Source organism: Lutra lutra, chromosome X (assembly GCF_902655055.1).
Source record: "Lutra lutra chromosome X, mLutLut1.2, whole genome shotgun sequence".
NCBI lineage: Eukaryota > Metazoa > Chordata > Mammalia > Carnivora > Mustelidae > Lutra > Lutra lutra.
This window is the reverse complement of record NC_062296.1, coordinates 78,503,100-78,575,188: the sequence shown is the minus strand read 5'-3', so window position 1 is coordinate 78,575,188 and position 72,089 is coordinate 78,503,100.

Here is a 72,089-nt window from a genome sequence, read left to right as displayed (position 1 = left end):
CATTGGTTTTGTGCCAACCTTGATGTAGAACTAGGTCCTTTACTGGCTTCCACAGTAAAACCAATCATACCAAGCATAGTGTGAAGGCATGCGGGTCATGAAGTAGGTTCACATTGTACAGTACAAACATTTACTTTGGAAAACCATGATCACTACCCTTGTGCTTTATTGAAGAATTTTTCAGCCCAGACTGCCAGTGGAGGTTTCTTTTCTTTCTGCCCCTCCCATGTACAGTGCCCCATGTCTCTGGCTTCTTTACCATTCTGCTGAGAAATTACCCCTTTCCCCTTAAATCTTACATGACTTCTTCTCTTTCACTCTACGGAGCAATTCATTCCAAGCTTTTACTTTAAAATGTGCTCATGGCCAGTCAGCAAGCAAAGAGCTTTCCAGGTAAAAGACCTACACTTAAAAGATGATTTAGGACAAATGTTTTCGTCCTTCTAAGATAGAATCCATGCTCTCTGATCACTTTTAAAAATAACCACAACCACAATATACTCACTGAAAGATGTCACAGTATATTAGCTTCTATGTAAAGTGTCCATTTTACTTTGGCAGTATGCAGTGTGGGTTTTAAAATCTAGTGTCCTGGCACATGCATTTGAACTAACCATCATTTTAAACTGTCACTCCACTAAAGAAGGAGAATAAATTTAGTAGGATGCCACCCAAAGATATTAAAAATCAAGTCATCTTTCTGTGTTATGCTAATTAGTCTGTAATTGGTCTTTGATAATCTAATAGAAAATTCTAAATCACTGACTTCCCCTTCAACAAAATAATGTTCTGATCTGTAAGAATTTGGCTTCTGAATAGCAAATAGTAGTATGGTTCATGCAGCAAGGCAGTACAGCTGACCCTTGAAAAACACCGATTTGAACTGCACTGGTCCACTTAGACACAGATATTTTTGATAAATGCAGTACAGTACTGTAAATTTATTTTCTCTTCCTTATGATTTCCTTTCGTTTTTTTAAAAGATTTTATTTATTTATTTGACAGAGATCACAAGTAGGCAGAGAGGCAGGCAGAGGTGGGGGGGGGGGAAGCAGGCTCCCTGCTGAGCAGAGAGCCTGATGCGGGGCTTGATCCCAGGACCCTGAGACCATGACCTGAGCTGAAGGGAGAGGCTTAACCCACTGAGCCACGCAGGCGCCCCTATGATTTCCTTCCTTAAAAAAAAAGATTTATTTACTTAAATATTTTAGAGGGAGGGAAAGAGAGTCTGTGTGTGTGAACAGGGGGATGGGGCAGAAGGGGAGAGAGAGAGAGAGTCCCAGGCAGACTCTGAGCTGAGCCCAGAGCCCAATGTAGGGCTCAATCGGACAACCCTGAGATCACGACCTGAGCTGAAGCCAAGAGTCAGATGCTTAACCAACTAAGCCACCCAGGTGCCCCCCCTTATGATTTTCTTTGTTCTTTTTTTTTTTAAGATTTAATTTATTTATTTGAGAGAGAGAGCAAGTGTATGCATGAGAGAGTGGTAGAGGGAGGGAGAAGCAGACTGCTTGCTGAGCAGGAAGCCTGATGTGTGGCTCGATCTCTAGACCCCGGGGATCGTGGCCTGAGCAGAAGGCAGACGCTTAATAGACTGAGCCACTCAGATGTCTCACCCCTTATGATTTTCTTAATAACATTTCCTTTCACATACTTTAAGAACACAGTTTATAATACAGGCAGCATACAAAATATGTGTTAATGGATATTGATGTTAGTTATTATATATATTAGGCTATTGAGTAATTAAGCTTTAAGTATCAGGCAGGTGAGTCAAGGATTATAGGTGGGTTTTTGACTGTGCAGGGGTGGGGGTGGTTGACATCCCTTATCCCTGAGTTGTGCAAGGGTCGACTGTATTTCCCTTTAAGAAAGATGGTCAATGGGCACCTGGATGGTTCAGTTGGTTAAGTGAATGCCTTCAGATTAGGTCATGATCCTGGAGTCTCAGGATGGAGTCCTGCATCAGGCTCCCTGCTCCGCGGGGAGTCTGCGTCTCCCTCTGACCTGCCCCACTCTCATGCTTTCTTTCTCAAACAAATAAATAAAATCTTCAAAAAAAAAAAAAAAAAAAGAAAGTCAGTGATGATCGCCTTCTACATTCTGCAGTTACATGTCCCTTAGAAGCATAGATTAATGCTAGTTATTGTCTTGTCTTGGGGTATCTGTTGTAGTTAAATGTTTGCTTTGTGATTTGAGATGACACTTACTGGTTTTCTGGGCTAACTGGACCACGTTTTTTCAATATAATGTATCAGATATTTCTGTACACTCCGCTTGTTTCTCTACCTGCTGTAACCATGTGGCTTCACTCCAGACTGCTGCATTATTTTCTAGAAGTGTCTCTTTTGCTTGCTGTGGATGATATTAACTCAGCCAGATAACTGTAAAGGGGTTGTAAGGGATTGGAATAATTACCCACTTTTCTCATGTGCTTGCTGAGCTGAATAGACCTTGAATTTGCTGTAGTTTTAATAACAAGGTCTGATTACGATGAAAGATTTAAAGTAGGGAATCTTATGCCATTTTATGTTGCTAGACTGCTGTATTATCTCTGTGTTGACTCTTTTTTTTTGGCCAACAATGCCAATTCCAGAAATTCAGTCCTTGAAAGGAGGCAATTGGGGAAAGTGCAGTTTTGATTGTTTTGTGATCATGCCAGTTTGCTGTGAGGTCCTGCCAGGCATCCCAAAGGCTCTTAACTACTCATTTTCATAATCTGAGTTAACCTCCTTATCCAAATGCTAGTTGATGGAGAATATTCATCCGAGGGATCATGTGACCATCGTAAGTTGCCTGTAAAGTTTATTTTGTTTGAGTTAAAACATAATGTTTTTCTTTATTCATCTTGGGTCAGCAAAAACTGGTTGTGCTGATGAAAAAAATGGACACTTACTCATCCCACAGGGCCCCTGACCTGTCCTCTGTCCTCTACGCTGGAGGATTCTGGGGTGCCATAGTGTTACTTTCACTTAATAATTAGAAGTGGTATTCGGGGAAACAACATTCTAACCATGGGGGTAAGAAATGAGTCGCAGGGAAATAACCTCATGTGAACAGGCAGATGATCCAGTCAGCCTATAAAACCAGTGAGGTGGAACCGGCCTAGCTGTGACAGTGTGTCACATGGAGAACACAGTCTCTGCCGCCACTCGGCCATGTTAACAAGCAGAGACACACCTGCTCCGGTCCCCTTGGTGCTGTCTAAGCCACAATTCCTGGCTCCTTCCGATGACGGCCCTGTCATTCAGATATCCTTTGTTGGATGTCCCAGTTCACTATAAAGGAAAGGGCACAGGCTTCAGAAGAGAAAAATCTGAGGTCGTACCCCAGTTCTATGGCTAAATAGCTATTTATTCCTGCACTTAGGAGACTTAGGAAGCGTATTAACAAACCTTACACCTTTCATTTCTTAGATGATGGGGTCAAAGGAAAAATTATGGAGTCTATTTCAAAGGTATGAGTTGGGCCATTGACAGCAATGGCTGGATGGCAGAGGGAGGCAAGGCCTGTGTATGTAATGAGAGACTTGTCACCGGTGGAGGAGAGATTTAAGCGGGGGTCAGCATTCGCAGATTTTGATGATTGAAGGTTAGAGGCGGCAACTGGCATTGAAGATACCATTGGAGCAATGACTGGTATATGAGGGTAGAGGTAGGTGGGACAGTACAGCATAATAAAGCCAAGTTCAAATAGTGGTCTCCCTCATCATTAGCTGAGTAAATTTGGTCAATTTATAGACTTCAACATCCATGTTAAAAAAAAAAATGTTAAGAAGAGAGCAAAACATGATTTGAGTTTCAAGGGGCTGTCAAATGAACTAATGGTCGTAGAATGACTAGCATCATGCTTGGAAATTTACTGAGTATTTGGTGAAGGCGAGGTATTACTGTTATCCAGGGTTACTCAAGCACAATAAGCAGAATCATGGAGGAATGCCAGGCAAACCACAGTTATGTCCTCATTGGATTCAGCTGACTTGGCTATTTTTCTCTGTTTTTAATGTGGACTGAAATCTGTTAATGTCATTTGTTGATTGTAAGTCTGGTTTAAGACCGTTTACAACCAGATGATTTACAGATGATTTTCAATGTTTCAGCGGTATTACATCCCACAGGAAGAATATTCCTGTCTCAGCTGATGTCCTCAGTATTGAAACACTTTATAATGCTCAAAAACATTATGTATAAATTTACTTAAGAGAGAAGAAGAAACTAAATGCTTATTCTTTACATTTGCTAAGGATGTGAGATTTGAATAAACCATTAGTTCACTGTGGCCAACTACGTCTTTTTAGTTCCTGACTCAGGACCTAAAATTAAGTATGTAGCAGTTTCTAGTTTATTGTTTCAAAGGTTTATTAGGTAACAACACCGTGTTTGTGAACTTCATGTTGTTTGGTTTTAGATTTCTAAATATCATTGTTTTGTGTTAGAATTTTCTTGTATGACTGTCACAGTTACCTGGCTTCATTGTAGACCAGACTGACCAATGCTTTTGTAAAAAGAAAGAGTGTTTTTCATAATATTGCTAAGAACTATTTGTTGGGTTGGCGGGCTCCAGGAGTACAGGAGGAACAATAGAAATGACCACTGGTCCGCCGTCTTCCAGCCTCCCCCCCCCCCCCCCCCCCCCCCCGCTTTCCTTAACTCTTGACTCTCCCGCCAAACGGACCCAAATGGACGTATGCCCAGGTCACCAGGTCACGTCACCATAGGTAACCCGATACCTATGCAGGAAACAGAAGTATCAGGATCCCCCACCCCATACCCTGCGATTACCAAATACCCTACCATATATGGATGTGAGCCCATGCCCTGCCTTGGCCCGATAAAAGACCCTCCCCAAACCCCCCGCCCCCCACCAACTCCCTCCCAGTGCGACTTCCCCCACTCCCCTTTCCAGAGTCAAGGAACCTCGCCCCAGGGTGCCCACCTCCTCCCAGCGCGACTTTCCTGGCTCCCCTTCTCCTGAGCCCTGAAACTTCGCCGGAGAGTGCCTTTAATAAATTTTGCCTTGCGCCCACCTTTCCTGGTGTTGTGTTTACCTCGCCTGTGAAACTTGACACTATTTGCCTTTACCATTAGTCCTGGTTTAAAAATAATGCTGAACTTTGGTCACTGCTTAGAAAAATTACCACAGCGTTAACATTTCAAAGTTTGTCATTTCCTTGATTTTTGCAAGATATTTCTGTGGCTTTTAAAGAAGAACCCACAGAGGTCAACGAAAATTGTCCAAGACCCCAGGGCTATGGTCCCTCCCTCAGAGCAGTGGCAATGACAATATTGAAAGGTGAATCCTTCCAGGAAGGGCTGGGACCCCTTGTGCTTGCATATTTGGATGTTGATGAAGCAAATGTATCACTACATTTATCCAGTCCTCAAGAAAATTCTGATTTTTTTTAAGACAGAGTACTTGGAGCAATTTAAAAAAAAATTTTTTTTAATTTTTTAAATTTATTTTCAGTGTAACAGTATTCATTGTTTTTGCACCACACCCAGTGCTCCATGCAATCCGTGCCCTCTCCAATACCCACCACCTGGTTCCCCCTACCTCCCACCCCCCACCCCTTCAAAACCCTCAGATCGTTTTTCAGAGTCCATAGTCTCTCATGGTTCACCTCCCCTTCCAATTTCCCTCAACTCCCTTCTCCTCTCCATCTCCCCTTGTCCTCCATGCTATTTGTTATGCTCCACAAATAAGTGAAACCATATGATAATTGACTCTCTCTGCTTGACTTATTTCACTCAGCATCATCTCTTCCAGTCCCATCCATGTTGCTACAAAAGTTGGGTATTCATCCTTTCTGATGGAGGCATAATACTCCATCGTGTATACTTGGAGCAATTTTTAATTTTCTTTCTCTTTCACTCTCTCCTTCCTCCTTTCATTCCTTCTAATTTGAAGTAGAGCTTTTCTGTAAAAACTTACACAAGAATTGTTTTGTGTTGACTTCTGTTTTAGGGAGTATAATTTTGACCAAGATCATTTAGAAAACCGTCAATAAGCACAGTTGTAACCCTCTCAAAACTTCTATTTTTAAGTGCCTGTGTTTCAGTTTCTTAGTATCCACAGGATCCTGAATGAAACTTTTGACAGTAAAGTATCTTTTTAAGCAGTCTGTTTCAGTCCCTGGGCTTCCCAGATTCTCTCTCACCCCCTGTCCCAAGAATCCATTTCTAGGGAAAAAAGGGAGCCTTCAAAGGACCTTCAGAGTGAGAACTTTAGAGTGATTCTTCATCGAAGAAAAGGTAAACGTTATTTTAGCACTATTGAAGTGCTCTTTGCTCATAACGGGAAGATGGGAGGCAGTGAGCTTCAGGAAAGGTTATCTCCCCGAATGGCATTACCAATCTCTGCGGTACAAAAGTCAGCATTGACTGCAGGAATCAGGATGATCATTAGTGGGGCCAGGGAAGATGAGCAAAGTTCATAGCAAGCTTGGGGGCTTCCGGCCTAACACGGAGATGTGCTGCGTCTGGGTTAAGGAAAGAAGCTCAACCACTTTGCTCCGGCAGAGTTGGCTTCTGTAGTTAAATGCGTGGACACTTGCTCTGAATCATGGAGATCCCGAGGTGGTTTCAGCAGCAAAGTCTTTTATAATGAATTGCGTGTGTATTGCCATTCACCTGGGAGGCAGGTGATTACTTGGCTCAGTGTTATCCTCAGACATTACAATATCGGTAGCGCTACTGATTTTAATTAAAACTTCAAAATGTGTGCCTGCTTGATTGTGTGTGAGAATTGATAGTCTTATGTGCTTATTTTTTCATATAATAATACTAAGGACAATTAACAGGAGACAGACTTGGCAGAATATTTTTCTTTCTCCTTAAGACAATGGAATGTTTCTGTATGTGCTCACGTGTGTGTATGTAATACTTTTGAGGGCACTCCGATTAGACTTTAACTTTTAAAAAAGTTTGTGGTCAAAGCTAGTAGACAAAATGAGACAAATGGGAGAGAAGAGGTAAACAGGCAGAAAGAATAATCCTTTCATTGCCTTTTAATTGTATTCCAGTCTCGGTTTAGTCAGAAGTCCTGTACTCTGTTGAACATACTGATCTTTCGTGGAACGCCACGCCTAGATTTGCTTAATTAAGATATTTAAAAGAAGTAAGAAGTTGGCACTGGGCAAGAGCAGAGGAAAAGCCATGTGGAACAGGAAAGGTGCTCATGGGGCTGTTTTGCCTGTGGAGGCATTTGTGAGGCAGTCTTCATTTATGCACAAAATGTGTCAAGGACACACTTGCAAGGGACCCTTAGAGATGGCCCAGGCTAGTTCCTTCCTTTTTAGAGGTTGCATCCATAATTATCCTTTCTGATAAGTATTGTTTGGTACCCTGGAAGTGAAGAAACCTGCAATAAGGTAGATTATCTCATGAAATTTAGCTATTTTTTAATCCAAGTTTTTCAGGTCTTCCATATAAAATATAGAGAAAGGGGTGGGTGTGGGTATGCGTGCGCGCATGTGTGTGCGCATGTGTCTGTGTGCGCATGTGTCTGTGTGCATGCTTATAGCATGTCGGCAATCTCTATGGCCATGCTTTGCTTTCGGAACATGGAAAATAAGGTTCTGGAACTTGGCAAGAAGCTGGTCATTAAACATTGCTGCTGTTCTTGAAGAATGTTGATTGCACTGTGGTTTTCTTACCCCAAAGCCCTTAATATATAGGCTTATATTTTTATGGTCTTGACGTTTTTGGTGACTCCATTAGGAACATTTTCTAGTGAGGCCAAATCATACTCAGGCTATCGCATCCCTTGCTGGGGGGAAAAAAATGAAATTATTGCAGTAAAAACAGTACACTTCCGTTGGATATTCAGGGCTCAGAGCAGCACGAATCAGAGCAGGTAGGCTGAAGTGTTGCTATAGATTTCTTTACAGGAGAGAAAATCTGGCCTTGATGCCTTGATTACTTCAACTCTATGCTGACTCCGGAGACTGGTTTCAATTAAACTTCTCCCCTAGCTTCAGAGACTTTTTTTTTTTTTTTTTTTTTTTTTTGGTCTTCTTTATTAAAGTTGGTTTGGGGATGAAGTTTTTGAAAGCAGAAGGAGTCCTATCATTAAGGGTTTAGTTTCAGTATGTGGAAAGAAATGAAACTCCAGATACCCTTCATAGGTTTCAAGTGAAAGCAATAATGATAGCAGTATTTTTAGATAAGATAAGCAAATACCGGAGCAGTGGGACCTAGTTAGAACATCAGAATAGGAGGTCTGACCCCATCTGTGATTTGTTTAATGACTTGAGGCAAATATCATTCATCTTTTGACTTCAATCTCTTTCTGTGTTGGTGACCTTCATCCCTCTCTTTCTGCTCTTTGCTTCCATCTATGCCAAAATTTCTTTTCACAAAATGACTCCTTTTCGGTATGGCACTGGACTTTGAGAAATCCCTTGATCCTTTACTTTGCCCTTAACTGGAGCCAAATTTAATTCCCAGGGCTGAAAAATTGCTCTTCATTCAGCTGTTTCCCAATATGTCTTTGACTAGATTCGAATTTTCACTTCTTGTCAGAGAACTTCAAAGGAGATGATAATTCGCTTCCTTCTCAACCCATTGCAATATTCAACAAACCTTCAGTCTCCTTTCTTTTTGTTTTTGAGAAGAGTATTTATCTATATTTTAAGGTCACTTCTATATACAAAGACACATATATGTCTTAAGTGTATAATTTGATGACTTTGGACAAATACATGTGACTCTGTAATTCAGACTCCTACTAATCAGGATGTAGAACATTTCCATCACTCCAGAACTGTTGTTTGCTGTGACTATTCCTGTACAAGCCTTAGTTGTACTTAGTCTCTTCTCTTTTTTGCTTTTGGCCCATACTGTAGGGCAGTATCTAAGGTGGCCCCGCGAGATCCCTACAGCTATGTGGATTGACTCAATTCTAAGGAATAGAATATAGCAGAGGTATTGGAACAGTAATACATGTGGGAGTGTGGGATGCCACTTGTGAGCGGCGGTGCTGTGTCTCACTCTCCCTGGGCCTGCTAGTGCTGGAGAGAGCCAGTTTCATGTTATGAACCCACCCTCTGGACAGGCCCCCATGAGCAAGTTTGGAAGTTGATCTACTGAGGCCTTGCCAACAGCCCCATGAATGCGCTTAGAAGCTCATTCTTTCCCAGGTGAGCCTTGAGGTGACTGCAGCTCAGAGATGATACCTTGATTGCAACCTCGAGACACTCAGAGCTCAAACCACCCAGGTAAGCTACTCTGGCATTCTTGACACCAAGAAAATATAAGAAGATAAACATTGGCTGTGGCCAGTGCTCAAATTTGGGGTTATTCGTTTCATAGCAGTAAAGAGCTAGTACAGGCCACCTCAGTGACCATGGTGTGGTTTTATTTTATTGTTTTTTTTTTAATTTTTAATTTGTTTCACTTTTATTGAGCTGTAGTTGAGCTATAGGTCTCTGTAAGTTGAAGGTGTCCTGCATCACAACTTGACAGAAATATGTTGTAAAAGAATAATCAGAATACATTTAATTAACATCCATTTCCTCATATAGTTAAACTGAATTTTTCCCCCCCTTGGGATGAGACCTTGTTGGATTAACTCTCTTGCCAACTTTCAAAAATAGTCTACAACCACATTAACTATAGTCATCGTGTTGGGTGTTACGTCTCCAGTACTTACCTTATAATTAGAAGCTTGTACCTTTTGACTCTTTACATCCAATCTCGCCAGTGCCTCTCCATTACTCCCCGAGTAAGCACAAATCTGATCCCTTTTTCTGTGAGTTTGGTGTTTGGTTTGTTTTGTTGTGGTTGTTGTCGTTGGCTCTTTGAGAGTCCATGGTGTGTCTAAATCATTCATTCTCTATCGATTCCTCCGTGGAGGATAGTTCACTGGGAGCTTCGTGTTTCTCACATCCACAGCTGCTAACAGAAGATCGGGTAATCTTCTGCAGAGAAAGCTTTATGTAGTTTCTTCATTCATTTTTGGAAAGTGGCTGAAGAGCTCAGTTGTTTTCCTCAGGATGGAGTGTTATGTAATTCTTTTTTGTGAAGTAGCAGAAACTCATTCTAAAAATACTCAGTTAACGAGGAGGAACTGGAGAAAAAGTGAAAAGTCTCCAAAAAATCATCACCGCCTCAATGCATCAGCACCTCAGTCAAAACTTGTGCTGTTCATTTCCCTAGATTTTTCCCCATAGAAATACACGTACACATAAGCACATGTACATATTCACAAGTGTAGTCATACTAGACCTGCTCTTTTAAAATCTCCTTTTCCCCTTCACAGAGTATTCTGATATTATTTCAGTGTTAGTAAAGACAGATGAAGGGGAGCAGAATATGTGACCCCAAAATATGCAACTTTGGCATGTGGGTTATTTTGAGCTAAAGGCAATCAAGACTCAGTTGACTAAAGAAAAACTTTTTATGGACATTGGGGAGGGTATGTGCTATGGTGAGTGCTGTGAAGTGTGTAAACCTGGAGATTCACAGACCTGTATCCCTGGGGCTAAAAATACATTATATGTTTATAAAAAAATAAAAATAAAAATAAAAAAATAAATTAAAAAAAAATAAAAGAAAAACTTTTACTTCTTCCTTAACTCCCCGAAAGAATTTAGGTAGGGGGCCTGGCTCAGAGAGTGAGCTATTAAAAGTTAAAAGGAATAACTTTTATCTGAATGACTTAACCTGTATGGTAGGGCAAATCTTTGATCTTTGTGTTGTCCTGTGAAATACCTTCCTCCTTTTTAAGCCCCAGGCCCTTATCCCACCCCTTAGCATAAGATGGCGTATGAGCCTCAGCCGCCCTCCTTGTCTTTGGGTCTCATATTCTCGTGGGGTTCCTCTTTGTATATAATGAAATTTGTTGTTCTCCTGTTTATCTGTTTTCTATCAGTTTACCAACCAAAGAATCTAGAAGGTCATAGGAAACATTTTTTCCTCCCCCAACATAGACCTAGACCTACGTGATCATTTTCACAGTTTCGTAGTGTTACTATATACCCTAATTTATCCTATTTTGTGCCTTTGACCTGTTACATTCTGTACTTCCACCCTGATTTTGACAAAAACAGCTGTGAATTATCATCCTTGGTTATTCATCTGTGTTCACTTATCCAGTCTTTCCTTAGTATAATTCATCAAGTGAATATTTCTAGAAGGGAATGCACATTTAAAGGCCTTGAATAAATATTATAAAATTGCCATTCAGCAAGGTGAGATTCACTAATAGAATATGAGAGTATTGTCCCTCAATAAGTGTGGTAACACTGAGCATTATCAAACTTGTTAATATTTGGCAATGTGATGAACAAACATATTGTCATTTTAACATGCATTTCTTTAATTGTAAGCAGTACTGAATATACATTTTTTTATATTGTTCTTGGCCACGTATTTTTTGAATTGTGCATATTGGTTGATTTTTGTCCTGGTATAGTAAGATTTTTCCCTCACTGATTTGTGAGTTTTCTCTTTCTCTCTCTTTATACCCAAATACATTTTATATATGATATATATATAAAATATATATAATTATATACAATATGTATTTATATTTACCTGTAGTGGGGCATATATAGTGCATGTAATTCTTTTTCATATTGTAGTTTGATTTTTAACTTTGATAATGGTGAGTTGTTTATAAAGAAATGTTACATATTAAACTGATCATTTTCTAAAGAGTTTATGGCTTTGGCATGAAGCTTAGTAAGTCTTTTTTCTACTGTAACATTATAAAATAAGTTTTTTTCTGTTTAAAAGGATTATTACTATGACTCCACTTTTTTACATTTACATTTTATATCTACATTTTGCTTTTTCCATGTTTAACATTTAATATTTTTATATTTAAAGTTTTTAATTGATCTGGAATTTATTTTTATACAAAGTGGGAGATAAGGATCCTATTTTTTCCCCTTAAACTATTGACCAGTTATGCCACCATAATTAATTGAATAATGCTTTTATTGGTTACCAGTAATTTAAAGTGTACCATTATAACTTATTAATTAATGTGCACTGTAAATATGCATCTCCCTTCACATACCACCCTGAAAAAAAATTAAGAACTTCTACATGTTGATCAAGAAATTTGTATTTTTGAATTGTAAAAGTATGTTTGTCCCTGCATTTGTATCTTTTCTAGTTCTTACAGATGAGAAAGTATACCCAAAACCTACCTGACCATTTCTTTATACACCTAAAGTTGTATCCCAAGCCATATCCATATGTTGAATATTGTTTCTTTATGTATTATAAAGGGATTCATGATTACTACCATGAATATGGTATAGGAAAGAAGAGGTACATGCTAATCAGTTTAACATTAAAGTTAGAATTGAAAATGTTTGAATTCTTTTTTTTCTTTAAATTCCTCTTTGGGGGCGCCTGGGTGACTTAGTGGGTTAAAGCCTCTGCCTTTGGCTCAGGTCATGATCTCAGCGTCCTGGGATCAAGCCCCGCATCAGGCTCTCTGCTTGGCGGGGAGCCTCCTTCCCCCCTCTCTCTCTGCCTGCCTCTCTGCCTACTTGTGATCTTTGTCAAATAAATAAATTAAAAAAAAATCTTTAAAAAAAAATTCCTCTTTGAAGACATTTCAGTGAATTTAAATTTTATGTATAGGATACAAGTAAACCTCAACTTTCAGACCTAAGACTTTAATCAGTGGCCTCTTATACATCGGATATTGACCACCTCACCATATTTTGATAATTAAATTCATACTTAAATATGTGAATTAAAGAACAAATGTTTCAGATTTGGCTTTCAAGGCAGCAGTTGGCATCACACCATCTTTGCTGTTTTCAGCAGTTGTTTGAATATTATTCTTAATTGCATTTTTGCTACTTATATTTTAAAATGAGAATAAAATTTGAAAAAAAAAAGAAAAATGCTAATAATGTTCATAAGATGCTTTGGTCTCATGAACTTAGTATAATTGAGGCAACACTGGAAATGTGCTGAAGATGGTGATTGTTTACCCTCAGTGCTTGCTCATGGATCTAGGCCAGCAGGCTATCTGAAGAAAATGAATATGACTAAAGAATATATATAATATGTGAGAAGATTGTGTCCAAGAGACAAAATGTAATTAGTGCTTTTATAATATTTTTAGGTTTCTGGGAACAGAACATTCCTTAAAAACAGGTTGTTAAATCCAACTGATATGTTCCAGTTCTCATTTTACTTGACCTCTTAGCAGTAAACACTTCTCAAAACCATCTCTTCTCTTGGCTTCTGTTCTTGACATCTTCTTGGTCACTTTTCTCTCTCTTTGCACTTCATCCTCTTCTTTGGATTTTAAACATTGAAGTTATTTAATCGAATCTGGGTCATTTCCTCTGCTCCTGCTATGCTCTCCCTTTATGATCTATTCTGAGCTTGTGGCTTCAAGTTTATTCTCAATATAGATCATTTAGAAACCTAAACTATAGCCCAGAAGCCCTCTCTGAAATACAAACCATTATGTCTACCTAAGTACTTAACATTTTCTTGATGATGAAGGGGAGTGGAATATACCACCCCCCAAACATGCCACTTTGGCATGAGTATTATTTTGAGATAAAGGCCATCAGGACACAGCAGATTCAGGAAAAGCTCTTTATCTCCCCCTCAACTGCCTAAAAAAGTACATTGGAATGGGGGCTGGTACCAGAAAAAGAACTATTATCAGAGGTAATTTTTTCTACCTGAGACACTGCAAAGGACAACCTCTGTTTTCCATACATCTGCTCTACCTTCTTGTGAATGGCCTTCTCTCCTTCATATTCTCACGCCTCTGCCCCTTTCCTTAGCTCAAGATGTTATATAAGCCTCAATTACTTGGCTGCCTTTGGAGTCTCTGATCTTTGGGGTTCTTGTATGTATGAAATCAAATTTTCTTTTCTCCTGTTAATAACATTTTGCTTGTTTGACCAGTCATAGAATCTAGAAGAGTAGAAGGAAAAGCTTTGCTCTCCAACAATGATTCAGAGACACTGCACATACCTAACATCCAACCAAACTCAAATTTCCAATCTTTCTTTTGATTCTGTTTTTATTTTAGGTCACCTTACTTCACTTTTTCAAGTTAGAAACCCTGAGTCATATTTATATCTTCCTCTCCTTCTCAGCTCCGTATCTAATCCTTCACCGAGTCTTACTGGTTTTGTTTTCCCAGAATCTTTTGAGTTTGTCCACTTTTCTTCATCCCAGGTAGCAATTTGTTTTTCTTCAATTTGTTTTTCACATTCTGACTTTGTATTTTTTTTTCAAATATCAAAGATGATAGATTAGCTCTCTGCCCAAAATTCTTTGATAATTTCTTAGTTCTTTCAGGGTAGAGGTAAAGGTTTCTTTTTTGTTTTTGTTTGGTTTTGCTTTTTTAAAATGTTGCCCTTAATCCCTGTGTGGTTTGGTTTCCACATACCTCTGCAGTCTCCTTTTCTACCTGTTTCTCGGATGATCTCAGCATTCTAGCCATTTGGTCCTTTTATCTGTCCTTTTTTTTTTTTTTTTTTTTTTTGGTCATTTTCTTAGGGGAACTGTCTCCAGGGAATTCTTTTCTTTGTCTCCTTTCAAACATATCTTTTATTGGGCTCACACCCATTGTTTCTCAGTTCTTAGGTTTTGCCTCTTTGCCAGATCCCACCACCTTCACCTCTTTTCACATACACAGGAATTTAAGTTGGCTTTACGTAATATTTCTAAGGTTGCATACCTCCAGCCATTTTTAATACAGTTGTCAGGCATGCCAAAGGCCAAACTACAGGGGATGAAATGTCACTTGTTTTTGGCAAATTAAAGATCCTAGAGCTCCACAATGCATCAGTCTTTAAAGATAAGGCGTGACTGGAGAGAGATGGGATTATCACGAATAATTACAAGTGTGTGAAACACTTACTTATAAAAGATGGGTGAGGTAAATGTGTGTTTAAAGCCCAAGGATGAGGATCTTTTTTAATAGGGAATGATAAGCCTACAGAGGAGAGTTTTCTGTGGGTGTGATATTCCTGAAGATGAGGAAGGGGGTGAGGTGTCATCTGTAGGTGGCATGGCTGCCTTTTTCTTTGGAAACAGGAGGAGAGGTGGTTGACAGTGTGAGGTTGTGGTAGATTGTTACATTTAGTTTGGTTGATAACCTCAACATTTAATATGAATTATCAGACAGGGTCATCTTTTAAGGTTGGAAGGAAAGGCAGGGATCACAGGTTTGAGGAACATGGAGAGTTTGAAAAACTTTTGTTGACAATGGAAGATGAGCAGAGAAACAGGAGAGGATTTCTGATAATTATGGAGGTTCCAACTGAAGCTGCTGTTGTGGAATTTTTTGAGATAAACCTTGCCACATTGTGTGATCCACCCACCAGACCTGGTCCAGGGCTGGAGGAAGCAAATACTTGGTTTCATCCAGCTTGAGGGTTTACTTGGATGGCTATGATGAAAAGACAGATGGGTAATGGAGTTTAGAATATTTGCCTTTTTGAAAAATGCTAATTGTGGATTCTCTCTTCACCAGAACGAGGATGAAAAAAAAAAAAAAAAAAAAAGGCAGGAGGGCTAATGATTGGGAGAAGGCACAAAGGTCAATGGCTTTGTGTTTCAAATGAGGCCAAAGTATAAAAAATAAAAATTCTTTCATTTCCCATCAATGTTTGGAGCTGTTCCCACTTCCCACTGTTTATTTTAAATTTAAAAAATTATTGTTGTGAATCTCTTATCAATATACTATGATTTAGTTTCCCATCTGTGGAGAATGTTACAGGAAGTGATAAGCTAATTCACTAATGTTTCATCCAATTCTAGATGTGAAATTTGACGAAACTCTAAAAAGAGTGTTCATGAAAATGTCTTTCCTTGCTGACTGGCGTCTCTTGCCTTTTCTTGCATTAGCAAAAATAAAATAAAGTAAATCAGTCAAGGGCTCTACAGCAAACAAATGGCACACTCAGAGGAAGATCATTTGAATTAAGAGGGTTTATTTAGGAAGGGGTTATTTTTAAAAAGTGTGTCTGGGTAGCGGGGTGGGAGTGGAAGGGAAATTGCACAGCTGAGGTTTTACCATTCCTCAGTATAAAAGGACAAGAGGAGGATGGACTCAGTCCCCAAGGATAGCTGGTTCTGTAGTACAGGTAACCTTAGGAAGTGCAGTGACCTTTGGTTAAGTGATATGACCAGGCCACACCGACCTTGGGGCTTCAAGTTTATACATGCATATTTAATTTATACATACATATTCCTGTATGAATACTTTGACCTCATGCTTCTCTTTCCTTTTAATCTTATCATTTGGCTGAGCTTTGCTGAAAGAGAATCCCATCGATGGGGTACATACAAATGATCTCTCTGAGGCTCAGACAGGGTGAAGAGGGGTGGAGCTCAACTCTGAAAGGCCACGTAGAGGGCAAATGACACATGGAAAGAGGGAATTAATATTTTAGTTCTTTTGTAAGTCAGATCCTGTTTTAATCTCTTGGGAGATTAAATGCTTAAAGGGAGGATGTATGTGATCTTCCTTCCCCTGGTCTCTTCCATTCTGGGTTCAGATTTTGCTATCTATGTGGCGGATACTGCTTTAGGGACTGGGTATATCAAGATATAGAAGACGTGATTCCTGCCTTTGAGATGTGATATGAAGTGGTAGAGACAGATGTGAGGATTGTATAGATAATAGTCCTAAGCTTGTTATTCATTATGTTTACTGTTCTTTGATAACTGAAGTCCTGTGGGAGCCTGGAGAATGGAGGATGTAAACTTTGACCTGTATATGTTTTATGTATATGTATGTGTGTTTGAAGGTTGCTTGACGGGAGGGAATGGGAATTCCACCAGTCTTACTTATTACCACCTGACTACAGTAATTAAAACATCATTTCCCTTATAACCTTCTCTTTTCTTGAGAACCTGTAATGGCTTCCTTTTAGAGGACCTCCCACAAGTTTTCTCCTGCTTTTCAAAGGTCTCCATCCTTTGATCTTACCCTGCCCAGTTGCATTTTCCAGAACCCTCCATCTGAGATCAGCAGGTCTCTCTACCCCTTCTTGCATTTTGCAGTGATTTCTGCAATGATTGTGTACTGCCAACCTCTCCTGCCCGAAACTTCAGAGCTTTTAAACTGATGGCTGCTTATCATTCAGAATGGTGCTTTTCGAATTAAGTCTTTCCTAGTATTTTAATTCATAATCAACTCTTCCTTAGCTCTTTCGTTGGCTCTTAGAGTGAGTTATACAGTGAACTTAATAGATTCTTTAGATGCTTGCATATGCTACTTCTGTCTGCACAGGTATACTTACAGGCATGTCTTTCACTTCCCCTGTATGTCCTTCATCTAGTAAAGCTGAGTTGTAATAAATACAGTTGACCCTTGAACACAGGTTTGAAATGTCTCCGTCCAGTTATACATGGATCTTTTTCAGTAAATCTAGTGCAGTACTGTAAATGTATTTTCTCTCCCTTATGATTTTCTTAACATTTTCTTTTCTCTAACTTACTTTATTATAAGAATACAGTATATAATATATAAAGCTTACAGACCATGTGTTAACTGACTGTTTATGTGATCAGTAAGGCTTCCAATGAACAGTAAGCTATTAATAGTTTTCGAGGAGTTAGAAGTTACACACAGGGGCGCCTGGGTGGCTCAGTTGGTTAAGCATCTTCCTTTGGCTTAGGTGATGATCCCTGGGATCATGACCATAGAAGAAAGCAGCCGCTCGAGGACTGAGCCACCCAGGTACCCCTGACCTCCAGTTGTTAGTGTAAATGTATTACCATGTAGAGTATCAACCATCCAAATTCCAATCAGTCCACACTTTTTTGCTAGTGTGTTGAGCTGTATATAAAGTGCAAGTTTCTTCTCTGTTAATTACTATTGTCAATCTATGTGTATAGAGTGTCTAGAGACTAGCGTATGGAAAGCCATCTCAGGCTCCATTAAAAGTGTTAGTATGACTGCTTTCTCAGGCCTGATTTGCTCTTTCCTGACCTCCTGTTGCAGACTTGAGGCCTAATCTACGTTCAGGTTGCTTCTCTCCTACATATACTTTCTTTTGGGTCTCCTAACTTATTATTCCTATAGTTTTCCTTTCAGCCTAATTAGAGGCAAAATTCTCAAAGTTGAGGGCTGTTTAAATAAAATATGAGCCATGCATAGGTTTTAATAATGTATCCTAGACTATGTAATCAATGTTTGATATGTTAGAAAAATCAGATGATAAAATAGTGTGATAAAATAGATGATAAAATAGTGTATACCATAGTCTCAATTCTATAAAAATATGGTAGAATACATGTTTCCATAAAAAGATAAAAATAGTATTTGCCAAAATATAATTAGTAGGTATTAAGTAATATTAGCAGACATTAATGCTTTTTTTTTTTTAGCATTAATATTTCTGGCTTTCTGCTCTCTGCGTAGATAATAGGATTGCTCTTCCCATTTTCTTGACAGTAAGTGTGGCCATGTGACTTGCTTTGGCCTATGAAATGGGAGTGGAAAAATCCATGTATCATTGCCAAGTCGTAGTTGATGAGACAATGCAAGATCTTTGTTTCCCTCCCACTGCTGCTCTAGTTGTAGAAGAGGTGCTTCAAATCATGCCTCCATCTGCCAAGTTTCTGAGTGACCAGGAAGGGAGCAAGAAAAGCTTTTGTTGGGCTAAACTACAGAGATTTGGGAGCTTGTTACCATAAGCTGGATCTAGCCCCTCCTGAGTCATTCGGTATCTATGTCACAGTTTTGGGAAGATACAGATAAGCAAGAAGGATCAAAGGAAAACCACCGTGAAGCCATGCTGTACGGGTGCAACGCATTTTTTCCTGTGTTTGTGTTTTTGCACAAGCTGTGCCAGCTTACCTGATTTTTTTAAATACAGAAAATAATCTTGATTTCTGCACATCACACTCAAAACAACCTAAGTCTTGTGGAGAAGCACGTTCCTTCGTTTCTGCCCCACTAGTCCGTTACCAATGGGGGGGGATGTCTTGCTACTCTAGGTAGACTCGAGGCTGAAGAAAAGAGTGAGTGATTTGAGGCATCCTGAACCTCTCCTTTCCTTCCATGATAGTGATCTACGTGAGGCTATCATGTCCTCTTGAGGAAGGGTGAAGTACATTCAGTGCTCTGCCAACTTAAGGACCCTCCATACCGGTCTTAATTATGTTCTTAATTATTTCTCTTTGCCTCAGAACGATATTCACTTATGAAGTAGTTCATAATAAATTGAAAGGTTGAAAGAGACACTTGGGCCGTTCTCTTTTTGTGCACATGCAGTACATTAACAGAGGAAATGATCAAATTTTGTGAGACTTTGAAACAATCATTTGTGAATATTAACTTAGCTCAATTGAACGGTGAGCTCCAGAAGATCAGTAAGAATTTATTCAAAGACACGGAGGAGGCGAATAGTTTAGAGAAACCATTCTGTGTTATATAAACTATTAGTCTGAAAGAACACGGAGAGGATTTTAGTTTTTATTGCGTCAATATTTTATTTTGCTCTTCTCTCACTCTCTCCCCCACCTGTCTCCGCTCACCAATTATGATACAGAAGCTTATGCACCCAGTACCCTAAGACTAATGTCAGCTGCAAAAGTGTGGCGTGGCATTTTACAAAAATTGCCAAACACATATTATGCAAATGCTCCTTAGGATCTCGAACATTAAAAGAAGGAAGAATAGACTCTCTCTTTATAAATTCATTTTCTACTGTCAGAGCCAGGACTCACACGACCTTGCAGCTCGCAATTAGGATTGCAGAAGAACTCGTTTTGACAGTGGGCCAACGCCAGGGTAAAAGAAAGGAAAAAGCGCTTCTCCGAGGCGAATCTGGCTGCGAGACGGAGGCCTGGGCGGGGGAGGTGACTCTTCCTTTGCAAGCACAACGCCTCATTACGGAATGACACCTTTCAGGACTTAAATTTTAAAACCTAGAAAAAATAATAAGGTGAAGTTGCCAAACAAAGATTGGGCTTTCATGCAAATGTCTTTGGTAATTAAGGGGAGGGTGCTAAATGTGCAATATTCCTTCTAAGCAGAATTGTTTCTAAATTCAGGGGTATGTTCACACTGTAGTCTGCGAGGCAACAGCTGTTCTTAAGAGGCCGCTGTCAATGTTGATAAGTTACTTTTAAAACTCAATCTGTTTGCTGAGCTCATGTTGTTTGGGAAACCATAAAGAACAAAATCTTTAATGCATTTTTTTTCCTTTGAAAAAAGGGACAAACCCTATCAATTGCAAGCAAAAGCAGTTTTCTGAAAGCCCACAACCTAGCAGAGATCCTGGGGTAAGCTCATTTATATGAGGGAGGGAGGAGAACACAAAGCAGATTGGAATTCTGAGTCCTCGGCTGTGGGTAACAATTTATACTCTGAAAATGCTCTGATTGCATTCTTTTAGCCCTTGTTTGCAGTGACTGAGGGTAGGACTGAGAGCTATTTTGAACTGCTGCCCTTTTGTTTGTTTTTTAGGACACAGTCTCTATTGTGAGTCTATTTGTTGTGAGAGAATACTGGTCAAACTAGCCTTGGGCATCATTCCTCTGTTTATTTCATGTGGTGCTTTAGGCATTGTTTAACTACTGGGGAAGAACAAAGCCTGTTGCCTAGTGTCTGATGGGGCTATACAACTCTGGCCTTAGGGAAAAAATGGGAGAAATTAGTTTCTCTCTTCCAGGTGGTAGCCCTTTCTTTGTCTCACTCAGTTCCATAATTGTTTCATCTTACTCAGGAGCCCAAACCAAACCCAGGAGACCCAGTCCGTCACGTTCTGTATTCTTCTCACTTTTGTCTTTTTTACAAACTAGCCAGTTTTCTGTCTCATAAGCTTGGAGACCTTTGACAGGTATCAAATCAAAGTGTTGGAACGTGTATTTTTAAGATTTTTCTAGTTTGACTTCTGTGGAATACGAAATTCTCTGCCCTGTGTCTAGCACTATAGTTTCTGCTCAAATGTTACATGTGGGGGCAGTGTCAGTTGTTAGGGAAATTTCTGTTAGGCAAAAGTGGTTTCTCCTATACATTTTTACACACTAGTTAAGAGTTTTGCCCTCTGGGCTAACAAGGGAATTCCACTCGGTTGCATAATTAAGGAGCGTGGACACAGATTTTAATACGGGATATAAAGAACTCCACCAGAATTGAGCACTGGAGAGTTAGAGCTTTTTTCAGAAGAAATGGTTGAGGACGTCCAACTTGGAGATGGTAAGGATTGAGGGAGACATGGTCAGTTTTGCATCCATGTGTGTCACATGCTTGTTGGGCTGTTGAGTGGAAGAGTAATTAAGCTTGCTGCCTATGGCCCCAAAAGGCAGGATCGGAACCAGGGGTTGGAATTAGAGGTAGGCAGATTCTGGAGTAATCAAATGATGAGCATGGCCTGTTCTACATTAGGAGAGCATTTAAGATTAGGCCGTTAGATTTGAAGACCTTTAAGGTGCTGTGGAATTCTTGTGAGTCTGATCTCCAACAGGAATGTAAAAGAAATGATCATATGTTCAAAAGATATATCGTACTGTGGACTTGTTGGAATATGAGGGATGTCAAGGTGGGAACATAATGGAGAACTGCTAGACGAGGCTGAAGAGAGAGAAGATCAAAGTAATTTGGCAAATTTGGAATTGGTGATCTGGGTCACGAAAGGTTATGGAATAGTAGTTTTATAAAAATTTTATTAAGGTATAATTTACAGAAGGTAGATTAATGTTGCTTATCTTTTGATGAGTTTTGGCAAATGATGCACTTAGGTTACCCTGACCACAATAACAGTAGAGGAAATTTCTCACCTGCCTCCATAAGCTCGTGCTCTTTGCAATTCAAATCCCACTTGAGACCCTATCTGGCTTCTTTTAGCTGACATTTTGTTTTTGAGCTTTGCATATATTGCAGTGTATATCAACAGTTGATTCTTTTTTTATTTAAAAATTTTTTTAAAGATTTTATTTGACAGAGAGATCACAAGGAGGCAGAGAGGCAGGCAGAGAGAGAGGGAAGCAGGATCCTTGCTGAACAGAGAGCCCAATGAGGGGCTCGATCCCAGAACGCCGGGATCGTGACCTGAGCCGAAGGCAGAGGCCTTAACCCACTGAGCCACCCAGGCACGCCGATTCTTTTTTTTTTTTTTAAAGATTTATTTATTCTTGCACATGCACGAGAGCCCATGTGTGCCTGCACAAGTGCACAAGCGGGGTTGAGGGGGCAGAGGGAGAAACAGACTCCCCACTGAGCAAGGAGCCCGATGCAGGACTCCATCCCAGGACCTTCAGACCATGAACTGAGCTGAAGGCACACACTTAACTGCCTGAGGTCCCAGGAACACTAATAGTCAATTCTTTTATAGAGAAAGAGAGAAACAAACCAAGAAACAGACTCTTAACTCTAGAGTGCAAAGTGATGGTTGCCAGGGGGCAGTGGGAGGGGGTGAGGGTTGGGGGATATAGGTGATGGGAAATAACGAGTGCACCTGTCCTCATGAGCTCCTGGTGATGTATGGAACAGTTGAATCACTGTATTATAAAATAGTAATCATTGGGATGCCTGGATGGCTCAGTTGGTTAAGTGGCTGCCTTCGGCTCAGGTCATGATCCCAGCATCCTGAGATCGAGTCCCACATCGGTCTCCTTGTTCAGCAGGGAGCCTGCTTCTCCCTCTGCCACTCTGTCTGTGCACTCTCTCTCTCTCTCTCTGACAAATAAATAAAATCTTTAAAAAAATGGTAACCATTGAAAAAGATTTTTCTATCTGTGAATAAAATTTCACTGTCACTAAAGAATTTTCCCTCTTTCCCAAATAGTTTATTCTTCTTTAATGCTGAGGAGTGTGCCATGGTATGGATATGCTACAATTTGTTTATCTGATTGTCATTTGATGGACATGTAGGTTGTTTTTAGGTTGTGGTTATTATGAGTAAAGCTGCCATGAACATTCATGTCCAAGGCTTTTTGTAGACATACATTTTTCATTTCTCTAGGATAAATATCTAGAAGTGGAATTTCTGAGTCTGAGAGAAAGGTATGTTTAACTCTAAAAGAAAATACCAAACTATTTTTCCAGAGGGGTTGGACCGTAGTACGTACCCAGCAGTAGTGTCCAAGAGTTTCAATTCCTCCCCATCTTTATCAAAACTTGGGATAATCAGTTTTCTTAATTTCAGCCATTCTAATGGGTGTGAAGTCATGTAAATCGTGGTTTGAGTTTGTGTTTCCCTGGTGGAGAATGATGGGCACCTTTCCTTCTGTTTCTTAGCCGTTTGTCTACTTCTTCCATGAAGTCAGACCAGTCTTTCTGTAAGGTAATTGGTACAGATCAGGGCTTAGCAGTGATAACACCTTCATTAGCTAGAGCAGGGTTACCAAACTTTTCCTCTGAAAGGCTAGATACTACATATCCCCAGCTTGGAGATCGCTACAATTTCTGTGGCACCTACTCAACTCTTCCCGTGAAGCATGAACACAGCCACATACATCACATCCGTGTGTTCCAATAAAAAAAAAAAAAAAAAACAGGTGGTGGTCCGATTTTCCTGACTCCAGATCTACAGAAATGGTATTTAAGTCCATTTTGCAGAAAGTAGTGCCTCTGTTTGTAACATCCTTTGCGTAAGTTAGAGGCAGCCTTGAGTGGAGCTGCTACTCTGGACTTAATTCTGCTGAAAAAGTGTGAATTGGTAAGAGCTAAGGAAGAGCAGACTGGACGTCCCCAGGACGGCCTTTCTATTTCATGAGTCCCTTTTGAAAGTGTTAGATATTAGAAACCGAACAGTCAGGAGAAGCAGAGAGAATTAGCGTCATCACTACTCACTCCTGGGAGAGCTGTCCAGAGGGATGTGAAGAGCTTTGCCTTTCATCACTCTGGTGCCAGTTTGTACTACAGCAAAAGGAGATCTTTGCTGGAGCCTTCAGGTCATATGCTTTGGAAAGTTGTCTTACAAGTCTTAAGTTGCTATTACCCTCTTGGTGATTCATTTATAGCATCCATTGCACACTGCAAATCTTGCTAATAGTGAGTTTGGGTCTGAAATATTCATCCCAAGAAGAATCCAGTCAGGCCTAAATCAGGGTAGGGTAGACAAGGAGGCATTTTTCTCTCGATAGGAAGCAGCTCTGTGTGAGTTTCCTTATCCTTCAGGAGGTAGGCTGTGTTTTTCCTAGTTGACTTTTTTTTTAAAAGATTTTATTTATTTATTTGAGAGAGAGACAGTGAGAGAGAGCATGAGCGAGGAGAAGGTCAGAGAGAGAAGCGGACTCCCTGCGGAGCCGGGAGCCCGATGCGGGACTCGATCCCGGGACTCCAGGATCATGACCTGAGCCGAAGGCAGTCGTCCAACCAACTGAGCCACCCAGGCGTCCCCCTAGTTGACTTTTTTTTTTTTAAAGATTTTATTTATTTATTTGTCAAAGAGAGAGAGCAAGAGTGAGCACAGGCAGAGTGGCAGGCAGAGGCAGAGGGAGAAGCAGGCTCCCTGCTGAGCAAGGAGCCCGATGTGGGACTCGATCCCAGGATGCTGGGATCATGAGCTGAGCTGAAGGCAGCCGCTTAACCAACTGAGCCACCCAGGTGTCCCTTTCCTAGTTGACTTTTTTAAAATTTATTTTATTTGACAGAGATCACAAGCAGGCAGAGAGGCAGGCAGAGAGAGAGGGAGGAGGAAGCAGGCTCCCTGCTGAGCAGAGAGCCTGATGTGGGGCTCGATCCCAGGACCTTGGGATCATGACCTGAGCCGAAGGCAGAGGCTTAACCCACTGAGCCACCCAGGCGCCCCTCCTAGTTGACTTTTAAGAGGCTTTTCTCTTAGCCATTTATGAAGCTCATCTTTATCTGAACAAACACAAAGTTAGGGTAGAGAAGCCAATAACGTAAAGGAGATGTATATTCAGATAAACATTTTTATGGTAAGCTTAAATGATCCCCCACAAAAATGGAAGCCAAACATTTTTATCTATTTAGACGTTTCAACATCCAGAAAATTTTCCACTGGACACAAGCCTGCCTGTTTGGCTGCTCTTCCCTTTTGCCTGCCACACTCACATTTTCCTCCTGCGAGGCTAAGAGAATGCTGTTATTTGCTGGCAGAGAATGACTTCAGATACTCTTCTTTCCCTCTGCTTGAAACTGCAAAGTACCCTGATAATTCTTCTCAATTTAAAATTGTCCAGTTTTGCTATGTGACTACCACTGTACCGGATTCTGTGGGGTGTACAGAGGTAACATAAAATTTGATGATTATTTTCCCAGTGTTTAAAAATCTAACCAGAAATGAAACAGAGGAAAGTTTTTAGCTCTTTATTTTATTTTATATGTTGATTAATTTACTTTAAGGTTGTAATTCTTTTTGGCTATAAAGATGTTCAGTGGAAAGTTTTGCTAGAATTGTGAGTCCAGTTAATTTTTCGATGATGGCCATTTTTCTTTTTGCAGTTACCAGAGAAGGATATAGACCATGGTCATCTTCAAGGTGGTGACCTAGGTTGCTCAGCTCTATTAACCAAGCTCTTGGCGCAGAATATATTTAAAAACATACTGCTTCAATTCAGTTGACCTGGCCAGAATGTCAGTGAAAAACATAGGCTTGTTTTGGGTGGGCTGTTGAGTTTAGAACCACTGTGTAACTGATTCATTAGGTAAAAGGAGGAGGCGTGGAATTTTAAAAAAAATAAATTTTGTTCATGTACAACAAATCAGTAGTACAGCCCATCAGGAACTGTTACTTATCAAAATATTTTGAATGATTTAGGAAGTTAGGAGAGAGTAACCAAAGTACTAAAAACAGAGGTAGTGAATATACATGTTGATAAAACACGTAGAGATTGTTGTAATTGAGAAAAAAGGATTTATTTGGCTGGCGAAGAAGAGGGTGAGACAAAATGAAAAATTTCCTCACCTGGACCGCCCCGTGAGGAGTCGAGCCAGGTACAGAGTGACGTGCCAGACCCAAATGTAACTAGTTTGGTTTACGAACACCATGGACAGATCAGAACATCACAGCAGATGTTCTAAGACTTTCTCTAAATTTGCTGCACCTGACCTTTAGAACTCCAACATTTTTCTTTTATTCTTACCACATGGACTCTGAACATTTCCATTTGTAAAGTAGATTTCTCACACATTGTCTCTGTTGTCTAGGTTAAAAATAAATCAGAGGTCATTTCAAGCTTACAGGTGTGTATATTTACCCCTTGAAGGGATTAATAACTCAGAAGAAGAAAGTATCCCTTTTCCACTCCCGTCTCCTCCCGCACCTCTGGCTCCTCCCTGCCTGGCTTGGTGCTTTGAGGGGGAGGAAAGAGGCATCCCCGCCCTCCTAATTGATCTCCATAATCGTGAGTCAGAAGAGAAGGTACATTTTTGGCTCTATACATTCATTTTCTCGTTCTGTCTCTCAGGTTGCTGGTTTGACATTGGCATTTCAGTGGAGACCATTTGGCTTTGGGCTGTAGGACCCAGAAAGGCTGTTGCGTTGTGTTTTTCTCTTCCCGCTCTTCGTGGCAGGTCAGTGTGGCTGCAGCACTGATACGTACACACGGGGGAAGAAGAGCGCATAGGATGATGATAACAATTCCATTGGCCTAAAGTTTCCATGCTGCTGCAGCAGAACATCCTTGAAATTGTCTTTGAGCTTTCAGTAACCTTTCCGGATAAGAGTCTGCTGTCAGTGAAACATAGTGGATTTTGTCTTTATTTATTCTATTTTATTAAAACGAATATAAGCAATCTCTTCTAATGCCTTGCCCTTTCTTGCAATGAACATACTTGACAGGAGTAGAAAGGGTAGGGAAAAATACTGTTGCTTGCTCTCTGATGGATATATGCAGAAACAAGTCTTTATTATGAAGGTTCTTTCAGTAAGTGTGGCTTAGATATTAAACTATTATATCTAACATTCCAATTCAACTACATTATTATATACATCTGCAGTGAAAATCATTATGAGGTGTATAGTCAAAAAACACATTGTAAAAGTGGAAATGCATTTAGACTTAATAGGTATTTAAATGATTTGGGTTGTGGAAGATTGTTTTGGGGAGCTATAACACAAAGCATTTATTTTTGTATTAACGATGCAGGTATTAATAAAGTATGCCTGGGTAGATTGTAATATCTGAAAGTACATTAAGGACATTTTTCAGGGTAGAAATATGACATTTTTCTTCAATAGTTTATTAGTTCCGGGCTTTGTGTATGGTGTTTAGATGAAGCCGTGGAATTGTTCACCAAGTTTACTTAAAACGCTGAACTGCTTAGAGTGGGTGAGGAGCATAAACTTGATTTATAGGTTAGAAATCTTAGCCCCTAGTAAGAGTATAATTGCCAAGACACTGAAATGAAGATAAAAGGAATCCAGTGTAATCTGGAAATCAGAAGTGGTTGCAGGTGGGTTCCAGGAGGCCAGAGGGCATGGGACTGCACTCTGACATCTAAGGAAGCTGGGATGGCTAGATTGATGTGCAGGGTTGGGGAAGGTATCTTAAAAACCCAACACTGGCTTATATCGCTCAGAGGACCCAGAGAGAGCGCCAGACCATGTTCTCTCCTCCTGCTGAATTGGGGATGTGAGTTACCTGGGGAGCCAGTGAAACTGCAAATTCTGCTTTACCATGTCTCGAGTAGAACCCAGGGAAATCATTTCCAACTAGCTCTGGCAGTAGTGATGCTGCTGGTCTGAGGACCATCTTCAGCAGCAGAGGCCCGGGGGCCATTTTCCAGTCATTCAGGGAAGAGGTCCAAAGACATCGAAAGAACCAGGTGGCATTTGCCTTCTTAAGCCATGGTTGTATTTCCTGTGTGAGAAGAGAGAAACCATCCTTCCACCTCAGGCCTCCGTATGCTGCCTGAAAGAGCGCCAGAGCCGTAACAAATGCCAACAACCCCACTAGTGGCCATGTTGGGCCCTCTCACAGGCTAGTGAAAAATAATTGTCATCATCATCAGAGTCGCCGCTAATGTGTGTATGGGGCTTGCTGAGTGCCAAGCATTACGCTAAGTGCTGTTCATGTGGGTCTCAGTCCTCACAGCCTCACACAGGGGATGTGAGGTGATGGGTCAGGATCACACGACTACTCAAGAGTCAAACCAGGATTAGAGGAATATCATTGCAGACGCAGAAACTGAGGTTCAGGGAGGAAAAATGACTTTCCTAGATTGGAACTCTTTGTCCTAGAGTAGGGATTCGCATTTAGGCTGTCTGACTCCAGAACAGAGTGAGGTCAGAATGGTAACAGTGAAAAAATGCAGCTGCGACAAAGTAGTATTGGTGAGTAATTTGAGATCCATCGTGTAGGACAGGATGTTGGGACCTTGTAGCGCAAGTGGCATTATGTTGGGAGACTCGGGAACCGAAGACATCATTTTGATTGTCATCTATTCCCTGGCTTTTTCCCCCAGTGCTGTTATGGGCTTGGAATACAAGGTTTTGCAATATTATCTAGAAAAGAATTACATATTTGAACAACTACATGTACAGTTTAATAATTTTATTTAAACCTTGAACAATTACAAATTTAATGTTAACCACTCTTCTAGGGTGTAGAGCTGGTTGGCCAAGGAAGATTGGATAACTGTAGGTATATGTCTCTATAGGTATATAACTGGGGCTTATTCAAAGTTCACTCACTATTTTTAAGTTGCTGCTAAAATCATTTGGATTTAAATCAATATAAGCAATGGGTGAGTTGCTCTGTACTTAGTTTTTTTCTATAAAATATTTTTGTGTGTGTGTGTGTGTGTGTGTGTGTATGTATCTTCTTATGCAAAAAGTGGTTCCGTGCAGAAAAGATTATACTCAACCAAAATTTGCTCATCTCAATTAGCTTGTCCTTCAAAATCATGAAGCAGTACAATTTGAATAACTACCAAATTCCTGGATTTGGATTCACATGATTTTTCTTTAATTTTAATTTTAAATTTTTTTAAAGAATTTATTTACTTGAGAGAGAGAGTGAAAGAGAGCAAGAGCAAGGGGGAGGGTCACAGGGAGAAGCAGGCTCCCTGCTGAGCAAGGAACCTCACATGGGGCTCAGTCCCAGGACCCTGGGATCATGACCTAACTTGAAAGCAGATGCTTAACCAACTGAGCCACCCAGGCGCCCCTTTAATTTTTATTTTGAAATAATTTTATATTTACAGAGAAGCTGAAAATATAGTACAGAGTTCCCATAAGCCCTTCACTCAGTTTCCCCTTATTTTATCTTTTTTTTTTTTTTTTTTTTAGATTTTATTTATTTATTTGACAGAGAGAGATCACAAGTAGGCAGAGAGGCAGGTAGAGAGAGAAGGGTGCGGGGGGAAGCAGGCTCCCTGCTGAGCAGAGAGCCCGACGTGGGGCTCGATCCCAGGACCCTGGGATCATGACCTGAGCCGAAGGCAGAGGCTTAACCGCTGAGCCACCCAGGCGCCCCAACCCCCTTATTTTATCTTAATCTTCATTTTATTTTTTTAGTTTCTCCTTAAGTTAAGGCAGATGGTTAACCAAGTGAGCCACCCAAACGTCCCTTATCTTAATATCTTCATCACCATATCATTATTAATGTCATTATTAAAACCAGAAGGTCAATATTGTTTCCAAGTTATTTTTTTTTAAGATTTTTTTTGTTTGTTTATTCATGAGGGACAGAGAGAGAGAGGCAGAGGGAGAAACAGGCTCTTCACTGAGCAGGAAGCCTGATGCAGGACCCGATCCCAGGATCCTGGAATCATGACCTGAGCCAAAGGCAGACACTTAACCATCTGAGCCACCCAGGCGCCCCTGTTTCCAAGTTATTAACTAATCTTCAGATCTAATGGAAACGTTTCCCATTGTCCCACTAACAGTTTTCCATTTTTCAAAAACAAATATTTTTGACCTTATTCTCAGAGATTGTCCTTGATGATGATTGTTCAGGAATAAGGAAAAAGAGCAGAGAAAGAAGACCGGGATAAAAGTAGAAAACGTATATCCACATGTACTTAGTTTATGGCTTGAATTGTATTCCCCTAACAGATACTGAAGTCCGAACCTCCAGTACCTGTGAATATGTCCTTTGTTGGAAATAGGGTCTGTGTAGACGATCAAGTTAAGATGAAATTTTTAGGTAGGCTCTTACCTAGTATGCCTGTATCCTCATACAAAGGGGAAATTTGGGCTCCATGTCAGATAGACACATAGGGACCTGGAGAAGACAGGAATTCTGCTGCCGTTAAGCCAAGGAATGATCACGAGCTAGGAGATGGGCCTGATACAGATCCTTCCGGATCACTTTCGGAGGGAGTGTGGCCCTGCTGTCACTCTGATCTCCCATTTCTAGGCTCCAGCACTGTGAGACAATAAAAATCCATTGTTTCAGCCACTACTGGTTTGTGGTACTTGGTTCTGACAGCCCTGACAAACTGATACATTTGATGGCTTGAGAAATCACCTAAGGCTTGGGTGCTTTCCTCATACCTTATGCTGGCCTACCCTTGGCAGTTGAAAGGTTCTGGAGAAGTGACTAGACAGGCAGAAGCAAGGGATTGAGGTAAAGTGTGCGCAGACAGTGTTGTGGACTGGAGACACAAGCATGGAATCATGAGGAAGAATCATGAGGCAGAACAGGAGATCTGTGGGTGGTGAGAGGTGTTGACTTCCTGTGGTGAGTCAAGCGTGGGTCGTGTGCTGGTAGTTACAGGTGGGGCAGGGACCACCAGCAAGAAGGTTGACTTCAGCGGTCCCCTCACCCTACCTTGTCACATACCACGTGGTGGTATGGCTCCTGGACTGTCCTTCCTCAGGAGACGTAGGTTCTTCATAATCGACCTTCTTTGAATTCCTTAGGCCGTCCTGGAAGCCAGAATTACCATAGGTGTCTCAGCACTCCTAAGGGTATTTCAAAGGATCTATTACAGATTCAAGGTCATATGTTCAAAAAAATAAATAAATAAAAATGGCACAAACTAAGTATAAATTGAGGAGAGGCATCAATTTCCAGCACAGCTATGTAGAATCAGACAGCAAAGTTATGTGTGTATTCACTCTTGGGAATGGTTGTTGAAGACTCAAAAGGTGTTTGGCAAGTTTGAGTTTTTGTGATTTTTTTTTTTTAATAATATGCCTGTTTGGAAAAACAAAAACAAAAACACAAACCGCTGTGTTTCCCCAGAGCCACATACTGGGTTCCTCTGTCACCAAATAGTTCGCACTGCTTTATCAGGTGGGTTAGGTGTGGGCAAGTGTAAGTAGCACTGGACCTAAACATTGTAGCACACACACAAATGCCCCACGTATGTAAAACTCTGTCACGGGTGAGAGGAAGCTAAGACTATTAGTGTGAACTCATCAGTTAATCCAGGGCTCAGGAATTCTTTTAGGAGCATTATTTATTTTCATAAGATTAGGCTGATAGAGAATATATGGTTTGTTTTGGGGTGTGTGTGTGTGTGTAGAGTATACTTTGCTCTAAATATAAGTCACAGGATATAACCCCAACAGGGAATTAATTTTATACGCAAAATTTCAGAATCAGCCAGGGCTGTCTTAACCTTGTTAATTAATGGGAACCTAAGGACTGAAAGGCTGCGTGGGGGCATGCACACCGGATTTCAGAGCCCAATACCTTTCTGTAAAAATAACGTGTGATTTTACTAGAACCATCCCTGGCCTTAAACACTGGTGGCGTTTTTCTGCCGTCCTTATTACTAGAAATGTCCCAGTGCCAGGGTACTCCTCTGGGTAGGGAGACTGGTGTCTACGAGCATTTCTGCCTCTTCTGGGTCAGGTGACTCTTCGGAGCACCACTCAGCCCAGGTTTGTCACTCTTTTGGCGTCTTCATGGGATTGTTGGAGAATGATTTTGCAGCTCGCTAGAAGCTTTGAACCTGACTTATTCTTGGGGGATGGCTGTCAGAATGTAGCCACTTCAGGGGTGAGGTTGGATCTATCAGGCCCTGTCTGGGACAGTTCGGATCTTCCTGGAGCTGAACAAGTTCAAGTGGAATGGAATGACTTTGGGGAATGAAGCAAGTCTAATAGCTGTTTGATTTCCTGGGTTCAGCTAGCTGTGAAGCATCCAATTTACCTGGCAGTGTGTGTCGAATAAATAGGAAAAAATGGTCCAAAATTTCTCTCTCTTGAGTTAAAACTCCCAGAGAAATAGTTAGCTTTCCAGGAGTCCTCTCCAAGTTGTAATAAACCACCTGCCTTCAGTGGACAGAATCCACCGAAGTAGAATATTGGCCAACTCAGCTAGTCACGTTTAATTTAATTCCACATTCTAGCCTCCTCTCAGAACTCTTTCTACAACTTAGGTGGTCACCTCGTTACTTGGTTGTTAAGATGTTATTATTAAATCTCTTGAGGTAAATTTGGATTTTTTTGAAGAGAAGTGGCTATCATAAACTTATTTAAAGATGACTGGAAAGAAAGTAACAAAGCCGTACTTAGAATCTGTTGAATACAAGAAATAATTTGAGGAGCTTTGCAGTTGAGTACCTAGATTGAGAACTGGTTTTATATGGGACACACAGAGGTTTAATATTCAAACAAATGGAAGGACGTGAGGCTGACTGGAAGGAAAATTTGAGGGATCTGACATAATCTTTAGGCAGAATATCCTGATTGTGAGGCATCTGCCCAGTTTCCAGCTCCTGGATTTTTCTTTGTTTTCCAGCTGTTAGTGTAGAATGTTACTGCTAACTTCTTGAATCTCCTTTATCTGTAAATGTGGGTAACCAGCGTGTGGTACTGAGACTTGTAATCAGAAGTAGATACATTGGTCTCTGCCCCTGGCTCCTGACACAACCCTCATGAACCTGTTGTAATTTCCTGGGTGTTAGGAGTCTTTTGTTCTAATGAGGTGACTCGGGGTGGGTTTCTGCATGAGGGCTGGTCACTAGACCAAGCAATGACTAGAACTCAAATTTTCAGCCCTGCCCCTATTCTCTTGGGAAGGGAGAAGAGCTGAATTTAAAGTTAATGATCGATCATGCCTATGTGACGAAGCCTCCAAAAAATCCCCGAAGTTGCAGGGTTCAGAGAGTTTCTGGCTTGGTGAACACATGGAGGTTCTGGGGGAAAGGCATGCCAGGAGAGGCCATGACAGTTCCGCACCCTGTCCCACACTCCTTGCCCTACTCTCCTCTTCCATCTGGATTTTTATCACTTTATCATCTTTTATAATACAGCAGTAAATGTAACTAAACTGTTTTTGTGAGTTCCGTGGGCCCCTCTTTGAAATGATTCAAACCTGAGAAGGGTGTCATGGGAACCTGTGATTTATAGCTGGTCAGAAGTAGAAGTGACAACCTGGGCTTTGAACCGTGGTCTGAAGTCCAAGGAGGGGGGTCATCAGAACCTTCAAACTATAGCTGTTGGGTCAGAAGCACAGGTAACAATCTTGGCTTCTGAGGGGTGTCTGAAGGGGGTGGAGGACAGGGAACAATCTTCTAGGACTGAGCCCTTACCTTTAGAATCTGATGCCATTGGGGCACCTGGGTGGCTCAGTGGGTTAAGCCTCTGCCTTTAGCTCAGGTCATGATCTCAGGGTCCTGGGATCGAGCCCCACGTTGGGTTCTCTGCTCAGCAGGGATCCTGCTTCCTCCTCTCTCTCTGCTTGCCTCTCTGCCTACTTGTGATCTCTGTCAAATAAATAAGTAAAATCTTAAAAAAACAATCTGATGCCATGTCTGGGTAGAGAGTGTCAGAAATAGGTTGAATTGTAGGACGCCTAGCTTGTGTCAAAAACATAGCTTTTTGTGGGGAAAACCTCCCACTTAGTTGATGACCAGAAGCATGTTTTGTGTAAGCAGTAAAGGAAACTCATAGGAAAGAAAGAAATAGCGGGGAAGATCTGGTTTTTCCCAATGCAAGTGCAAAGCTGAGTTTTTGCTTTTCACAGGGTCGGCAAATTGAAATCCCAAGGTTCAGAATTGCACTTGAGCATCATGTACACAATGATAGGTCACGAAAATGGTCCTTCCCTCCCAACCTTTCCTCTCAGCCAGTAAAAGATAATACAGTGGTTTCTCCTGCTGTTCCTTGTGGTAGAAATGTCTGTGGTTTTTCCTCAATCTGGGCCAAAATACATTCCTTTGAGGCGACTTTGAGATATCACGAGGTTGGCCCTCATGTCGATTGAGATTTGTCCTTGTACTTAATGGTGCAGTGGATAAGATACTTCCCAGTGATGTTTTCATAGGTACAAAACTGTGACTATTTTTCTGTTAATTCACCTTATCTCTTTTTTAAGCTCCCACTCTTTGCAGCGGCAGAAAACTTCAGCGCAGTCAGTTCTGAACAAGTGGTTATTGAAGTTGTGAATGCACTTGAGAATGTTCTCTCTTTTCCTCTTTCTTTTCAAGATGGCAGCCAAGTTCCAGGGTTCATGGAGCACAATGGCTCTGGGTGGTAGTTGGGTGGTAGTTGGCAGTTGAGTCTTGGGGAAAGTGGCACCAGGGGGCTCAGCTGTGGGGGCGTGACCTCCACTGGTCACTACTCAGGCGGACTGTGCTATTTGTCCTCAGCTGTGGTCACTCCTCCTCACTGGCTTCAAGCAGCTTGCCTGTGTTGTCACTGGTGCTCTGGGTGTCATCATTGCCACACGGGAAGGTCCTTCCTTGCCTTTTGCCCAGAGTGTGCAGTGGTAGCAGAGATCAGCCACAAGGTGGCATAGCTGATTCAGGCCTATGGCATTTTGTGCAGCGGTGGCTCAGGGAGCTCTGGAAGGCCCTATATACCAGACGCCTTCTCTTCTCAGCTCTTAAAAGCTTGTCTTTTGATTTAATTATATTCTGTTCACCTCATGGGTTCTATTATGATATTAATCACTCTTGCAGGGTAATAGTAGTAGTAGTAGCCTCATACTGTCGCAGCCTCAATTTATGATGGGATGGGGGGTCACAGGGAAGAACAGGATGGGGTGAGATGGTGTGGTAGAGTTAGTTGCTAAGCATATCAGTTAATGCTGAGAAAGTTCGTTCTACCGTAGCTGGTTGCCCAGTGGACTCAGATCTCAGCGGCTGTGGGGAAGGATCCTATTACCAGAAACAGAGATGAGCAGGAAGGAATAAATGTGTGAATATATAGGTGATGTCCTACAGAGGTAGGTCTTGATTTGGAAGTTGGGATAGGCTTTTGAAGGAAAGAGTCAGGTTTATGGGGACGGGGATGAAAAACAGAGTAAGCAGAAGAAGGCAAGTCAAGACTGAGAGTATGTGTTATTTTGAGGTGTCACACACACATACATGTGCACACGTGTGTGCATGGAAACATATACATGTGTACATACATACATTTTTTGATAGTAAAAATGGGATTTTTGCCCATTATGTTCTCCATCTGGTTACTGCTGGTATGCAGGGAAACTATTCATGTTTTATGTGTATATAATATAAATGTAGCTTATTCAACTCTCTTTTTAGTTTTAATAGTTTTTTTTTTAAGTTTTCTAGGTAGACAGTTCTGTAAAAAATTGTAATATTGTGTCCTTTCCCTAGTTTACCTAAAATATTGTAGTTTTTATTTGAGAATAGTAAGTGCTGACAATTAGCATTGATCTTTTGGTATTTATGTGGGTATTCATGTAGTTTCCTGTGGGAAGAGAGTCTTCATATTAAAAAGCCCTTGAATTCCTGGAATAAAATTTGTTTTGGAGGACTCTTCTTTTAAAATGTCTGGTGTATTTATTTATTTAATTTATAAAGATTTTATTTATGTATTTGAAAGGAGAGAGAGTGAGCCAGCATGAGTGTGGGGAAGGGGCAGAAGGAGAGGGAGAAGCAGACTCCCCGCTGAGCAGGGAGCCTGACACATGAGGCTCAATCCCAGGACCCTGGGATCATGACCTGAGCCAAATGCAAATGCTTAACCGACTGAGCCCCCGCAGGCACTCCTAAAATATCTGTTTTATTTTTTCATTTTTTTTCCATTTTAATTTATTCTATTTCTTTTCAGTGTTCCAAGATTCATTGTTTACATATAACACCCAGTGCTCCATGCAATACGTGCCTTCCTTAATACCCACCACGAGGCTCGCCCAACCCCCTACCCCCTTCCCTTCTGAAACCCTCGGTTTGTTTCTCAGATGGGGGAAAGCAGAGGTAAAGACAAACCATGAGAGACTTTGGACTCTGAGAAAATGTGTGTTTTAAATAAGAGTGCATTTTATATTTGCTTTGGTAATGACTTAATTTTTATTGAATACATTCATATTGGCTTGTTAGGTTGTGTGTATGTGCGTACTACTTCGGCAAAGCTTTAGAATCAGAGGTGTTAGATTCATAAAGTGACTTGAGAAACTTTTCCCTCTTTACTCTGATCAGATTCACAGTCGTCGCATGGCATCTGCAGTTCCTCTTTCTGTAGTTTTGTTTCCTGTGCTTTCAGTTACCTCTGATCTGGAAGCTGGTGATCCTCCTTCTGGTCCTTTCTCAGAAGGTCAGTAGTGGCCTAACGCTACATCGTGCTACATGATTTACTTCACTCCATCTCATGTAAGCATTTTGTCATCTCCCATCATCACAAGAAGAAGAGTGAGCACAGCACAGTAAGGTATTTTTAGAGAGAGAGAGCACATTCATGTAGCTTTTATGACAGTACATTGTTATAATTGTTCTTTTTTCTTATTGTTGTTAATCTCTTCTTGTGTCTAAATTATAGAGAAAACTATCATAAACGTGTATGTATAGAAACAACATACACAGTTGACCTTTGAACAGTGGGGGCCTAGGGCACCAACCTCCACACAGTGGAAAATTCACATATAACTTTCGACTCCCCCAAAACTTAACTACTAATAGTCTATTGTGGACTGGAAGCCTTACCTTTAATGTGAACGGTTGACTAACACATATTTTGTATGTTATATGTATTATATATTGTATTCTTGGAGTAAAGTAAGCTAGAGGAAAGAGTATGTGCTTAAGAAAATCAAAAGGAAAAGCAAATACGTTTGCAGTACTATGCTGTATTTATTGAAAAAAATCCATGTATAAGTCGACTCATGCCGTTCAAACCTGTGTTGTTCAGCAGTCATCTGTGTAGGGTCCAGTACTACCCTGAGTTTCAGTTACCCACTGAGCGTCTCCATGACCAAATGTATCTCCTACAAGGAAGGTGGAGGGGGGAACTGTTGTAGCTGATAAAATAAAAAAATTATCTGTTCTATGAAATAATGAATATAAGTATGGCATTGATATAAATTTTTCTGTTTTATAAGATATATCTCCTTGGGGTGTCTGGGTGGCTCAGTGGGTTAAAGCCTCTGCCTTCAGCTCAGGTCATGGTCCCAGGGTCCTGGGATCGAGCCCCACATCGGGCTCTCTGCTCAGCAGGGAGCCTGCTTCCCCCCCTCACTCTGCCTGCCTCTCTGCCTACTTGTGATCTCTGTCTGTCAAATAAATAAATAAAATCTTTGAAAAAAAAAAGATATATCTCCTTTATTCTTTTTAAAGAACATGATTTTTGATGTACTCATCATCTCTGTTCTCAGTTACTATTATCAACTTTTTTCTTCTGTTGGGCATTTTGTTTTTCTATTTCTTGTTTCTCGAATGGACTGTTTGCCCCTTTGTTTTTCATCTTTTCTGTGCTAATGCGTGTATCTTCCTCTGAAGTTGACTTTGGTTGTCTTCCGTAGTGTAGCGTGTGCTTGATCTAATTTGCTTAAGAGACTGTAATTTGGGTTTTGATCTTTTCAATGGCTGAAGAGTTCTTTTTGGAAGAAGGCTTTCCAGTTCTGAACAGATGGACCTCTTTATCCTTTGTTTTGAAAATTTTTTGTTTTACTGATTGTTGTAAGAGTGTGGCCTATATAGTTTCTTTTTTTTTTCAAGATTTTATTTATTTATTTGACAGAGATCACAAGTAAACAGAGAGGCAGGCAGAGAGAGAGGGGGAAGCAGGCTCCCCGCCGAGGAGAGAGCCTGATGCTGGGCTCAATCCCAGGACCCTGAGATCATGACCTGAGCCAAAGGCAGAGGCTTTAACCCACTGAGCCATCCAGGCGCCCCTACAGTTTCTATTTTTATAAGACTTTGGTGAGTTCTTGGTGATATAGTGAAATTTTATTAACATTCCTTGTTAATTTGGCAATTAAGTGTCTATTTTGGAGATTCACTGTTTTGTATATCTGTTCATTGGATCATTCACCTATTCAAAAATAGCGAGTAAGTAATGCTAATCACCTGCACTAAGGGAGTCCCAAAGAGTCTCGATTTTATACTCTGATGATAATCCAGCACCTCTGATATTTCCCCATAGGCCATGCCCTATGAATTCATAAATTCCAGATTTGTTTACCATAAGCAACCAAGACAGGGCAGGTGTACCTTGTGAAAAGCATTCTGAACTGTCAGCAAGTACCATCAGTGTATAAGGAGATTTGGACAGATTCTTCTTTTTCTCCCCAGGAAAAAAAGAATGGAATACAGATAAGCTATTACTGTATTGCTCCCTAATTGTTAAAAATAACTTCAAATAAAGAAGGGGAAATGTTGAAAATCTGGAAATAAAATTCCAAATGCTTCAAAAACAAATTGAAAGCTGAAATAAAGGTAATAAAGGGAAAGAAAGACTAGAATACTAATTAATTCTCAACAGTGATAGAAAAATAGAGATTAAAATAACTGGTACTTCTGGGGCACCTGGGGGGCTCGGTCAGTTAAGCGTCCAGCTCTAGGTTTTGGTTCAGGTCATGATCTCAAGGTTGTGAGAACGAGCTCTGTGTGGGGCTTGTGATTCTCTTCCTCTGCCCTTCCCCCCCATGTTTGCTCGTGTGCTCACTCTTTCTTTTTCTCAAATAAATAAAATCTTAAAAAAAATTATCTGGTAATTCTCATCTCTCTTTCTCACCTTATCCCCACCCTTGCCACCAAGGCCTGCTTACTTTTTATTTCTCACATGTGACACATTTCTTTTTTTCCTTCCCCCTTGCATTGTCTCATTCCTCTTTGCAACATCCTTCTTTCAGATCTTCAGTTAGCTAATTCCTTCTTTTAACTGACAGTGCAGTATAACGATGGCGACCATACACTCTGAAGCCGGGCTTCATGGGATCAGAGTGTACCTACACCACTGAATAGCAGGGTTATGTAGCCTCTCTGTGCCTCAGTTTTGCCATCTGTAAAACGGAGACAATGAACTTACTTCCTAGATTTGTAAGGATTAAAAAGTTACTCCATGGTATGTGACACATAATAATGACTAGTCATCATTGTCATTCATATCTTCATTATTTGTTCACTGTTTGTATTAGTCACTGTGTAATTTGAGTATTCAAAAAATATATCTCTATGAATTACTCTTTGCTTCCTTTTTTTTTCAACGTGGACATTAACTCACTCTTGGCAGTGCCCACCAGATTGATTAGGTAGATGTTGATGTCAGTAGTACGCATATAATTTCATTATTTGGAGAGTGAAAAACATTGTAAAACCAGCTGTTATTTTCACTAAGTGCTGTATCAGCTATCCCTGGTTGTACCTGAACGTGTGTTCCACTATTTTCCTTGTGGTTGGCTGTCAACACTAATACACTGTTACCTTGAGCTTTATTTTTATTCTCAGGGGCGATGTTCCTTAACAAAAGACATATTGTGTAGGTTATGGTAAGCTTCATTACTCTTGACCCTGGCTGCCCTTTATAATTTGGATCAACATTTATTGACCCAACAGGATCCAATCGACATATTTGGATTCAGTCAATATGATCGACCTGCTGTTAATCTCAATGGAAGTCAATATATTTATAGTCTGACATTAATGACTTATTAGATTGAAAGCTTTATGAAGCAATTCAAGGCAGTATCTCGTTAGCTACATTAGTTCTGTCATTCATTTGACTTGGAGGTTCTGGCCTTGGGTGAGTAGAAGGTTGAAGCAGTTGAAGCCGACTTTTAGAATCAGATTGATTTCAAAGATGCTCCGACAGAGCTGTTGACCTCAAGCTTTGCAAGCCATGGAATACATCAGGCTTCATGGGTCACCTTTTTAAAATGGTGAGACTTTGGACACATTCATTGTAGGGGACCTGACAGACTAAAGGCATTTGTGCACAATTTTGTTACTGTGCCTTTTGTTTGGCTCTCAGTATTTCTTCATCCGTATACCTAACTCTGTTTCTCCTGAATTGCATCCTTTATGCATTGTTCATGATTGCGAATATACACCGTTTTCAGCAAGGCATCGTGAGTTGGATATTTTCCTGCATTCAGTATTAATAAAGAGTTGGTCTTTATTAGGTTTCCCTACCTTTGCCTCCCAGAACACTGCTTTGTGTATAGTATTTGTCGAGACGCCAGAAGAATAACATCAAAAGAGAGTTTAGTCGCTTCTCTGTAGTTCTTTTGCAACATGTTCTATGATTGGCAATAACATGGGCTTATCATACTACTTTTGGGGTGTGGGCTTGGGGGAAGGCTGTGACAGTTAATAAATGGTGTTTCTTTCGATGTGTTTTTGAATTTGAGTAAGAAAGCAAATTATACCAGAATCAAATCAGAACTGTAAATAAAGCCACCATGTGAGCCTTGCAGTATTTTCACAAACTTCTGCCTTCTGCTGGACCAGTGGTTCTCAGCCAGGGGCTATTTTCCTTCCTCAGCAGACATTTGATAACGTCTAGAGATGGTTTTGATTCACACAGTTGGTGGGGGAGGGTGATGCTCCTGGCATCTGGTGGGTAGAGGCCAGAGCCCCCGTGACCGAGTCCCTCAACTCCAAATGTCACTAGTGCCGAGCTAAGAAAGCCTGGTTTAGAGGAAGCGTCATACTTTTGGTTTGAGCTCTGGTCATTCAGAAGGAACATCCCAGATTCATTTTCCCAGCTAAGTTGCGTTATGCAACCCTGTTTTAAAATTCCAATCTGTCTGTGTCCGATGCACTGCAGTAAGCCTGCTTCTTGGTATGAGGGAAATTGTTTTCCACTAACTGATGACCTCAGCTTAGCAGTTCCTTGTGCAGCACATCAAAGCTCACAGTCAGGCTTGGTGCAGCAAGTGCACTTTTGAGTGGCTTTATGACATATAAAGACCCTCTTTGGCATTCATACTGTGCTGCTCTATTGTTTACAAGCCAGCAGTAAATTATTTATGGATATTGCTGGAGATAGGACTCACTTGCTCTCTCTTTTTTAACCCCAAAGCTAATTTTTATCCGGTGGCAGGATTTTATGTGAAAGCTATTTGGTCGGAACTGGGGGTAGGGGGTTGGGGGGTAGGGGGAGATGGTATGTCTTCTTTGCATTTATGTGACAGGTTTTATGGTACCAATCCCATCCACTTTTTATTAGACTTGTTCTGGAAATTATTGACTAAATCATGAGCTCAACAGATAGTAATTTTTTTCCCTTTGAATTCCCAACTTAACATAATTTCGGGAGGACTCTTCCTGAGTCATTATGAGAAAAACTACTAGAAAAATCTCATTTTGGAATTAATGCAAAGCAAAAGATCTTTAGGTTGCTTTGGAACCCTGATCTATAAATGGATTTATAAATGGATAGGATCCTAAGTATATGAGAGTGTGGGGTTTTTTGGTAATAATAAGGTGATCACCGAAGGCATCATATAGAATATGTGGTTATTTTTGCCAGGCTCGATGTTCTTCAGTTCTTTTTTTTAATATGGAAAATATGATTTCCATTTGAATTTACACTGACCTATTCTCAACTACTGCCTCTGATTTGGGGATTTTTTTTTTTTTTTTGATCTTCATTACCCTTTTCCCCAAGTGCTAACATTTTGTTCTTAAATTTGCCAGGAAGTTATGAGATTGACTATTTTATAAAAAACAGTGATACTAAAAGTATATGTACAAGGCGATGCTAATCAGAATGCATAACTTAAACCAGAATCCCACAGCTTTCTCTAGTAGATCTTTGCTTTTATTGGGGCTGATAAATTACCAGTTGTACATTAAAGAATGACTTCTTCCTGAATTAACATGAGACAAACTACCAGATGTCAATAAGAATGGCCTTCCTAGTGGATTTCATTGTGGACTGAAAGTTTGTGCCAGTAGTTTAGGCTCTAAGGAGGCTCTGAAACCTGGTAAGAAGTAGAGGACAGAGACAGTGTAGACTTGGAATCGAGTCATTAGTCCCTGGGTATGATAAAGCCAATGGCAGTATGGAAAAAAAAAAAAAAAGAACTCAAAAGATAAGCATGGTGATATTATTTTTAATTGATTTCTTTGCTTTATAGATGCATCCTATTAGAGCCTTGGGATTTCCTAGTTTTAGAGGTTGGGTTAATTAAAAACACAATATGAATCTTGGGATTTCTGCTGTAGAGGTTTATGGGGTCATCTGGCCTATTGGATTCTTTAAGAATCTTGGTTCTTGCATGCAAATAGATTTTATGGCTTGAACTCTTTCCTTGATGAGAAAGTAAAATTTGTAGGTAAGGACTTAAAAAAAAAAATCCGTCTCATGAAAATTGCATTTCTAAACTTGCATAAATCCACCAGTATATAGGGTTGGTGTCTGGTATGGTTCTAGGGCTATAGATTGGGGCTTTTGGTAAAAAACAAAAAGAAAACCCCAACCCAGCAACATAATAATAATAATAATAATAATAACTCAAGTTTAATATTTTTAATATATCAGAAAACATTGAGATGACCATATATCCTGGTTTGACTATTGATTATTTTTTGGTATCCAGAACATTCCTGTTTAGATGAGAAAGTATATGGTTACTCAAAGAAACAGATGAGTTATACTGTGTTTGAGACTTCTTAACTAGTTGATTTCCTCCTCTTTTCTTAAGGTAATTAAGTTCATCAAAACATTCCTTTATCTTTCCCTCACAAAGGTAAACCAGCTTTGATATTTTACATGGTTTTAAAGACCATTTATTATAATTCTGGTGTATTTAAATGATTTTAATTATTTCAATGGGTCCTATTAAATAAAAGGTTCTAAATTAGTTTTTGATAAGTTTTATCTTCTGCCTTTGCAAGGATTTATACAGTGTTCCTATGCTGTAAAAGTACTAATTAACAAATGGTTGCTCAAATGATTTCGAGAAAATGATTTTTTAAAGAGCTTATATAGGAAAATTGTATTTAAGATTCCTGACACTATCTGTTACTGAATCCACAGTTGTATTTGAATCATTGGCTCTTAATTTATTTTGAATCTTGAAGGGGAGAGAATTTGCCACCCCAAAGTATGTTCCTTTGGCATTAGACTTAGTTGAAACTGATTATTTTTTAAGAAACAGCAGACACGGGGTCTCAGTCAAGGACACAGAAGGGTAGAAGGAAAATTATTTTTCTTCCCCAAAAGCTCATTTCATTACTACACTTGAGAATCTGGTAGAAGCTAAGATTATCCTTGCATACAAAAAAATTAAATACCCATAGCATTAAAAAAGAACATTGTTGGACTCAAGAACCCCATGTTGCCCTTCAAAGCATTTTAGTTTCAGAAACCCACCCGTAGACATGAGAAGCTGGGGATTATGGGCTGTGTTTTTCCTTCCTTTTCGTTTTTTCTACTCTTCCCTGAATCTCCAGTGATTTTTTTTTCATTTTCCCATGAAGATGTTAATTGTCGGGAAGTGTTTCCCACTCTGTAAACTTTGCAGTGGATCATTGAGAAATGCTAGACCCAACACTTACATGCTCTTTGTTCTGGGGTGATTTACGTAAGCTTCTCAGAGCCTCACTATCCTCATGTATAAGTCACAGATGACACTGTGTACTTCATGGAGTGGTGGAAGTCCCTTTAGCTCTATGGAGACATTACCTCTGAGTCCTCTCAACTATCTGCCCACAGAAGGTGAAGTTTCCCAGCAGACCATCCTTGGTGCTGATGAAATCAAGTTACTCTATTATTTGATCTTATATAGAGATACATGAATTACCTAAGAGTTGCTCATTTATGTCTGCTCAATTTTCCTGGTAGGCAGGGCTGGTGTGCTTTAAGAAAAGCCATATTATCTCATCCTAATTGAAACCAGTGTATTTTTCCCCAATGGCCATGTCTTATTGTCCAAAGTTCCAAATAATTGTCCATAGTTCCAAATAATTCTCACTTTCTTCTTTGGGTTAGAAATTAACTTGACTTTGCAAGCCTGTTGCCAAACAGGGGCCTAGGGAATAGACTAAAGATTTTAATGATGATGAGAGGGTCAGATGGAGTCCAGAGCATGTTTTGTGCCTTGGGATGAAGAACACAGTGAGCATAGGAAAAACACTGGCAGAAGATGGCCAGAAGCTGTAGAGTTGATAGGCACAAAATTGTTGGATTATCTGCAGAAAGAGATCAAAGACAAAGCTTGCGCATATCATAATGGTACTTGCTGGCCTGTTAGCTTCCTCCTCCACTTTTAAAGTTTATGAGCCTCAAATTACATATATTAGTTGCATAAGAATATTGCATATACCAGAGAAATAAATTACATTGCTAATTTGATGTCATTTTACCTGAGGCATCCTAATATGATACTAATTTCTGAGTTGGACACAAAAGTCTGTGCAGTACACTGGGAACAATGTGGACAGTGGATCAAAGAGATCATTTTCCACCTCTGAGCCTTAGTGTTCTCATTTCTCAAAAGCAAATCATTTTACTGCTTTGAAGTGATTTTTGCATTAGATGACACATTTTGGAAAAGTGGCTCGTTTAGGGACAGGCACATAATGGGCACCAAATAATTACCTTAAATATGAGATACATTGCCTTTAAAAAAGTAAAGTTTCGAAGTCGACTAGGAAGTTTGGTTCCCCATAAATTATTTCCATTTCTTTGTTACTTGTTTATTTTACAGTGCTTTTCGACTTGGGCACATACCAGTCACATTTTGGGCTCTTAAAAAACATAGATACCCACGACCATTCTTCATCTGTACTTATAAAAGTTTCCCTGATGGTTCTAATTATGTTTTGTGATTTAAACCAGGTTTCTTGCATATTTTATTTTTACTCCCTTTCTTTGGTTTTCTCTCTCTTTTTTAATATTTTATTTATTTATTTGATAGAGCAGGAATAGGGAGGAGGGGATGAAGGAAAGGGAGGGGGCAGACTCCCCACTGAAGACGTGGGGTCTGAGGACCTCGAGATCATGACCTGAGCCAAAGGCAGACGCTTAACCGACTGAGCCACCCAGGTGCCTCCCTTTCTTTGGTTTTCTAATCTCCAAATAGCCAGATGAAAATGAGAGTGAAACTAACTATTCACAAGTAACATCGCCACCACCACTATTGATTACTGTGGTGTAATAGCGTTCATATGTCTTATTTCATGTGTTAGCACTCTCCCAAGACTCACTATGCACAGGTGATGGTGAACTCACTTCATCGTCCTTTTCTGCTTCTACTGAGGATGCTGAGGAATGAGAAGCATTCATATTCAGATGTGATTGGCTTTCTATAGAAAACTATTATTATTTTGAATTGAATAGAAATATTTCATATATGCTTATTCATGTAAATTCACTCTCTACCTGACTGATAAACACATCAAGAGGACGTTCTTTTTTTTCCCCCCAAGATTTGTATTTATTTATTGACAAGTAGAGCGCAGGAAGAGGGAACACAAGCAGGGTGGGAGTGGGAGAGGGAGAAGCAGGCTTCCCACTGAGCTGGGAGCCCAATGCGGGGCTGGATGTGGGGCTCGATCCCAGGACCCTGGGATCCTGATCTGAGCAGAAGGCAGACGCTTAACGACTGAGCCACCCAGGCACCCCAAGAGGACATTCTTGATAGGACATTCAAAGGGAGACCTTTTTGGTCTTTAAAAGGCTGTGCTTATGCTAAGGGTATTTGAAGATCAAATACCTGTTCTCAAAATACTGCTTCTTCTGTTTTTTTTTAAGGTGACTAAAATATCTTAAAGAGGTACACCCAGTGAAGAAAAACACCATTGGTCTGGGGAATGTAACAAATAGAAAAGTATTGACCTGTTTTATATATGGAGTAACTCTGCCTTCGTGGAGGCACTTGGAAATAAAATTAAGCATAGGTCAAAAGAATTTATGTGAAACTTTTGGATACTTTAAGTGTTCTTATTATTTTCCTTTGCCTGACTTGGGCAAGATTATACTTAATTTACAGTGTTTTATTTTTGTTCTCTTGATTATTGTTTGTGTGGTAGATATATAAGTAAAACATTTTTATTATAATCATTTTAACAGCATGTTATTTTTAAATGTTTATATTATATAATTATTCAAACCTATACCAAAGTAGAGGGCACAATGGGCCAAAACTCCATGTAATTGGCTTCATGAATTTTCAGTATTTTGTCATTTTTCCCCATTTATTTCTCCCCTTTTAGGGGCACTTTTAAATTTTAGATATGGTGCATTTCACCCTTGCATACTTCAGTGTACAAGACGTCTTTTACACTTACTGCTTGGTCTGTTACATAGCCCCCCAGTACTGAGTGCATGATTTTGTGATTTGATCTGGATTCAGCTCTGTGACTTACATCTGCTCTGTGTTGTGTCATTTGGGCTAACTGCTGAGTTTTCTCCTGGCTGTCAACTAAATTTGGTCTGGCATTTGGTTTGTGGCTGCAGGTTGGTGCACCTTGATTTTGTCCACATGGCCTCTCACCTTCCTGTAAGCTAAACCTGGCTTTTTCATTGCAAAGTGGTTTCAGGATTCCAAGAGAGAAAACAGGTCTCATGAGCTCTGGCCTTGGAAGTCACACACCACCACTTCCTGCTGCGTTCTGCTGGTCACAGGAAGTCAAAGGGCCAGCCCTGATTTGAGGGGAGGGAAATAGGTTCTTCCTCTAGATGGGAGGAAGGGCAAAGACACATGACACAGAGGCAGGTGGGCAATGAGAGGAATTGTTCTTGGTGTTTTTTAAACAAGACTCTATTTTTAGAGAAGTTTTGGGTTCACAGAAGTATTGAGCCATAAGGTACAGTAGGTTCCCATATATCTTCTGCCCCAGCACATGTATAGCCTGTCCCATTAATCAGCACCACCACCAGAGTGGTACATTTGATACAATTGATGAGCCTAGGGGCACCTGGGCAGCTTAGGGTCTGCCTTTGGCTCAGGTTATGATCCCGGGGCTTGGGGATCACATCGGGCTTCCTGCTTAGTGGGGAGTCTGCTTCTACTTCTCCCTCTCTCCCTCCCCCTGCTTGTGTTCACTCGCTCTCTGTCAAACAGATAAAATCTTTTACAAAGAATTTTTAAAAATTGGTGAGCCTACCTACATTAACACCTCATTATCACCCAGAGTGCAGAGTTTACATTAGGGTTTACCCTTGATGTCTTACGTTCTGTGGGTTTGGATCAATGTATGACATGTTTTCACCCTTATAATATCAAAGAGAGAAGTTTCACTGCCCTAACAATCCTTTGTGCTCTTCTTATTGAGTCCCACTCCCCACCCCCAAACCCTGGTAATCACTGGTATTTGTACTGTCTCCATAGTTTTGTCTTTTCCAGAATGTCATATACTTGGAATCCTACAGTTACGTAGCCTCCTTAGATTGGCTTCTTTCACCTAGTACTGTACATGTCAGATTCTTCCATATCTTTTTATGGTTCAATAGCTCATCTGTTTTCAGCACCGAATAATATTCTGTTGTCTAGATATACCACAGTTTATCCATTCACCTCCTGAAGTACGTCCTAGTTGCCTCCAAATTTTGGCTTTACGAATGAAGCTACTACAAGCATCAGTGGGCAGGTTTTTGTGTGTATGTAAGTTTTCCACTTCTTTGGATAAATACCAAGTAGTGCAATTGCTGGATGGTATAATAAGGCTGTGTTTAGTTTTGAAAACAGTGCCAACCTGTCTTCACACGTGTCTCTCCCGTTTTGCTTTTATAAGCGAAAAGTCTATCATAGGATATCTGATATTTTTGTTTTTACTATCACCATGCCACTAAAGGAGTTAACAAATTTAACAGTATTTTTAAAAAATTAATTTTTTTAAAGATTTTATTTATTTGACACAGATCACAAGTGGGCAGAGAGGCAGGCAGAGAGAGAGAGAGGAGGGAGCAGGCTCCCTGCGGATCAGAGAGCCAGATGTGGGACTCGATCCCAGGACCCTGAGATCATGACCTGAGCTGAAGGCAGAGGCTTAACCCACTGAGCCACCCAGGCGCCCCCCAAATTAATTTGTTTTTAATGTTATGTTTTAGTTTGCATTCAGTAATTTTGTATGTGTTTGCATGTGTACACTTCTCTGACTTTTGACAAATGTATAGAGCTCTCTAATAGTCACCGGAATTAGGGTATAGATGAGTTTCCTCACTACCAAAAACTCCTATGTGCTGTCCACTTGAAATCAAACCCACTTGTACTCCTAACCACTAGAAACTACTGATTTGTTATCAATCTCAATAGTTAGGCTTTTTTTTTTTTTTTTGGAATATCATATAAGTAAGAATTGACTGAAGGTAATCCTTGTGAGTCTGTGTTGTTTCGCTTAACATAATACATTTGAGGTTGATCGGTATTATTGGGTCAGTAACATGTTCCTTTTATAGTAGTCCATTTTTAGGATGTACCACTGCTGGTTTTTACATTCTTTAGTTGAATGACGTGTAGATTTTTCTAGTTTGGGGGAATTGTCAATAATGCTGTGATAAATATTTATATATAGATTTTTGTATGAACCTAAGTTTTGGTTTCTTTAGGGTAAATACCTAGGAGTTGGATCATATAATAGGAGCATGTTTAAATTTAAAAAATAGCCAAACTGTTGAGGCATTTGGATGGCTCAGTTGGTTAAGCATCCAACTTTTGATTTCAGCTCACGCTGTGATCTCAGGGTCGTGAATTCGAGCCCCACATTGGGCTCTGTGATTGGTGTGGGGTCTGCTTGGGATTCTCTCTCTCCCTCTCCCTGTACTCCCTGCCCACTGCTCATACTTGCTCGCACATGTGCTCTCTCTCTCTCTCTCTCTGTCAAATAAATAAATAAAATCTAAAAAATATGGCCAAACTGTTTTCTGTTCTCACCAGCACTTTGTAAAGCTTTATGTATGTTTGTTTTAGCCATTCTAATAGGTATAGGGGTATGTTATTGTTATTTTAATTTGTATTTTCCTGATGACAAGTGGTCTTGAGTATCTCTGCATGTGCTTATTTGCATCCCATGTCTCTTCTTCAGTGAAAATATATGGAAGGTATGTAACAGGCAAAACTTTTGCCCGTTCTTAAAATTAGGTTGTTTTTTAGTGAGTTTTGAGACTTCTTTTTATCTTCTACATATAGGCCTTTTGTTCGGTAACTGCTAGGCAAATAGTTTTTCCCAGTCTATAGATTGTTCTTTTATTCTTTTGTGATGTGAAGAGCAAAAGTTTTTAATTTTGATAAATTCACATTTGTCTTCTTTAACTTATATGAATCAGAACTCTTTGTTTAATCCAAGATCATGAAGATTTTCTCCTAAAAGTTTATATTATTTAAAATTTTGCATTTATACCTGTGATCCATTTTGAGTTAATTTTGTGCAAGGTTTGAGATACAGGTTGAAGTTTTTCCTCTCCCCTCTTGGTTTAATGTGGGGCAGGGCAGGGAAGAATAGAGATGTGCAATTGTTCAACAACATTTCTTTAGAGGACTCCTTTCTTCCTTGAGTTCATTTTAAAACTTAACAGTTGGCTATATTTGTGTTGATCTGTTTCTGTGCTCTGTGATTTGTTGAGTTGATATTTGTGTCTTCCCTCTCACCAATACCCCTCTCCAAGGACTGGAAGGTCCTTACATTATAAGGAGGACCACATCTAGCCACATCTAGCTCTCTTGCTTGTGGTAACTTTATAGTAAGTCAGTCTTTTTGTAGATTTATTTATTTATTTTAGAGAGAGAGAGCAAGGAAGGGAGGGAAGAGGGAGAGAAGGAATCTCAAGCAGATTTCCCACTGAGCACAGAGCCTGATGCGGGGCTTGATCCCATGACCCTGAGATCATGACCTGAGTTGATATCAAGAGTCGGGTGCTTAACCAACTGAGCCACCCAGTTGCCCCTATAATAAGTCTTAAAATCAGGTTGTGTGCATCTTCCAACTTTGTTCTAATAGTAATTTTTTAATATTATTTCATAACAGTCTCCAATTTCAGTTTTTCCCAATAGCTTCAAAATTATTTTGTTCAGTTGTTTTGCTTGAATCAAGACCTGAATCTCCTTTGACACACTGAATTGGGTTGTATATCTCTGAAGTTTTTCCTGTAACACTTCCCCCACCTTCTGTCCCCCTTCGTGCCTTAAGGAACCAGTTCATTTGTCCAGTAGAGTGTCCCACATACCCCCTTTGCCTGACTTTTTTCTTCATGGTGTCATTCAGATTGCTGTTGTATTCCTCATACATCTTGTAAACAGGCGATTAGATCTCGATTGGCTTTGGGTTTAGATTTTGATTAGGTGACTTCACAGGTTCCTTTCTAAGCTTTACATCAAGAGTTGCACAATGGTGATGTTTTGGTTTTAGAGTTCATTTTGCATTTATTAGACAGAAAGTTTGTTTATAGAAGGACTTTACTTGATCAGCTTTGCATTGGAGAGGCAGGACAAATGTTTCTTTCCTTAATTTATCAATTTTCATAGTAATGAGTTGGTGCCCTGGCAACTTCTGATTGAGACCAATTATTTTTACTATCCTTGTGAACTTATGGATTTGTAGTCACTTAGGATATTTAAAGCCATTTAAGTCATTTTTTTTTAAAGATTTATTTATTTATTTATTTGACAGAGAGAAATCACAAGTAGGCAGAGAGGCAGGCAGAGAGAGAGGAGGAAGCAGGCTCCCTGCTGAGCAGAAAGCCCGATGCGGGGCTCGAACCCAGGACCTGGGATCATGACCTGAGCCGAAGGCAGCGGCTTAACCCACTGAGCCACCCAGACGCCCTAAGTCATTATTTTTGATGCTCAAATTATCTCATTTTAGTCCACTGAAAGCTCTTTCACCTTGACATTAACCCATTACTTCTTTTTTTTAAGATTTTATTTATTTATTTGAGAGAGAGTGAGAATGAGAGAGAGAGAGAGCATGAGAAAGGGGAGGGTCAGAGGGAGAAGCAGACTCCCTGCCGAGCAGGGATCCTGATGTGGGATTTGATCCCAGGACTCCAGGATCATGACCTGAGCCGAAGGCAGTTGCTTAACCAACTGAGCCACCCAGGCACCCCGAACCCATTACTTCTTAATAGTTTTCTTGTTTTCTGGATCAGTAGTATCCTAAACTAATCTTGTTCATTTTCCTGTCCCATTCCTGGATTCAGCCATTTCTCCAAAGAATCCTTGGAACCTTTCAGTGGCTAATAGACTCTAGAAAACACATTTTAGCGACTGGTAAAACAGGTAAATTTTGAATGTTGGCAACGTGGTGGTTTTCGGAGTTTTTATTTTAAAGCATCATACAGATCTTCAAAGAAAGTTTATACTATCCTCATAATCCATTGTTAAGCCTCAATTAAAAGGACTGGCCTAGAGTAAGAATTTACCAACCTCAAGTCCAAAAGTGGCTGCCCTGCATTTCCATAACTATTAGTGTACCTGATTATCTAAAGGGTTGGAGCATTGTGGGGGGACAAATTCTGTGAAAGATTTCTCTGAGGCAGTGATTGACTACAGTTAAATGCAAGTGTCGCTGCCAGTAGGACTGGAAGGTCCTTACATTATAAGGAGGACACGTCTAGCCATATATCAAGATTTGGTTTATATCAGGTCACCAACTTTGCTTTCAGCAGTGTCACACTTACTTTCCTGTCATATTTGTTCAGCGGAAATCGGGAGAAAAAGGCATGCTCCAGCATTAAATCTGCTATGAGTATACAAATTTTTATTAAGCTAGACAACAGTGTGAATGCAAAGACTTTAAAGTGACAATTTTTGTATGGAACTAGCTAGACATTTTGATCTCATTACCTTGAATAAAGTTATGCTGCACTTTGCATAAATGTGTTTATTCTCCTATTTGCATTGGGAAATGACCTTTCCCTCAGTACTGATGCGAGCCTCAGGGCAGGAAACACTGACTGTGTAACTTAGCTCCTGTTCACCGTGTGCAGGCAGGTGCTGTATATAGTCTCAGTCTGTCTACTTTCTCATATTCTAGAAATGAGAAAGGTCGAAGATAGCTGCATTCAGTGATTTAAAATTCAAATGAGAAGCTGTCTCTTGCTCTGTGAACCCAGTCATTATCCATGATCTGTATGTCCTTTGCCTACTTGATTTTTTCCTTAGCTTTTTTATTACTTGTGCAGAATACTAGAATAAACACACAATGTATATGAGATACCAAGCATCGGACTCTCTTTATCTCCATCTGCATTATATCTACGTCTATAGGTTCATCTACATCTGTAGCTGTATTTAGCTAGCTGGCTAGACTACTAAGCTTTCGGTAAGCTTTTCTTTATGTTTCTTTTTTTCCCATTGTTGGGGAGCACTTATTGAGCACTTATTCTAAACCATTTACAGATATCCTAGCAAGTAACGGGTGATAGGCTTCTGAATGCTGACATGTATGTGTACTTGATGTCCCACCGAACCTGTAATGTAAGAGGTATTTGCCCAAATAAAGATGTGCATAGTACACTCTGCATCTAGTCCTCCATCATGAACCTTCATTACTGGCTCATGCCCCCTGTAATTTACCCAGGTTCTTAGACTGATGATGATGCTAGCTCAGTAGTTTTGTAGGAAGAACCGAGCATATCTCTCTTATCATACAGCACGGTGTCAGAGGCCTTCATAAATATTTTGGCTCCGCATATATTCCAACCAAAAGAAAATAAACTGCGGTTGTGGCCTTAAAAACAGCTCCATTGACTTAGCCCTCCTACCACATGACAATCCATTGTGTAGCACTGGGGCACACCATTCCCCTCGTCTCTGCATTTTATTTATGAATTTTACATGAAATCATTACCATTTCTGTATTCAATTTTTCTGCAGCGGCGGAAGCAGGGATCTAAACAGGCTGTTACATCTCAAAGACACATTCATTAGGCCTGAATTATGAGTTCAGCATATCCTGAAAATAGGAACTGCTCAGAACCTCCTCACAGCTGTGGTTTTGCTTCTCTCCTACAACTGCCATTGCCATGTACAAAATGACGACTCCATTCCACCCCCACCAGATGTTTTTGCCCTTGTTTTATGGTGTTAGCTTTGAATACAGAAAGCTTGTGTTTTATCAAAATCTATATAGGCTGCTTTTAAGGAAGATGAGGGAAGAAAACACAAGGTTGTTGATATTAATATAAAGTACTAGAAGAATCTGTCTCCTGGCTTCAGTCACTTCAAAAGATAGAAAGCTAGGAGTCTTTTATATGGAAAAGATGTATTGAAGAGATCTAATATTTTAAAAAGATGGTAGCTTGAAAATAAAAAATTGTAAAAAAAAAGTTGGTGGCTTATACTCATAAAATAGCACGTGCTTCAGTCATAAATGGAAGATAATAAATATCACTACTGATCTTCTCTAGAACCAATCAATTAATTTTTATTAATTTCTTTTAATGGTAATATGTTCATGGTAGAGCCCTCAGACAGTTTTATGAGAATCTCATTATCCAAGTAGAGATACCTCTTGGAAGATACCAATTCTGTATTTATTTGGGCTACCATATTGTGTCTGCTTAATCACATCTCTTACATGGAAAAGACTTGTCCTAAAGGCAAAAAAGGAATAAAGGACTTTAAGATTTGGTAAAAATAACTAAGTAAAGGTAGTAAGGAAATTGGAATTAATATCTAGCCTTCATGGCTTATTGCTCATCCATGTTCATTCATGTTAATATAATTAATACATAGCGTTTATTATTTGTCAGAGATGCAGGTAGTTGGTGATAATTATAATGTGATGAAAGCTGGGATAGAAGAATGAAAATAAGCCTTTACCATGTGTCTTGTGTATTCCAAGTACTTTTTTATGTAGCCTATTTTATTTAACCCTTAAAAAATGTCTATGAAGAAGGTATTTGTATTGTTTTGTTAGAAATGAAGATATTAGCTTAAAGATGATTAGTTGTCCTTTTTAGTGTTGTAGAGCAACAACGTGGCAGAACACATTCTCTTCAGATCTGTCTGTTTTTATGAAATGATGCTGCTTCATTTGAGCAACATCATGAGGGATAAATAGAAGTTTGACAAGAAGTACACATAGAAGGAATGACATTCCAGCTCAAGACTCATAGAAAAGGAGAAGCGCTGTTCTTTCTGGTAATTGCCAGAAGTTCAGTCTGGTTGGAGTGCAGGCTGAATGAAGGGGAATAGGGAGAGAAGAAGCCTGATGCCTTGGCCCACAACTTAGAAAGTGTTTGAATGAAAATCAGTTTTATTGATGAATAAATCACATACAATAAAATGCATCAATCTTCAAGGTACAGTCAATCTGTAAGGGTGATCTTCTTTACACAGTACTGATTCAAACGCTAATCTCTTCCCCTTCTGGAAACACCCTCATAGTTACATGCAAAAAATAATGTTTTACCACCTTTCTGGGCATCCCTTAACCCAGTCAGTTTGACTCGTAGAATTAACTGTCATAATTAACATTTTCCTGCTGCCTGGAAAACTTACATGACATTCCTGTAGTCTGGGTCTGTTGGCAGTAATCTCTCTCTCTGTTTGTCTGCTTATGGTTATTTATTTCACTGTAATTTTTAAAAGATATGTTCATAATACATAGAATTTAAGTGTGACTTTTTTCAGTATTTAAGAAATGTTCAATTTTCTTCTGCCTTAAATAATTTCAGATGAGAAGTCTATGATCTTTTGTATCTTTGTTCCTCCATACGTAATGTGTCTTCTTTCTCTAGCTGCTTTATGCCTTTCTCTTGATGCCTATTTTTCATTAATTTATGAACTACCTTGGTGTAATTTTCTTTGTGTCTTTCATTGGGCTTGGGAAAGCTGCTTGGACCTGTAGGTTTGTAATTTTTATCAGTTGGATAATTTGTGGTCAGCATTACTTAAGATACTATTTTTGACTCCCCTCCCTCCATTCTTTTCATGACTATAATTACATGTGTTAGACTCTTTTTGATAATGTCCTACAGGGCACTGAGGCTGTGTGTATTTTTTTAGTCGTCTTTATTTTATGCTTCACTTTGAATCATTTCTAGAGCTAGGTATTCATGTTTACTAATCTCCTGTTCTACAGCATCTAATTTGCTACTATTTTCCAGTGAAATTTTCTATTTCAGATACTATATATATTTTTTAAGATTTTATTTATTTATTTGACAGACAGAGATCACAAGTAGGCAAAGAGGCAGGCATAGATAGAGGAAGGGAAGCAGGCTCCCTGCTGAGCAGAGAGCCCGATGTGGGGCTCGATCCCAGGACCCTGGGATCATGACCTGGGCTAAAGGCAGAGGCTTTAACCCACTAGCCACCCAGGTGCCCCTCAGATACTATATTTTGAAACTCCTGAAGTTTCATCATGTCTATTGTTTCCCCTTCTAATTGTCTCTACATGATGTTCATATGTTCTTCTTGTTGTTGTTTGTATGTTCTTTAAAATTCTTGAGCATGTTTATAATACCTATTTTAAAGTTCTTGTCAATTTCATCATCTCTGTTTTTTCTAGGCCTACTTATTTTGACTTAGTTTTCTCCTGGTTATGTGTCATATGTTTTGACTGCTTCACATGGGTATTACACTTTTTTTAAATGCATTACAGGGTCACCTGGGTGGCTCAGTGGTTTAAAGCCTCTGTTTTCGGCTCAGGTCATGCTCTCAGGGTCCAGGGATCAAGCCCCTCATTGGGCTCTCTGCTCAGCAGGAAGCCTACTTCCCCCTCTCTCTCTGCCTGTCTCTCTGCCTACTTGTGATCTCTCTGTCAATAAATAAATAAAATCTTTAAAAAATAAATAAATAAACTGCATAACAAACATTTTAAATTTGATGTTGAGTGTTGGATTTGTTCTAGTAGGCAGCTTAGGCATTTGCAGATCAGCTTGATCCTTTAAAGGTTTCTTTACAGCCTTATTTGGGGCAGTTCTATAAACTAAGCCTTTATTCTAGGATGAGTTTAGCCATACTACTAAATCATAATCCTTTGGGTTTTATACCAAATTCTTCCATGTATTCAATAAAGTCTCTCCTCCTGAGCTGGTGGGTAAGTGAACAATTCTCAGCCCCTAGTGTCTCAGATCCTTAGTAATTGTTCTTTAATAAGAATTACTCTTTGCTTGGCCTCAGGGAGTTTCATCTTGTGTATATTCACGGAGGTATTCAGACAAGAAAGTCAATAGGACGAACACAAAGATTTCTAGAGGACATTCTCTACATAACACGCCTTGGTTTGGTACTCTGTCTCCCAAATTATAACTACCTCAGCCTCCCCAGTTTTCATTTTTGTCTCCTCAACTCAGTGATACTGCTGAACAATGTTTGGTTCCCGTTCCATTTGTCATAGTTCAGAAATTTCCACTCAGTAGAGCGCTGAGTAAGTTCCAGAGCTCATCTTAACTGTTTTCCTTCTCACAGGGATCACATTCTTGTGCTTAGTGTTGTTGAATGTCAAAAAGCACTTATTCCATATATTTTTTCCCACTTTTATAATTGTTGATAGTGATAGAGTAATTGTCATGAGGTGAGTTTTTACATGGAATGATCGATGATGTACACCTTGAAATCCCAGACAACAAAGTCCTGAATGATAATAAATCACTGTAACTAAATCATAAAAATTGCCTGAATTTCTGATTTTTGGAATGATGGGATAGTAAATCAGACCACTCTCATAATTTAGGACAACTAAAAATAGTACAAATAAATCAAAAAGAAAACCTTTTAAAAACAGTGGAGAGCTAACAACAATGGTGAAGAATTTGCAGGCCCCAAAAGGGAAAGCTGAGAATGCAGGAAGTTAAATGTGGCCCTCAAATAATTTTTTTGTATTGAGAACATTTGCTAATCTGGAAGAAATTGCTGTGAAATTGAGTGCAGTTTTGGTGGTCTTGCAGAATGATCAAAATATATGTCAGCAGTTGATAGAAAAATGACCAAATACTTAACAGATACTTAAGAGGAAATTCAAGGGGCGCCTGGGTGGCTCAGTCGGTAAGTGCCTTTGGCTCAGGTCAGGATCCCAGGACTCTGGGATTGAGCCCTGCATTGGGCTTGGGACATCTGAGTAGCAATCAAAGGATGATGTTTTGTAGGCTGTTGGATATACCAGTCCAGAATTTAGAAGAACGATTGTGTGGCTCTTGGTTGTTATCAGTGTATGTTTATGCCTGGTGTTTGGAAAACACAGGGAAGATTTCCCAGGAATAGAATGTAAAACATAGGTTCTTAACCATTTTATCTCTAAACACAGCAAGATGAAGGAGTCATTCTGCGAGAGCATTGTGTTTTTTTTTTCTTTTTTTAAATTTTTAAAATTTATTTTCAGCGTAACAGTATTCATTGTTTTTGCACCACACCCAGTGCTCCATGCAATCCGTGCCCTCTCCAATACCCACCACCTGGTTTCCCCAACCTCCCACCCCCCGCCCCTTCAAATCCCTCAGATTGTTTTTCAGAGTCCATAGTCTCTCATGTTCACCTCCCCTTCCAATTTCCCTCCACTCCCTTCTCCTCTCTAACTCCCCTTGTCCTCCGTGCTATTTGTTATGCTCCACAAATAAGTGAAACCATATGATAATTGACTCTCTCTGCTTGACTTATTTCACTCAGCATCATCTCTTCCAGTCCCGTCCATGTTGCTACAAAAGTTGGGTATTCATCCTTTCTGATGGGGGCATAATACTCCATAGTGTATATGGACCACATCTTCCTTATCCATTCGTCCGTTGAAGGGCATCTTGGTTCTTTCCACAGTTTGGCGACCGTGGCCATTGCTGCTATGAACATTGGGGTACAGATGGCCCTTCTTTTCACTACATCTGTATCTTTGGGGCAAATACCCAGTAGTGCCATTGCAGGGTCATAGGGAAGCTCTATTTTTAATTTCTTGAGGAATCTCCACACTGTTCTCCAAAGTGGCTGCACCAACTTGCATTCCCACCAACAGTGTAAGAGGGTTCCCCTTTCTCCACATCCCCTCCAACACATGTTGTTTCCTGTCTTGCTAATTTTGGCCATTCTAACTGTTGTAAGGTGGCACTGTGTTTTAAAATTACATGGTAATGTTGAAGTGAATTTTGGTGAGTATCCTAAACAAATCATTTTTCTACCAGTACCTGATTAACTCAGGTGTTGTGTGTCAATGTTGGCAGGCTAAAGCTTTAAGAATTGTTGGGAGAAACAAGATTCACTTGGCTCGAAATCCCATTACATTTCTTTAATAGCATCGGCGTTATTGTCATACTGGGTTTCCTTGGGAAGCATAGTAATTAGCTGCACATATTTGAATAGTTTTAAAATAACAGGAGAGCTCTTCCTTGTACTTAAACCTACTATTGACAAGATGTGACATGGGAAGAAGAAAGTAAGTTTCTGTAAGAAGCACAAAAAGTCCAGGAAATGTCAGTATTTGGTAGGATCTCTTTCCTTTATTGTACTTTTTATTTCCAGAGTGCTTTTTATAAAAAATTTATGCGAACATGGGGGCAGAAATCTTTTTAATAACAATTTTATTGAGATACAGTAAACGTACCATAAATTGACCCTTTAAAGTGAACAGCTTGTTAGTTTTTATATATTCACAGAATTATGCAACCATCACTACCATGTAACTTTAGAACATTTTCATAACACCTCCAAATCTTGTAATCAGTAGCAGTCACTTTGCATTCCCCCACAACTCTCAACCGTTGGCAACCATTAGTCTACTTTTTGTCTCTTTAGATTTTCCTACTCTATTTAGCAGTACTTCACTGTAAGTCAACATGCACATTAAGCAAGATAGAATGTTGCTTAAATCCTCAGTGTGTACATCATCAGTGTACAACTCAATGAAACTTTAAAAAGTGAATACTGTTGTGTATCCAACACCCAGGTCTGGAAATAGATTATTATCAGCACTCCAGAAGCTCCCTCTTGTGCCCCCTGCATTGTCCCTGTTACTTAGAGGTAACCAACTATTTTGAATTGTCACCCTTTCTTATATTTTTATGTTTTTAAATATTATTTTTGAGATTTGTTTGTGTTTTATTCATTCTGTTTAATTGTTGATCCCTTTCAAGGGATCAAGGAAGTCTTTTCTTTTTTTCTTTTTTTTAGGTTTTTTTTTTAATTGTTCTTGGTTTTCCTTCAGTTTCATTATAGTATGTCTAGATTTAATTTTTATCAGTGCTGCTTGGAGTACTTTGGAGTTTTTGATTCTATGACTGATTCTTTAGTGGATTATCAGTCAACATTATCTTCTTTTTTTTTTTTAAAGATTTTATTTATTTATTTGACAGAGAGAGATCACAAGTAGAGAGGTAGGCAGAGAGAGAGGGGGAAGCAGGCTCCCTGCTGAGCAGAGAGAACCCGATGTGGGGCTCGATCCCAGGACCCTGAGACCATGACCCGAGCTGAAGGCAGAGGCTTTAACCCACTGAGCCACCCAGGAGCCCCTCAACATTATCTTCTAATATTGTTTTTCTTTACATTTTTGCTCTCTTCTTCCTCTTTAAAAACTCTTAATTTTTTCTCCACTCTCTTTTTTAAAAAATCATTTTTGTTAGTGCATAATTTATATATGGAAAAATGCACTACTTTTACATACAGAGTTGAAAAATTTTTGACAAGTATTTTTACGCTTGTAGCCACCACCCTAGTCAAAATAGAGCACATTTCTCTACCTGTGCAGTAAGCATTCTTCCAATCCTTTCTGGTCGGTCTGCTTCCCCCATAACAACCACTGCTCTAGTTTCTAACCCCATGGATTCATTTTTTTCTGTTCTTGAACTTCCTAAAAATGAGATCACTCAATATATACTCTGTGGTTTGTGGCTCTTTTGCTCTGAACAGCGTTTTTGAGATTCATGTGTTGTTTCACCTATGAAAAATTCATTGCTTTTCAGTGGTGGGGAGGAATTCATTTTATGAATATCTCTTTATCCATTCACCTCTTGATTACATTTGCATTGTTTCTGGTTTGAGGCTATTACACACATAGAGCATTCTGAACATTCTCATGCACATCTTTTTGTGGATTTTAGAAAATTTTCCCTCTACCCTTCTAGGTTCTTGGCTCAGATGCCCCCCCACCCTCGTAATAAGAGACTGATTAGCAAGAGAAAAATGAACAGAAGTTTAATAACATGTGCCTCCAATGTGCATGGCAGAGACCCCGGAAAACTCCCTAAAATGGGCAAAGCCATCACCTTAACTATCATATCCAGCTAAAGGCAAAAGAAGATGCTGAGAATGGGGAGTCAGTTATGGGAGGTTACCAGGAAAAACACAGCAAACAAGCGTATGGGGGTTATACAGGTTTAAATCCTTGCCTTCTCCACTGATAAATGTTTCTAAAGATTGAGAGTCATCCTCCTCTTTCTGGTACAAAGAGGAAAAACCCGTACAAACGGAGATTTCCTTTATAAATGTCTTACAAAAGGGTAACTCCTCAGGTTTTCAGAGCTTTTTCTGTGTGTGCTGGTTCTTAAAAATAATTAGCCTAAAATAATCCTTATGCCAGGGGCGCCTGGGTGGCTCAGTGGGTTAAAGCCTCTGCCTTCGGCCCAGGTCATGATCCCAGGGTCCTGGGATCGAGCCCCACATCAGGCTCTCTGCTCAGCAGGGAGCCTGCTTCCTCCTCTCTCTCTCTCTGCCTGCCTCTCTGCCTGCTTGTGATCTCTATCTATCAAATAAATAAATAAAATCTTAAAAAAAAAATAATCCTTATGCCATAGAGGCATATTTTGGGGTGGCATATTCTGCTCCCCTTCCACCTTCTGAGAGTAGTAGCTGCTGTTTTTCTTTCATCGTCTGAGTATCATCTTGTCTCTGATTAACCAGGATCCAAACAGGGAAGGGATTCTGGGAAGTGTACTAAACCACTTTAGAAAAAAATAGTGAGGTGAGGTATTTTTCTGGTTAAGATTTTCTTTAAATTTGTTTTTTCAGATCTGCTTGGTTATTTTTTCATATCAGCTATGTTTGGAGATGTCTGTTTAAATTTTTCATTCTATTTGATCTTTGCTAATCTGGTTGGACAAAAGTTTCTCGTTTTTTCCCTGTTAGCAGATTTGTCAGAAACTTTTTGCGTATGTTTTATCCCTATTTATAATTATTTTATGAATTTCTTCTTAATTCTTTTTGTCCCTTTTTGTATTAAAGTGTTTATTTTTAAAACTAATGTACAGGAGTTACCTATACAAGAATGTTTTATTTTTCTGGTCTTTTGCATATATTGCAAATATTGCCCCCAGGTTATCATGTGCCCTTTGTATTTGTTTATGTGTTAATATTTTGCATTAAACATTTAAAATTTTTAGACTATCAAATCTGAATATTTTTCCCTTATGAGTTCTCCTTTGGGCCTCATTCTTAGAATGTCCCTTCTGTAATCCTGAAGATCACATTAAAATGTGTATGTTGCTTCTTTGAAACACTTTCTAAATGTTGATGATATTTTAGAAGTATTTTTGCTGAAATTCCAACATGAAAAAGGGTTTTCTGTTAGTGAATTGAATTCAACAGATATTTATTAAATGCCCACTGGAAACGAGGTATTTTGTTGGCAAAACAGAAATAAATACAGTTCCTATCATTGAGAAATGGCTGGTGGAGGATCTACATATGTAAACAGTCACCATATTGAGATGTGATAAATATGTGCTTAGAACTGTTCCAGAAACATACAGAGAAAATGTTGCTGGATGTCTGAAAAGGATGTTTGTAAATAATGTTCATTAATTAATGGCATATGAAGAATTAACTCACAAAGGTAAAAAATGTGATCATGTTAACAGTTTGAATCATAAAATTATGAATGTTATGCTGTAACAAACTGCATAATTCACAGGATACAGATAAACATTAGGCACAGGTGAAGGCTTCTCCATCCGCAGAGGCTTCTGAAATGGTCAGAGGGAACCTCCAAAAATGTCCTTTCCCTTTGCATTAGGGACTTTTTGATTTCGAGTCAACATAGGAGTGTTTGGCAGTGTAAGCAAAAATAGTATTTATGAATGCAATCCAGTTTGATTTAGAATATTTTCTTTTTTTTTACTCCATTATTTAGATAGCTTCTTTGACTACCCCTCATCTGCATATAGCTCTGTCTCATAAAGGCACAAATTCTAGCTTTATTTACATTTTGAAAACCTGCTGGGAAATACCATTTGCATCTTGATAAGGAAGTCACTCAAAGTCATTCATTGACATGATTGGTGTTTGGGGACTAAGTCAGGGGCCTGCTGGTAAACCTCTCTCTGGGCTTTTCCTCTTCATTCTTTGAGATCATCTCTTTGAATTATTTATTTTATTGTCCTTGTTCAGTTTTTTTTTTTTCTTTTTTAAACAAGTGTTGTCTGGGAGTCTAATATTTTCCAAGCACTGTGCTAAATGTTTTTCACAAGTTATTTCAGTGTAAAACTGTAGATTCAACTCTTGCAGCCTTTAAGATAATAAGATAATAAGATGAAGTGCTCAGAGAAATGAAGATAGGTGAAAATAACTTGCTGTAATGAATAGAAGTGATCTTTTTTTGGGAGCACATCTATTACAGGCAATAATACTGAAACTAGAGATATGACAAGATGATTATCATTTGCATTTATCTAATACTTTTAAGAAATAAAACTCAAATAGGTTGTATTAGTTATGGCTGGGTAACAAACCACCCCAAAACTCAGTGGCTTAAGACAACCATCATTAATTATTTGGGTGGTAATCCAGACGCTGAGCTGGGCACTTTTTTTTTTTTTCTTACCACCTTCTTCATTTTTAATATTGACTGATTGATTGATCAAGGTAAGAACACTTAATGTTAAGATATACTCTCAGCAAACTTAAGTATTCAGCACTACAGTGTTAACTATAGACTCTGTGCTGTAAGATAGATCTCTAGCACTTACTCATCTTGTATAACTGAAACTTTGTGCCTTTTGATTAATACCTTCCCCTCCCCCCATCCCTGCCTCTGGCAAACACATTGTACTTTCTGCTTCTATGAATTTGACTATTTTAGATTGATCATCTACCTGGGGTCATGTAATATTTGTCCTGAGTTTTTTGTTTTTGTTTTTTTTGGTCTTAGCTAAGTTCCCTCTCATGTGTCTGCATTCAGATTTGAATCAGCCACGTGGCCCTACTTCTGGCGTTGGCTGCCTGTCATCCTTGGTGTTAGGGGACAACTCGGCAATGTCTCTCTAATTCCCCAGCGGATTGGCCTAGGCTTTTTCACATGGCAGCAGCTTCTAAGAGAAGGAAGTGAATCTCAAGTGGTAAGGCTTTTTCAAATCTTTCAAGGACCAAAGTAAGTCAGGTGGCCCAGCCGAGAGTCAGTGTGAGGTGAAGCCTGAAAGGTATGGATTAAGGGAGACATCAACAAGATGTGGGCCATTGTTAAAATAATCTACCACAAAAATTGTGCTTTTGAGAATATTTTTTTCCTAAAGTTTTCCCTAAGCTCTCAAACATCTCATCTATCTTATCTCTTTTCTCTTTCTCTGTCACTCTTGTTCTTACTGTTGTACACACACACACACACTTTTTTTTTTTTTCTAACAGAAATCAGATACCCTTGACAGAGGGCATAGAGACCAGTAGTACGGATCAGAACAATGACATTATTTTTCAATTCTTGCCTTGTCCTAGCTCTCTAAAACATGAGTAGGTATTGAAGATTATATAACCAGATTGCTATCAAAATTGAATCCTTAAATCGGCTTTTTAAAAGAAATGTGTTATTTTTAAAAATGTGTTTCCAGTTTGATCGAGAAATAATTGATAAATGTCACTGTGTAAGTTTAAGGAGTACAATAAAAAGAAAAGAATAAAGGAAGAAATTTTCTCTTTGTGATTAGGATTTATTCTCAGAGCTTTCCTAGATACCATCTAGCACTACTGACTGTGGTCATCATGTGCTACATTACAACCCCAGTACTTCTTTCTCTTATAACTGGAAGTTTGTGCCCTTTGACCGCCTTTCTCCAAGCTCCCACCTCCCAACCCCCCTAATTAGCTTTTCAAAAGGAACAAACTGACTGTGGCCTCAATATTGTTGAGGAGGAAAAATTTTCCTCTGTCCTCGAGATTCTTTTGGGTGGTCTAAGAATTAAATTGACATTAGACAGGTTAACAGGAGAAGCTCACCTTTAATTATGTACTTTTGGGGGTTCAGAAGAGTATGAGGCCTACAGGCAGTCAGGCATTTGAGGCTTATGTGCCAGCCAGAGCTAAGGAGAAGGTGTCAGGGTCTGAGACTTCAAAGCAAGGAAGACCATTCACAAGAAGATCAAGAAAAGGAGTAAAGGTTCCATAAACAAATGTTTGTGGGGGGCCATGGAGAAGAATTTTAATGAATAGCTTTCTCTAGGTTCTTCCTGGTCCATCACACGTGGTCATGCTATGCTGTAGTTATCTGTGGTGCTAGTTCCTTCCCTGGAGCAGGTCGTTTAAATTCTCTTGGGCATTTGGGGGTGTGGGGAGGCAAAAAAGAAAAACTTATAGAGTCTTCTGTTTCTTAAAAATACTCAACCTAAAATAATCCACTTGCCAAAGAGACACATTTTGGGCTGGTAAATTTTGCTCCCCTACAGCAGCAACAAAGAATTGCTGAACGCAGCAGCCAGAGCAGAGAGATGCTGCCGGAAAGGAGCAGCACACCAAATTGCCTCGCCAACCTTGCTTCCAGAGCTGTGCAACAGGGTGCCCAGGCAGCTTTGAAGTGTTAGTTTCTATTTGTGCTTTGCTTTAGTGTTAACTTCCAATTTAGGCTTTTTAAATGGAAACTCAATCTTAAAATCAGTTTGGATGCCAGAAAAGCAGTTTTTGAAGAGGCAAGGAAACGAAGACATTATATTTATATAAAACATGGGCAGATGAGGAACTGTAATAAGAATTTCGAGTGACTCGTATTCTAGAGTGCCTTTTTCTCCCCTCTACCACGGTCTATTCTTTATCACTAGATAACTCAGAAACTTTGATTAAAAAGTTGTAGAGGTTACTTCTAGAATGTGTTTGTAGGACAACAAATAAATATATGATCAGCCCAGTTGTCTGAATATGAATTACCTACTTGATCTCTGGCTTAGGATGTTTTCAGTGGATACTGCGATTCAGCCCTTTGTTTAGCGCCCTCTGAGACCAAGCACCTTTTTGTTCAGGCTAGTGTGCACCAAGGAAATTAATCATTAAAATGGGAGCATAAAAATGATATGTTAGTGAGATTAGGATATAATTCATTGGGTAATGGCAGTGCAGTCTACATAGGGTATGCCTTCTAAGGACACTCAAAATAATAATCAGAGAACCACGTCCAACAAATCCTATCTATAGATAATAATTTCTAACTTAAGCTCTCTTTTTTTAATTTTTGCAACTAAGTGAATTGGATCCTTTTTCCTTATTCTCTTGAGGAAGGAACCAAGTCTCACAGAAGGCACGCATTTGTTCTTAGCCGGTGGAGTGGTGAACCTTGAGATGTGAACTTGGGAATACTTCTCTAACTCTAAAACTCATATTCTTTTCATGGCTTATTCCTAGTTTCCCTTCATCAACAGAGATACTGTATCTTTTTTATATGTGGAAGATGTTAAGCAGCTGTTTGTTAAATTGAACAAAATTAAATGTTGGCAGTTTCAGTATCTGTCATCCTGGCCAAGTTAATTTAATACTATTACTAGTTTTTACTAAGATTACTTCGTTAAGAACTTGTTTTAAACTTTTTTTGAAATGCACAGAAAAGTTCCTCCTAAACAGGAGCAGAAGAACAGGTGTCTTTAATTTCAAGTTCATTGTGGACATACTTTTTTGTAATGAAACAATGAAAATCACTAAAAAAAAAATGAAATAAGGATAAGAAAATACAGTGCAAGTTAAAAAAAAATACCACTAGATTCCAACATAAAATTGCTTTCTGAGTTGGTAAGGAACATTTGCAAGTGCACTTACTTGAAATTCTGTGCCTTTGTCCTTGAGGGCTACTAACATACATTTGGTGGACCAATACAAGTCCACATGTCCTTGAAACCACTTGAAGCAGTACTACGCTATGAAGTTGTTGTCCTCACCTAGGCAACACATACTCTGAAATGGAATGATGTTGGGGGGAAAAAGCATTTCATATGTTTATGAACTGGTAAGTAGTTTCCAGTATCTTTTGTGAAGTGGAAAACGAAATACAAAAGAAGTACAGATAGTTTGCTCCATTTTGGGTAAGAAAAAAGAGAAATAAGAAAATAGATAGGGATGTGTTAATTTTTCTGAAAATTGATCCAGGCAAGATAAATCAGATATTAATGATGAATTACCTATAGCTGGTGTGTGGGAAGGGACAGATGGCAAAAATTGCAGATAGCATCTACACTGCATATTAATGTAATGATGTTAAATTTCCTGAATTGTATGATTATGCTGTGGTGTGTATTAGTATGTTCTTGTGCTTAGGAAATACTCGATGAAACATTCATGTGTACAAGGCCCCAGATGTCTACAACCGATGAGCAGTTGATGTGAGGCATTTTTCCGTTTCATTCTTGCATCTCTTCTGTAAGCTTGAAATTCTTTTCGAATAAACAAAGGACACTTAGGTAACCAAAAGGATAAATATTCAGAACTGAAAAAAAGGAAGAAAAACATCAACACCTACCTTTTTTTTTTTTTTACCAACTTTGCACATTGAACTACTATACTGATTGACTTTTAACCTTGAGATTGTAGGAGGAGTAATAAGGTAATTTTTTTTAGCCTTATTTACCCTGGCAGAATTGTGTGCAGTATTTAAAAAATCATGCATTACACGTTGCATCTAATTAATCTCCTGCCAGACGCTTAATCTCCTGTGAAATTCAGCTGCCATGGAAATAATTTGACAAAGTGGCCTCACTTGTTAATAGTAAAGGTATTTGAACATGCAAGCCAAATTATAGACTCCTCCATCATCTGTAGCTCAGTCACTGGTGGCCTAAAAAGCAAAACCAACGTCCAAGAGTGGCCAATTTTGAATTTCTTTGGATTTCTTTATTATCTGTGGAAGTATCAGGCAGGGCTATCTGCCACTAAATATTATCCCTCACACCTGTGGTTCCTAAAAGGGGATTTCAGATATTTGAGTCCTTTAATCTCCTCTGTTTGAATAAAATAAAACCATGGAAGGTAGTAGATACTTTCAGCCAACACATTTGTTGACTATCAACTAAAAATGAAACATTTTAAGAGTGGAAAATTGAAGTTCGTACAAGCGGGAATTGGCCTGCGGCATACCTGATACTTTCATCAGGTTCTTAGTGCCTGGATGAGGATTAAGAAACCGAAGACGATCAGCAGTGGGAATATGTTCAGGAATTGGGTGAGGTGCCTACTGAGGTCTTGACAAGATAATGGAATGAGCTCAAAATTAAAAACAAACAAAAAGGCACAGATGAAACCCAGCTCTTTCCAAATAGCCAGATTTCGAAGTATTTGTTCTGTGGAGTAGGGGAAGGCTGAAGGCCCAGGATGGAGGAAAGGGTGTATGTTTCAGGTGTTGGGAGAAAATCAGGAGGTATAAGAATCATGACATTACTCATAAACTGAAGGTTGTGAGACTGGAGGGATCTGCTGTTGGAGACCCGCCTGCGGTGTCCTCAAGCTTTGGTGATGTGGCCCTGCCTCTCGCTGGCAGTCAGGTGGACTGGCGCACAGTCCTCGTTTTGTCTGGGATCAGGAGTCCTCCCATGATGCACAGGGTGCGTTCACTTGGTTCAGATGGCAGTACTGTTCCTTTTTTATATCTGGGTTTAAACGTTCCCAGGGTTTGTCTCTTATCTCTGGGGAAGTTTTCTGTCCAGATTCCAATCACAACAGGTGTCTCTCTTTAATGAATTGGTAAATGCCTTCCACATTTTAAATCTCAACTCTGCCCATTCAGTATAATTTAAACAATGGAAGCCAAAAGTTTGAAGTAACATAAATTATTTGGGTTTGTGACCTTTATCATGTTTTTCTTCTACAGGACAGTAAACTTAATGGTCATGGACAGAAATGGTATCTTCTTTACTCTGTGCAAAGAAGTCTGTCTTGGCCCTTGAACTCATAACTTCAGGACTTGAACTACCAGAGATGAAAAAGTATTAGTTTAGTGTCAACCAAGATGATCTCTTTTACACCCTCTGTATCACCTACCAGGAATAGCTGTTGGCACCAGATCTGAGAAAGCCCCAGCATATGTGAGGGAACCAAAGACAAACATTTCTGAAGAGAACCTACATGATTTATTAAAGATCAGGGTTACAGAAAAGAAGAAACTGTAGTTTTCATGCAATGTGGGCTCTGTGCTCCTTTTGCTTTGTACCTTGGTCTCACCTGTAGAAGGAAGCTTAAGCCTAAGTTTTTCCCTGTTGGAACAGGAAATTGAGATTCATTCTATGTAAAGTGAGTTGACCAGAAAAAGAAAAGAAGTTATCATGTCCTTAACATCAAAAGACCACTGGACTGAGTAGTCTAAAATTGAATAGTTCATTATAGTAGCCACTACATACATATGGTTATAGAAATTTAAACTTAATAAACTAAAATGTCAACGTTCGGTTTCTCAGTTTCACTAGCTACATTTTATATTCTCAGCAGCTATATTTGGGTAGTGGCTACCATATTGGGCAGCACAGATAAAGAATTTTTTTATGATTGTGGAAAGATCTGTTGGATGGCACTAATAAAGAATCTGTTGATTGATGGTGAGATAAATGTCTCCATTGATTGGAGCTCTGATTATCTGTGTTCAGATTCAATCTTGATCCCCTTTCTCTGATAATCAGATTTCCCAGTAAAGATTTTGTAACAACTTTGTAGAAACTCCTCTCTCCCGTGGGGACGAAAAGTCTTAGCAGATTCCAAATACTTGAAGAGCCATCTCTGCCCATAAAGAGGTTAGGAGTCAAAAAATACATCGTTTTATGTACAGTGTAAAGTGGTCTTTTGGCCATAACATCTTGTGGCCACATTATTGTTTCTGAAGAAGAGCAAACTGATAGTAATGTGGCTAAGGCCCCATGTGTCTCTACTTGACGCTAGGGAGAGAGTTAACAGCATACATTATTCCTCTCCCCTTAAATACTTTGATATTCAAAGTCTCTTCATAGCTACCAGACAACTGAGTTTGATTTCCAATAGGCCTCTAGCTTTTGAGTCTTATACTATAAATTCTTTCAGCTCAGCCATGTCATAATCAATTCCATCCAGAGAAAGCTCATCTCTGCCAGTTGGGGATCCTCCAGGACAAACAGATGAAGTAGAACTCAATGCCCTAGCACCTGAGAAAGTCATAAAAGTCAGAGCTTGTGTATCTCTTATTTAGAGAAAATAGGAAATTCTCTTGTAAACCTCACGCTTTCTTGATTGGATCAGCAAGCCCACCTCCCTGTCTGTCCTCTTTCCTCTCAGAAATATTTGTTAGAACTTACTACAGAGATGATACATATTTAATAAATTATGTCTTTTTTTTAAAGATTTTATTTATTTATTTGACAGACAGAGATCACAAGTAGGCAGAGAGGCAGACAGAGAGAGAGGGGGAAGCAGGCTCCCCGCTGAGCAGAGAGCCCGATGCGGGGCTCGATCCCAGGACCCTGGGATCATGACCCGAGCGGAAGGCAGAGGCTTAACCCACTGAGCCACCCAGGTGCCCCTAATAAATTATGTCTTAGCATGACTGTCATTAGCCATTATGTTTTCCAGGTATGTTAGTACTTGATTCAGCGTCTCTATAAGAAAGTGTTGTAACTTGGGCATTAAAGAACTGTGAAGCCGAAGGAAATTAAGCAGTTCATTTTTCTTTGTTTTCTTCTAGAAGAGATATAGTATTAGCTGTTAGAGTTAGCTCCTTGACTCCTTTTTAACAGTAAAGGGATTCCTTCTAACTTTTCATTCTTTCATATGATGTCTTTAATGCGTCAGAAAAGATACCTTTCATAACACAACAGAATTTTCTTCATATTCCTTGTTTGCCTAATAGACACCTTTGGATCCTCATCTTCCTTGATGTCTCAGCGCTTTTACTAGAAGACTATTCCCTCCTGCTTTGCCTTCTAACTGCCTGTCTTCTCATTCTCATTCACCTCTTCCTCCTCTTTTTCTGACTTGTGCCTATTTTGTGAGGTCAGTTTCTGGTCTTTTTCAATAATACAAATTATTCTCATGGTCTTGAGAGAAATGTGGCTGCTTTAGGGTAGTAGGTCATCATGGATAATGTGGTTGGTTCTGTACTAAAATCAGGCTTCCTACTACTTGAATACTGATGTGTGCTACAGAATAAGTTTGCAAGCCAGTAAAACACCTACCCAGCCTGCTTCAGGCACTGATGACAAATGCAGTGGAAGAATGGCCAGCAGACATCCTTCTAATAGTAGGCTTGGGCCTGACTCAGGGGTATGCAGAACACAGTCATATCCCAAGAGAGGGAGAAGCTTGAAGAGGGTTAAGCTAGGCATGCCCATTTTTGTATTCTACTTTGATCAATCAAAAAGCCTGTCGTATCTCCTTTGGAAAGATTGGGGATGGATCCAATTTATTTTCCCAGTATTGTTCTATTTTAGGAAATGGCACAGAAGTTAAAATTAGGAGATAGGAAAGGGGACAGAACCTCCCATTACAGCCATTTCTGTGTTCATTACTTTGAAGGACATATTGGTAGCACAGATCTTCACTTAAATTTTCATATATCCAAGTGTTTTTATGATTTTTCCACTGAGTTGTATCACTGACAGCTCAAAGCTAGTATGTCTAACTTCATAACATGTACACAGATGATCCCTGACTTAGGATGGTTTGACTTAAAAATCTTTGACTTTATGATGGTGCAAAAAAGATACATTCAGTAGAAACCATATTTCAGATTTTCAGCTTGGGTCTTTACCTGGGCTAGTAACATGTTCCAATCTTCCTTGGGATGCCGGGCAGTGACAGTGAGCCATAGCTCCCAGTCAGCCACCCATCAAGAGCGTGAACCACCAATACACTTATAACCATTCTGTCCCCGTGCACCCATGCTGTTTTTTACATTCAATACAGTAGTCAATAGATTACCTGCGATAATTAGTACTTCATTTTAAGGTAAGCTTTGTGTTAGATGATTTTGCTCAGCTATAGACTAAGGTAAGTGTTCTGAGCGTGTTTAAGGTAAGCAAGGTTAAGCTGTGAGGTTCAGTTGGGTTAGGAGTATTAAATGCATTTTTGAAGTAAGATATTTTCAACCTCCAACAGGTTTATTGGGGTGTAACCCCATCATAAGCCCAGGAAAATCTGTCATCTTAGTAGATAGTCTAACCCATCACAGTAAAGGTCATCTCTACCTATGTAAGTGCTCCAGCCACAAATCTAGGAGTCTTCTTTTATATTTCCCTTCCCATTCCATTGGTTCTACATACAAAATACATGGTAACCCCATCTGGTCATCTCTCTCCCTACTGCCATCAGCCTCTTCAAATCACTTACCATCTGTCTTCTGAACAATTGCAGTGTCTTCCTAATCCTTTCCCCGCTTCTACCCTCACTTTCCTCCAATCCTGGATCCACACAGTAGCGACAGAGGACTTTAAATGTTATAAATCAGATTGGAATGAGCCTCTGCTTTAAAAGCCTCCATGGCTTCTCCTTTTCCTGAGGACAGAACGCATATATCCCCCCGCCCTCCCTTACTGCCTATCTCAGTAGCTTGTTTGTTTCCTTTCTAACCCTACATGTAGTAATTATTTTCTTTCAGTAAATGTCTCTAGTATATTTTAGCTCTTCTACTGTAATGTACACTCTGTGAAGGCAGAAGCTATCTTGTACCTGGTTCATCACTGTGTCCCCAGAACATGAATGCCAGGCTCTGAGAAATTCTTTGGATACGTTCTTTCATTTGATGTTCATGGCACCCTGATAAGTTTGCTAGTATCTCCTGGTTAGATAGGAGGAAAAAAAAAGTACTCTGAGACCTAGCATGGCTAAGTAACTTGGCCAAGATTGCACAGCTCTAAAGGTATAAATGTTGTATTTGGACCTACATCTGTCTGACACCAAAGCCTGAGTGTCCCACCACCCGCTGTTCTATTACCAGCACATGGAAACCAGGAATAAAACTAATTATCTGCCTAACTCTTTTTTTCTCTTTTGAAAGAATGTACCTAACAAGGAGGTAGGCTAAAAAAAAAGAGAGAATTTTCCTTTCTGCAGGGAATATTTTAGTAGGTCAAA